We start from the raw sequence: 72089 nt of genomic DNA, 5'->3' as shown, positions 1-72089 counted from the left end.
ATCAAAAGATCTTGTGTTCTCAAGACACCCTAAGATGACAGAGTGGAGTGATGCTTCTCTCTTCTTTATTAAACCAAGAAGTCTTAATCATCACACACTTGACACGCACACATGCACACACACTCTTCCTAAGGCAATGAGGAATATAAGTAACAAAGTACAGAAATATTTAAGTGTTTACTCTCATAAAGGTCTTTTACGTTTGAGCCAATGGCTTTCAAATTCCCCTTGGTTGTGCATTGAATTTACAAACAAAATTTTATTATTATGGATTGACAGCATGAGTTTCATCATCAGTTATGTAGTTCTTTTTCTGTAAAGGATAAGTCCACTGAATAGAGGAGTTACTTAATGGACTGGCAACTTAATAGATTGATAATTTTTTTTAAGTAAAGACATTTATTGCTACAATAAGGATGTCTTTTCTCTGAGTAATAAATACCACAGAGCTCAAGTTCTTTCCAGGCAATCATGTCTTTTATGGTTTTAACCTAGGAATTAATATTGGTGCTCCCAGTGGTTTTATTTTCCTGGAAATGCTGAAAAGGGGAAAGATCCAACTCTGCTAGTCACTATACAGTCCATTGTTTAATACCCTGCATTTCTGTCACACAACACTTTCTTGCTTTCCACACCAAACATATTCACACATTCTTTGTCCACTTTCATTGGTCAGTGGGATTTCTGCCTTCCAGTATTAACAACAAGGAAAGCTCCTGTTTCTCCTCTTTCTATTCTCAATGGAATTATGCCTTTTAATTTGACCTCATTTTGAGGGGTCATTTCAGCATGATTTTTGGTGAAAGAAATAAATGTTTGCTAGTTCCCATCTTAAATTAGAATCCTAAACTCTAATTCTGACATGTGTACAACCTGATAGCTCATTCCCAATGACTAGAATACTCTTTATATTCTGCTGTATCCCTACATACCTGAGAAAATTCTTAGGTAAATTTGAATACCCTGTGAATCCTTCCTACAGTTTTGCACCTGAAACTGCTTCCCATATTTGAGGAACATAGCAAGGTATAGTTCTTATGAGGAAGCAGTATTCTGCTTTCCACTACCAAAGCCAAATGGTTCAGATGTTAGACAATTTTCCCCTTTCAGGAACTGATGTGTAGAGTACGGATCGGTATGTGTATGGTACATTCTGCATATATAGTTTGTTCAAGTATACCCCGAATGCCCCTGTTGATCACTATCTTGAAACTGTGGAGATCCTGGCTTCCCTCTATATTCCCATCAAGCAGAATGTGCAGCAGTAGGTGTTATTTAGTATTCAAGGTCAATGTCACCCGGGGAAGCCAACTCAGATCAGCTCCCTTGCAATGAAGAGTCTGCCAGGTGGCAGACCTTGATCCCCTTGGAAACACAGGCCTTGCGAAGAAGAGAAGGACCACTGACAGTTACCAGGTAAAGTTGCTAGGATGTAAAAATTTGCTGCACATAGATCCCAGCAGAGGATGCTTTGTCCAGTTGATTGCTCCTGGACTCCCTGTGTATAAGTTCCTCCCATAATCCTATGCCTCAATTGCTGTCTCTGGGTTTTGTTTTTTTTTGGCCTCACTAGACCATCACCCACCCTAGGCTTAAAGTCTGCTAGGATGCAGCTGCACAATATTCGACTTAATATTTGCCAATTTGGTATACCATCTGGGACTTTGAATTCAGATAACAATGCACATGGAACCACATTAGCTAGGTAATAAATTTCTAAGATGTTCATGCTCTCCGTAGTTACCTTTAGTTGATTTCTGATATATTCAACCAAGATCTCCTATATAAATATTACTAATAAGGTACACGTGTCTGGTAAGAGAGCCTCAGAAAATAGAGACTATTTGAGATTGGGCATTTTGCTTAATTCAGACTGAATGAAGTACATGTTTAGTTTCAGTATTAGAAACTGGCAGTCCAAGCCATGCACTAATGAAAGAACTAATTAAACTAATACAGATAATTTACTAGAAATAAGTGCTTATTAAAGCCTATGGGGTTTTGAGTAGCTACTACCTAAAATAGGGAGAAGAACATGAGAAATTTAATAACTGCAGGTTGGGGGATTGACTGCCACCAGTAACATCGAAAACACAGAGAAAGAAAATACCATGCTTCAATCCTTATATTATTCATCAGCACAGGAACTATCTGTAACCCTGCTAAAGAATATCTTATGTACTTCAGGGTAAAGAAAGCAAATGAAAAGTTTGATCCTATAATTTTCCCAATTACTACTCCATTTCATTAAATCAAAGACACTAGTAACTATTAAAATAATATAGTATTACTTTATATACCGCTATGAAAAAAGAAACATAAATTACTGACCTCAACTCCTTTGAGAACCTGGAAGCATGCTCCAAAGTCGTAGTCAGGGGGAAGAAAGATTCACTGGTCAGAATTCTCATGGGGAATAGAAGTTTCGTCGGACATGAGAGAAACCGCACCAGACCCTACAGGACCTTCTCAAACCCACCAGGTACACACCCCTATAAAGCACGTCTCCAATTGGCTATTTATGGGCCAACTGCCCACGTTTCCGAGATTCATTCCCACACCCATCAGGAAAGGCTTTCAGCTGCTCCTAGCCAACTGCTGCAGGAGCAGCTGAGCCAAAGGGAGGCTCTGCTGTTCAAAGGGGTTAAATACATACACATGGCAGAAAACAAAAAGGATATTCTGTCAAACAAGAAACTGAGAGAACATAATTCATACATGGAGGGCTGCACTGACTGGAACCAAGAATGCTGAAGCTGGCACTGGTTCTGATGGAGCAGGATATCATCAATATCTCATAGCTCTTCAAGCTCATGGGGAACTTCAAGGGAAAACTGAGGGCCAAAGCCTTCTTCCCAAACATGGTTAGCAACCAGTACTAGGGATGCACCTGGGCATTCCTAAGCCTGGTAGGCCCATTATCAGTAGATGATATTGCTTGGAGAAGGTGCAGTCCCAGATGGACACACATGGCCTCCACCACACCTTCATAAGCAACTTCTACACCTACCATGTTCAGCCCAGGGAGTGCACGTTGACAATGCATTGTGTCAAAAACCCTTTCCTTCAAGTGATGGAACATGAAAGACTGAGCCCATCCTCTATGGTATCTTCTAGTATCTTCTGCCTCAGGAACATCCTGGCCAAAGCCTCTGGCCCCCTTCAGGGAGGCACAGCAAGAGCTCTTGGGGACATTTTGGCTTCCTGGGGATGGTCACCTTACCTGAAGTGGCTTCCTCCCTTCCCCTGTGTCTTGGCCCTTGGGGCTCCTCCCTGAGGATCCTAAGATAGACCTGACATTGCAAGCTCAGTTCTGCTACGAGAAGCTACAAAAACAGTTTTATAATTAAGAAGAAAAACTAGGGGCGCCTGGGTGGCTCAGTCGGTTAAGCGTCCGGCTTCAGCTCAGGTCATGATCTCGCGGTCTGTGGGTTTGAGCCCCGCGTCGGGCTCTGTGCTGACAGCTCAGAGCCTGGAGCCTGTTTCAGATTCTGTGTCTCCCTCTTCCTCTGACCCTCCCCTGTTCATGCTCTCTCTCTCTCTCTCTGTCTCAAAAATAAATAAATGTTAAAAAAAATTTTTTTAAAGAAGAAAAACTAAGCTAAGACATAAGATTTTAATATAACTTATTGTCTTATAGTTATTAGACAACTATATGTTTATTTAGACAAAATTTTATCATGTATTCATCACTCTTATAATCTACAATGGAAAGAGTAGTGAAACAAACTAGTTAAGGCATTACTAAAGTGTCTTTAAATTTAATGTCTGAATTTCGAATTGCTTTCAACTTGGAATCATTGATACATTGGTTTTTCCATGCAATATATTCTCTGTGTCCCTAATACTGTTGATGGTGCAGCAGGATTTCTTTTTTTAAAGTGTTTTATTATGGCTCTAGGGTATTCTTCCAAGCTTCTGACACTCTTATTCAAGTTTTGATGCTAGTTTGTTCTACATGTATTAAACTCTTATTCATTTGTTCAGTTGAATCACATGGAAGTTAAACAGTTCTGTCCAAAATGCAAATTTTCTGACAAATTGAGTGTCAACAATTGAACAATAGACTGGCCTGTCACATGAATCTATCTTACTAACTTCTTGGTTCCTTAAAATTTAGTCCCTCTCCTACAAAGGAGTTGGCAATTTCTACGGTCTACTGCCTCCAGTTGTGTTATGTTTACTTTGATTGGCTACCCTGTTGTACTAATTTGGTGCCAAAAGTTAACAGCTTCTTTCACTTGTGTGATGTTTTATTTCTGTGGTACCTTAATACAGTGCATATCTGTCATGAGTGCGATGTTTAATTTTATGTGTCAACTTGAGTGGGCCATAGGGTGCCTAGGTATTTGGTTAGGCATTCTTCTGTGTGTGTCTGTGAGGGTATTTGGGGATGAGATTAACATCTGAATTGGCAGCCTGAGCAAAATCAGATTGATATCTTCAGTATTAAGTTTATTTATTTCAAGAGAAGGGAGGAGAGCACAAGCAGGAGGGCAGAGAGAGAATCCCAAGCAAGCTCAGCACTATCAGCACAGAGCTTGATGTGGGGCTCAAACTCAAGGACCTTAAGTTCATGACCTGAGCAGAAAAGAAGAGTCAGATGCTTAACCGACTGAGCCACCCAGGAGCCCCACTCTCCTCAATTCAGTCTGTTGAAGGACTGAATAAAGCAAAAGACTAAGTAAGGGAGACTTCATTCTTTCTCCCTGAATGTCTTAAAGCTGAGACATCTGCTTTCTCCTGCCTTTAGACTTGGACTCCAACTGGAACTATATCATGGGCTTGCCTGGGATTTCATCTTGTTAAATGTAGATCTTAGGACTTTTAGTCAATTGGCATGAGACAGTTTCTTAGAATGAAATATATAACATATGTTTATAAATATACTAATATACAAATATATAGATATAAATATGTATTATATCACATATAATAAATAAGAAATAATATATATGTATATTATTGCTTATATATATCTGATTTCTGACTTCCCCCAAGACAGTTCGAAGACTTTGCCAAGGTGGCACAGTGAGGTCAAATAAACTCAAATTTCCTGTTTAACAGGTTGCCTGGTAATAATTCATAGGTGTTTTTTTCTTTTAATCTTAGCTTAATCTTTTTGAAGACATTTTGAGTGGCAGTTAAACACAATGTGTTATTCCAACAATGTAGATAACTTGATCTGATGATGCTATCAAAAGCAATGATTATCTTTGCACAAGTGTAGGTGATAGCTACAAAATCAGGACTGCCACTGACCAACAGTGAATGCAACACTAGGTTTTTAAAGGTGCATCTGAAAATCTATGACGTTAAAAATGATATTAAAGGATGCATTGAGAATCTCTGAAATATAGTTTTCCAAAATCTGTTACTAGATGTCATGTGCTCTTAGGCACTTTTCCTAGTAAGGAATGGAAAACTGAGAATAGAAATAAAGTATTTATGAGATTCCCAAAGACTCAGAGCCGAACTGGCTACATAATTTGTAGGCCCCAGTGCAAGGTGAAAATATGGGGCCCTCTGTTCAAAAATTAAGATATTAATTGAATTAAACCAATTATGGCACCCTTCTAAGTGTGGAGTTCTGTGTAGTACATAGGTCAGTGCCCCGGAAAGTGGCTCTGGCTCACCACATCTGATACGTTGAAACTTCCAAACCCCATTGCTGTAGTGTAGCCTTGTGGTTAAAAGCACAAATCTCAGCTCTGCCATTGACATTTTCATGGCACTGAACAAGTTAATGATTCAGAACCTCATTTCCCCATCTGTAAATGAGGATAATAATAACTATGAAATAGGGTTGTCGAGTGAATTGAGTCAGTTTAAAATATACAAGGTGCTGAAAAGAGATAAACTGATGACCTGGGAGGCTCACCTCCACACAGACACCACACATCCGCCATTTGATCATTTAGAAAAAGGCTAGTTCAACAGGGACTTTAATGAACAGCACTGTCATTGATATGTAAACTCCCTGGCTGAGCTCCTCAGGTCACTGAAGATTATTTCCTGTGCCAGAGGTTTCTGTTATTACATAGTTGGCTGCCTGTTTTTACTCCCTTTGCCATGCTTAGAATCTGTCTCTTGAAGCTCTTCCCATGGGTTAGCCAGCTGTTCACAGGAAAACTACGACACTGTACAATTGGAGAAAGGATGGAGAGATGCTCATTCTGCTGGATATATATGGATATCCTGCCCATTGCTATTGGTGCACGTGTCCCTGCTCCACTGCCCGGCAAGTCCACAAGACAGCACCAAGGACAACATATACGCGATGTATGTGTCCTATTAGCCATTACCTGATTAAGACTATAGCTGCCCTGCCTTAAAGATTTGGGGATTTCCCTGAAAAATAAAATTATATGTCATTCCTCATTGTATCAGTTTCATGTGGTTTCCTTAACACATAACATGAATTTGGTGGCTTAAAACAACATAAATTTATCCACTCTTGGTTCTAGAGGCCAGAAATCTGAAATCAAGGTGTTGATAGGACCACACTCCCTCAAGGGTTCTGAGGAAGAATCCACTCTCTGCTTCTTTGTAGCTTCTGGTGGCAGTCAGCAAGAAATCCTTGCTTCCCTTGGCTTTTAGCTGCATGTCTCCCATCTCTGCCACCACCTTCACATCACCTTATTCTCTGAGGATGTCCTCTCCTTCATGTTTCTGTCCCTATGCTTCCTCTTCCACTCTTATAAGGATATATATGATTACAGTTAGGCGCCACCTGGATAATCCAAGAAATGCTACTTCTCTAAAGATTTTTAATCACTTTTTTTTTTCCATGGAAAGCAATATTCACTTTTTTCACCTTATAAAGCAATAGTGTCAGGTTCCGGGGATCAGAACCTGGCCACATTTTTTGAAGGGCCATCATTTAGCCTACTTTGTTCCTCAACTACCACTCATCTTTAGTCTCTGTCTAAAGCAGCATTTTACAACCAGTTTGTGCATTGAAATCACTGGGGAGCTTTAGAAAATCTTGACACCAGTGTCCCTTGCCAGGAATACCAACAAAGATTAGTTTGGGAAATGGTCTGGGGATCAGGATTCTTTGAATCCTCCCGCTGATTTTGAAACTTAGCCAAGGTCGAGAAACATCAAATTAGGTAACAGCTTAACATTTTCTAGAGATTGTCAGTTAAAGAAAGCTTTGAAAAGAGGCATTATACCAAAAGATTTCCAGTTTTATTTTAGCAATTTACATAATAGATATCCCCATGAGACTCTCCTTTAGTAATTTCTGATGTATGAACTTTAGTTATTCCTCTTAGCCTTTACTCCGTGTGACCAAGGGACATTCTACAAAGTAACTAAGTCTAGGGAAAGAGAAATACCAAGACTTTTTAAGGAATTTTAAACACAGACAGTCAGTACTGTAGATAGTGTGACATTATTATGTCAAGCAGTGATATCATTTTAGACATCAACAGACATATAAACTAGGTACTATTGCTCAACATACTTTTCAATTAATTATTATGATTATTATGAATATTATCAATGTGTATGAATGACATGGAAACTCATTTTAGAAAATGTGGTATTGATTCACATTTTCTTTTTGAAATATAGGATTTTTTTTAATTCTTTTAACGTTTATTTATTTTTGAGACAGAGAGAGAGAGCATGAACAGGGGAGGGTCAGAGAAAGAGGGAGACACAGAATCCGAAACAGGGTCCAGGCTCTGAGCTGTCAGCACAGAGCCCGACCCCGACCCCGACCTGAGCCGAAGTCGGACACTTAATCAACTGAGCCACCCAGGCGCCCCAGAGATACAGGATATTTTTACATTCATTAATATTTCTTGGAATTTCTTTTCACGTCTTGTCCTATTCTTGATTAAGTTTATCTCTCTTTTTTTAAGTTTATTTATTTATTTTGAGAGAGACAGAGAGACCATGAGTGGGGGAGGGGCAGAGAGAGAGGGAGAGAGGGAGAATCCCAAGCAGGCTCAGCACAGTCATTCACAGAGCCCAGGGTGGGGCTCCAACCCACAAAACTCTGAGATCATGACCTGAGCAGAAATCAAGAGTCAAACGCTTAACCAACTGAGCCACCCAGGTGCCCCTTGTTAAGTTTATCTTTTCAGATTTACATTTAGAAATTCTGGGTATATTCTAGAGCTTAATCTATTTTCAGTTATATTTGTTCTAATTTAGAGATTTTATTAATACAATTTTTTCTTTTAAAGCAGCGTTAGATTCACAACAAAATTGAACAGAAAAATACACAGCGCTCCCATATACCCTTTGCCCCACGCATAGCCTCTGTCACTGGCAATCCCACAGCATGGTGGTACATTTGTACCACCCAAAGCCCATAGTTTATATTAGGGTTCATTCTTGGTGCTGCACTTCCTCTGGATTTTGACAAAAGTATAATGTGCACATATCCACTATTATAGTATCATACAGAATAGTCGCAATGCTCTAAAAATCCTCTGTGACCTGCCTATTCATCCTTCCTTCCTTCTGCAACATCTCTCCTGGTGTAGGTTATTTTATTCATTTGTTTGTTGGTTGGTTTGTTGGTAGAAAGGAGGAGAGGCAAATAATTGAAAAATACATATAAAAGAATAAATTGTTATTCGATGTATCCCTTGGGATAAAATAGAGTGGGGTGAGTGGATTGAGAATGACATGGAGAAAAAGCTTATTTGCATTTCCAAATGGGGGGGTCTGGAGAGACTTGAAGAAGAAGAGGAAGTTAGCAATACATGTATGTGAGGAAGAGCCTTTTTGCCAAGACTAGTAAGTGAGGTACTCTACCTGCCTTTATGCAGGAACAGCAAGGAGGCCAGAGGGACGGAAGAAGGGTGGAGACTTAGCAAGAAGCCAGATTACTTAACCCCATGTACTCAGTCACTGAGCTTTGCCAAGAATTTTGGGTTTCGTCTGAATGAACTAGCAAGACATTGAAGAGGTTTGAGCAGAAGAGTGGCATGATTTGATTTAGGATTTAAAAGTTTCCCTCCAAATGTACTATTGGGGATAGACAGCAGTGTATCAAATGTAAAATTAAGAAGACCATTTAAGAGATTTGCTGTAATCCAAGCAAGAGATCACAGCATACTGAGATTGGGATACAGCAAAAATGGTGAAATGTAGCTGAATTCTGCATATATTCAGAAATAAAAGACAACAGGATTTCCTGAAGATTGGTTGTGGAATGAGAGAAAGAGACAGTTAAATCAAGGATAATCCTATCTCTCTGAATTTAACTTGGAAAGACCAATGCAAAAAAAAAAAAAAAAAAAAAAAAAATCCAAGGTTCTTTAATGTTCATTGCATCATGAGGAGTACCCAATGCCTGGTACAGCTGTACCAGCAGGACCAGCGATAGTGGGGGCAGCCTCCAGATCCAGTGGGATAATGCAGAACATGGTTCTCAGTCTTCAGCAGCATTGATGATGACATCCCAGCCTGACACGTTAGTATGAATTACTTGTAGATCAGGCTGCCTAGCCACTTTTTGTTCCTGCCCATTTTCCAATCGTGAAACATATGTTTTCTTTAAAATGTATGTTTTAAATAAAATTCATTGCTGCAGAGTTAACTGGAGTTGGTTTCCGTTGTTTTCAAATAAGGAACTTCAATTACACAAAGAATCTTCTGAGACTCTAAGCATAAGGATAAGGATCGTGTCTCATTCTTGCTGTTTGCAGGGCCCAGTTATAGTCATGTCTCAAATATGTATTTTGATAAATAAGGGGATAATTTATTAGTAAAGGAGCAAAATAATGAATAAATTACCTGGTTAAAAATATCTAAGTTTGAATTATTAAATGCCTAGGACATTCTACCATGGAACTTCTTGATTGTTGAAAACTATATATTAATACAGATGGGTTTATTTGGAAGACAAAAAGGCAATACACATTCAAAGTAAAGAAAAAATATATTTTACTTTTAATGTGTATCCTACATGTACTCTTGATTTTCATAATTCATGTATTAAAGGAGCAATCTTTAAATTGTAGTTTACTTTCTGAACGTTTTTACTTTTTATTTGCCTTTTTTTCTCAAATTTGTAAGCCACAAAATCTGAGAAAACTAATTTTATAAAATTATTTCCTGCTTTATTAAATAAACAGACAGGGGTGCCTGGGTGGCTCAGTCAGCTGAGCGTCTGACTTCGGCTCAGGTCCTAATCTCGTGTTCCTGAGTCCGAGCCCTGCATCTGGCTCTGTGCTGACAGCTCAGAACCTGGAACCTGCTTTGGATTCTGTGTCTCCCTCTCTTTCTGCCCCTCCCTTGCTCACGCTCTGTCTCTCCCTCTCCCTCAAAAATAAATAAACATAAAAAAATATTTTTAAGTAAACAAACATACATATCATTATTTAATGGTAGAGTGTATAGTTTGTCAGGGCAATGCCACATATCTTAGGCAGGTAAAATTGTGCGCATGAGTACCAGCATGTTAACGTAATGGAAGATCATACTTATTACAAAAACTTGAGATACACTTTGAAGAATGTGAAAGTATTTTTCATACCAAAAAATCTTACTTAATAGGCTAACTGAAGTATATGAACTTGGGTAAAATCTCTTATTAAACTCATATAAGCCACATTGCACTAATTAACTATTACAATGGCCAATAAGAATATTTAATTTTTAGGGGCTCCTGGGTGGCTCAGTAGGTTAAGCATCTGACTCTTGTTTTCGACTCAGGTCATGATCTCGTGGTTTGTGGGTTTGAGCCCCAATTCCAGCTCCACACTGACAGTGCAGACTGCTTGTGATTCTCTCTCTCTCCCTCTATCTCTGCCCGTTCCCTGCTCATGCTTGCTTCTCTCTCTCTTTCTCTCTCAAAATAAATTAACTTTAAAAAAGGACGTTTAAAAAAGAATAATTTTTTTGTGATTCATTTGAGTGATTCTTTTAATATTTATATATTTATAGGAAACTACGATAAGGGTCATATTACATTTGAGTTCTTTTATGTTAGAACTATTTGTATATAGCACATGTTATATAGTTTCAATAAAGAGAGAGAAAAAATAGTGGTATTATCTCAGTTGCAGAGTAATTATGGGCAATGATAATTCCATAAAAAATATTTTCTGCTACAAAGAGTAAAAAAAGCACATATATATATATATAATATATACATATAATACATATACACTATTATATTATATATATATTATATAATATATATACACATATACACTATAATATATATATTATATTTTATATATACATATATACTATATATATAATAAAATATACAGCAAGACATCTCATGACAATAGCTGGGATAAAAGAAGCTTTAATTCATTCTTTCTTTGTCTTAGATGATAGAAGATACATGGATGAATACATGAGAGAGAGAGGATCACTTGCTACTTACAGATCTACAAGTAGACTTTGAAGATATGAGCTCACTGTCCTCATGGCTTATACTTTTTTCTTATAGCTCTATTTGTAGTAGATAACTTGAACCAGTGGCCACTTCCTTCTGAAAACATTTTTATGTATTTCTTCCATGATACTAAGCTTTCGAAAAGGGAAATAGCTTTCTCCTTAAAAAGAAAATAGGAACAACTTTCCCCATATAATACAATGAAATAATATAGATCTATATTCTCCAAATCATCAGGCTTACAACATTTCTAAAATGTAGGAGAGTACTTAGAGATAAATTTTGAGTAGAAAAAAATAGCATTTGATAAAAAAGGAAGTACAGAAGATTATTACTAAAGTAGTATAATGGATTAGTTCCCTTATCAAAAATAGTGATAATATTTTTTAAAGGTCAGATTTTATTATTTTTAGTTTTTAATACAAAATACACTAGACAAAGAGAGTGCAGGAAGCAAATTACTGAAACAGGGAATTGATCCTGTATCAGACATGACTATGAGGGAAAATAAAAATAACTTCATTGAATTTGAGCTCCTTAAAAAGAGACGGTTGACCTTTACATTTTAAAAAAATAAATTTATTTTTTGGAACATTTTTAGACTTACAGAAAAATTGAGAAAATAGTACAACATTCTCATGTATATCCTCACTGAGATTCCTTTGTTATTAACATCTTAAAATATCATGGTACAGTTTTTACAATTAATGAACCTATATTGATATTACTAACTAATTATTAGTAGTAGTAGAATGAGTATTATTAGTATCCGTATTAACTAAAGCCATAGCTTATTCAGATTCCATAGTTTTTACTCGGTGTCTTTTTCTGTTCCAGGATCCCATCTAGGATACCTTACTACATTTAATTTTCATGTGCCCTAGTTTTCTGTTAAAGATGACAGTTTCTCGGGGTGCCTGGGTGGCTCAGTAGGTTGAGCATCAGACTTCAGCCCAGGTCATGATTTCGTGGTTCACAAGTTCGAGCCTGGTGTCAGGCTCTGTGCTGACAGCTCAGAGCCTGGAGCCTGCTTCAGATTCTGTGCTTCTGTCTCTCTCTGCCCCTCCCCTGCTCATGCTCTCTCTCTCTGCCAAAAATAAATTTTAAAAATATTTAATTTTTTTTGATGATGACAGTTTCTCAGACCTTCCTTTTTTTAATGAACTTAAAAAAGTATTTTAAGTAGTCTGCACCTTTTGATGAAATTTGTTTGATTGTTTTTCTCATGATTACACTGGGGTTATGGGTTTGGAAAGGAAGATCACAGAGGTAAAGTACCATTTTTTTTCATTCAATCAAGGACTCTAATAGCAACATGACTTATCACTGTTGATATTGACCTTAATCATCTGGCTAAGTGAGTTTTTATCGGGTTTCTTCATTGCAAACTTTTTTTTTTAATTTTTTTTAACGTTTATTTATTTTTGAGACAGAGAGATACAGAGCATGAATGGGGGAGGATCAGAGAGAGAGGGAGACACAGAATCCGAAACAGTCTCCAGGCTCTGAGCGGTCAGCACAGAGCCCGACGCGGGGCTCAAACTCAGGGACCGCGAGATCATGACCTGAGCCAAAGTCAGCTGCTTAACCGACTGAGCCACCCAGGCGCCCCTGAATTTATTTTTTTGTAGTTTCAAGTTTTTATTTAAATTCCAGTTTGCTAACATATAGTGTAATATTAGTTGCAGGAGTAGAATTTAGTAATTCATCACTTACATATAACAGCGGAAAACTTGTTTTCTTTGAGTGCAGGACTTTCCAAAGAGTGTACAAAATAGACATCACAAATGCAAGTGTTGTCTGCTGCCTGTGGCACCGAAAGCTGGACCAGATCATGGTATGAACTGGAAATGTATTGGCTACAGTCTATTATAATCCCAACAAGAGTCAAAGGGGAGAAAAATAATGTTTGGTTAAAACCCAGCAGAAGGCTGAACAAGCTAAGACTCTAACCCAGGACTACATCATCCCTTCATACCATGCTGATATTCCCTGAGCCCCACCAACAGAATGCAAGGAAACAGCTGGAGAAGGACAGACTTGATCCCCTGAACTCTGATAAACCCGATCCTCCTGCAGCAGGCCCAGGTCACAGTGTCTGGGTTGGAACCCATGGGAGCACTCTGTCACCATAACTTGTGAAGAACATTGCTTTGGACAAAACTGGTAACAGCCATACCAGAGAAGCCATTTTGCAGCATGCTATATCAGCCCAAGATGACCCATATTGGGTTTCTCCAGCATAGATTGGATTTGGCCCAAAAACCATGTTTTCCAAAGATGAATCTTATGATGAGGAAGCAAAGAATGAGCATAAAATTTGGAAAACAGAAAATGCATAAAATTTGAAGACTTTTACATTGGAACTGTTCGCATGAGAGGGGGGGTATTAGACAGTTTTTTTTTAATGAAATAAGAAATACATCTTTATGACTGCCAACTTAAACCATACATTCACTAAATTGTTTGGTTCCAGTGTACATGTTATGGCAGTATCAGAATCTCAATCTCTATCCCCTTAGGAAAAGTTTTTTCAGTGAAATACAGTGTTTATGTGCAATTTCTATTGCCTTGAGTCTTATACACTCCACTTATTTCCAAAGTTACTCAGATATTTATTTATCTCCCATCTCCTTCTTTTTATCTCCCATCTCCTTCACTGAAATTGATTTATCTCCCATCTCCTTCACTGAAATTGCTTCAGACATTTGTGATATAGTTATATTCTCTTGTCATAGCTGCCATTCCTCCCTAGAACCTCCAAACCTAAAGAAATTTTTAAATTTGCACATATTGAAGTTCATCCCTTGTACTCTAAATTTCTATAAGTTTTGAAAAACACATAGTGTCATGTATGCACCATTATAGTGTCATACAAAATAGTTTCACTGCTATAACAATTCCCCATGCTTCTCCTTTTCAATCATCCAGCCTGAACCCTGGTCAATACTAACATTTTGCTGTTCTTATTTTTGCCTTTTTCAGAAAGTTTTATTGAAATCATACAGTAAATATACTTTCCAGGCTGGCTTTTTTGACTTAAGAATGTGTCCCTAAGTTTCATTCATGTCTTTTCACCTACCATGTTTGTAACTATTTTCTATTCATCACACTTGTTCTTTTAATTCTCTTTCTTCCCTCTCTTTTTCCATCTTCTATGTTGTTAAACATTTTATATGATTCTATTTTTCTCTTCTTTTTTTAAAAATTTTTTATTTAAAAATTTTTTTAATGTTCATTAACTTTTGAGAGAGAGAGAGACAGAGTGTGAGCAGGGGAGGGGAAGAGAGAGAGGGAGACACAGGATCCGAAGCAAGCTCCAGGCTCTGAGCTGTCAGCACAGAGCCCAACGCAGGGTTCAAACTCATGAACCATGAGATTATGACCTGAGCCAAAGTTGGACACATAACCAACTGAGTCACCCAGGTGCCCCTCTATTTTTCTCTTCTCAACATATCAGTTATGCTTCTTTTTTTAAGTTTATTTATTTATTTTTGAGAGACAGAGAGAATGCAAGCAGAGGAAGGGCAGAGAAAGGGAGAGAGAGAATCCTTGCACTATGGGGCTCCTTCCCATGAATTGGGAGATCATGACCTGAGCTGAAACCAAGAGTTGGATGCTTAATCAAACTGAGTGACCCAGGCACCCCCATGCTTCTTTGTCTTTAATTGTTTCATTGGATGCTCTAAAGTTTGCAGTATACATATACAACTACTCTAAATCTACTTCCAAATAGTACTATACCATTTCATGGTTAGTGCAGGTATATTATAAGCAAGTATTCACAATTCTTTCCTCCTTTCCTTTATAAAATTGTTGACATTCATTTCACCATTATTCATATGCTAAATCACACAATTCCTTGTTAATACTCTTTATTTGAATGCTTATGTATTAGATCAATTGGATTAAGAGGTACAAAATTTCAGTTTAAAATTAAATTAAAAACTCATGAAGATGAAAAAGTACAGCACAGGGAATACAGTTAATAATATCATAATAATATTTTTTGGTGACTGATGGTGACTATAATTCTCATGGTGAGCACTGAATAATATATAGAATTGTGTACACATGAAACAGATATAATATTTCATGTTAATTATACTTCAATAAAAAAGAACAATCAAATACAATACAATAGTTTACCTTCATTTATTCCCATTTAAATTGCTTTTCCTTTGTAAAACACTGATTTGATTTTCTGACCTATAGAATTTCCTCCTTCCTGAAGAACTTCCTTTACCATTTTTCACAGGAAAAAATCTACTGAGGTTAAATTTTTCTGTGTTTGTTTGTCTAAGAAAGTCTTTGTCTTTCCTTTGTATTTTAAAGGTAATTTTGCTGGATATAGAATTGTAGGTTGATGGGTTTTTTTTCACACTTCAAATATTTCTCTGAACTCTTTCTTAAATGCATGGTTTCTAGAGACTTTCTGCTTAATTCTTATCCTTGCACTTCTATAGACAAGGTGTTTTGTTTTTTGTTTTCTTTGAAGATTTTATGTTTTTGGTTGCTTTTCTGGAATTTGAATATGATATGCCTCAATGTAGAGTTTTGGTACTTACACCTGTGTGGTGCTACTGCACTTCCTGTATCTATAGTTTGGTATAAGTCACTAAGTTTGGAAAATTCTTAACCATTGTTACTTCAAATATTTATCTTCTCTATTCTCTCTTCTCTTTTTTGGTAATTCCAGTACATACAAGTTAAATCTTTTGTATTTTTCCCATAGTATTTAGTTTTTTTAATTATTTTTCTCTGCATTAAATTTGGTTAAGTTTCTGTTGGAATATGCTCACTGATATTTTTTTCCACAGCTGTGTTAATTTACTGACAAGCTAATCAGGGCATTCTTCATTCTGTCACAGCATTTTTGATTTTTATCATTTCATTTCAATTCCCTCTTAGAGTGTCCATCTTTCTATTTATATTATACATGTGCTCTTCCAAATTGCCTACCTTTTATATTAAAGTCATAAATACATCAGTCATAGTTTGTTTGTTTGTTTGTTTGTTTAATTCTGATCATTCCAAAATTTGTGCTGTGTCTGAATCTGTTTCCGAGGCTTTCTTTGTGTCTTCAATGTGTGCTATTTCCTGACTTTTATCATTACTTTTGTTGAAAGCTGGATATGATATATCAGGCAATAGGAACTGGGGACAAATATGCTTTTAGTGTGAGGTTTATATTAAACCTCAGGAGTTGGGCTGTGTTTAATGTTTGCTGTTATGGTAGGTGTCAGGGGCTTTGAAATTCTCCAGTGTCTTTATTTTTATCTCCTTCATTGTCTTTGTTTTTCCCTAAAAACTTCTTCCTAAATATTGTCTGTGCCTTGCATTATTTCCAGTTATAATTCTGGAGTTATTATATTGGAATATAATAACTTTCCTTTGTTTTGTTTTGTTTTTTCCTCCCATTTAATGTAATATTGGAAGGCTAGTGAGTGCTTGTGTTAGGTAATTGCACTTCTGCCTATGTGAGATAAGGCTCTGATAAAGTTTTTCACTGGCAGTTAGGTTTTTTCATGGAGTACATGCTATGTATATTTCACAATGGTTGCTTTTCAAATACAGAAGAAGGTAACTTTTCTAAGTTCTTCAATATGAGAAACTTATAGGTTCCTGGAGCTAAACCACACCCTCCCCCGCAAAAAAATGTGTTAGCCCCAACTAAGACTGAATCACATCAGGAGTTTCTCACTCTCAAAATAGCCAAACTTGGCATCCAACCATTCATCAAAATTATCATTTAAGTGTTCCAACCAGTTTATGGTTCTGGTAGCTTCTGCACCAGGTTAGCTGTGTTTCTCTTACATTGCCCATCTTTCCAGATTTCAAGGTGGTAGTTTGCTTTGCAACCTCAATTTTCTGATGAATCTAAGAAAAATATTTGATTTTTCAGTTTGCTTAGCTCTTATAATGTGCTGGTAAGACTCCTAGGTTGTTTAAATGTCATAACTGAATGCTATATTTTGATCTCATGAAAATAAAGACAGTACTTGCCATATTAAAAAAATAGTAATGGTATGGGGAATACATAGATAGTTGCTTCACCTTTGGAAAATTTGGATGCAGGAGTAGAAAATATAGTTTGGCATCAACATCCAGCTTAATTTTAAGAAACCTCATTCATAGTGAGACAATAACCCCAGTGATCCCACAATTAATCATTAAAAATCATTCTTATTTCTTAGAATAAATTTATTAGATTAATGTCATATTATTTCCATCTAAGTTTTCTATTTTCTATTTTATTCATTTAAAATAAATTTAAATAATCTTGAATAATTTCCTCTTTGATGTTTTATTTTATTGCAATAAAATATTATGTAACTACAAGTGATGCTTGAAAACTCACAGATTAGTTTCCTATATTAATATGTCATTATACCTATCAAAATTGTGATATTAATTATATAAACTTATGACAAGTGTTTGTTTTTAAAGATGCAGAAATATGCATACTAGTAAGAATTATGTTAAAACGATATAGAAATATAACAATATGGATATAAGTTCTTCAAAGAAGAATGAAAATTATGTTACTTTGAATATAGTTTGCAAGTTATTTACTTTAAGCATGTTTTGCATGTAATACATATCAATAGTCTTGTCTTTCCACAATCATAAACTTATTCCATATTTTCCTAACAATAAAATTCATGTATTTTAAAATATGTTTAAAACATGAAGATACTAAAAGATTACAAATCAAAAACCAAGATGAATACTGTTTTCTCAATTATAGCAGAATTAATCATGAGTTTATAAATACGACACACCAGTCCATTCTTAACTCTTTTAGAACCGTAGAAAACACATGGCATGGGGAAGTTTATATCAAGTTTAATTACGGTAATTAACATTTTCTTTTTTGGTATTCACTTGATTTTCATTGGGGTGATAGAGAATTTTCACACTTATTTAAATGCCCAATGGACTTTTAAACTGTTTCCCAATGGAAAACAGTTGAGAATCACAGTTTAGAGGAGGAAAGTGATACACTAAAATTTAATAAACTAAGAATGACACTAACTAAAATCCATAAAAGGAAGATTAATATATAAAGATTATATGTATATAAAGCAGCAATAAACATATTTACACACAATAGGGAGAATATTTTCAAGTCATGAAATACAGTGTTAATATAACCAACATGCATTGAGCACTTACAGAACAAGAAAAAAGATGAACACCTCAAGGAGTAAGTGGATAAGAGCCATAAACGAACATTTTGTAAAAGAAATAATGATGGTAAACAAATGTAAAAATTGGCACTGGCTTGTATAGACAATGAGAGAAATAAAAATTGAAAAAAAAATAATAGAGTGTTTTTCTCCTCTTATATTGGAATGCTTAACAAAATTTTCAATACCAAGCCTGAATGAGCATGTGGAGGAATAAGTATTTTCATGCACAGATGGATATAAGTCATTATAAACTTCTGGAGGGCAGTGTTGCTATAAATTAGAACATTTCAGATATGTATATTGGTTGACCTACATGCCAAACTTCTAGCAACGATCCTACAGAGTTAATAAAATAATTGCACAAGGGCATGCCATTTTTACCTCTACAACATCTATTATAGTAGCAAAACAAAATAAAGCAAAACCCTAAATATTCTAGGCATCCATTCATAAGGACATTGTGAAATAAAATCAAATGACATATATCCATAGAATTCATGGCTAAAAATTCATGGAAACTGGAACTATGCATTAAAAAAAATGAATGCCTTATTTTTGAGAGAGAGAGAGAGAGAGAGAAAGAGAGAGAGAGAGAGAGAGAGAGAGAGAGAAAAGAGCACTAGTAGGGGATGGACGGAGAGAGAGGGAAACAGAATATGAAACAGGCTCCAGGCTCCAAGCTGTCAGCACAGAGCCCGATGCGGGGCTCAAAGTCAGGAGCCATGAGATCGTGACCTGAGCCGAAAGCAGACACTTAACCAACCAACCAACACCAACCACCCAGGCGCCCCTGGAACTATACATTTTTAAATCAATGCATTAATTAATGTGTTATTTGTTTTGAAATTTGGGAAATAACTTAAAATGTTTAAATATTGAAAACATATGTATAGTATGATCTTCTCTTGTGTGTATGTATATTTTAATTTGCTCCAATTGTTAAGGCTTTTTGAGCTGCAAACAATGGAGGATCCAACTAAAAGTAAATTATGCCACAAGGTAATGTATTGGATCATATACAATGTAGTCCAAAAGTTTCTGCCTTGGTTTGATCCAGTAGTTTAATAATATTTTAATAAGCCCAGATTTTTCCAGTGATTTTATTTTCCCATTTACTCTTTCAGTTTCATTCTAGAACTTTTTAAAATTTTCATTTTAGGATGGCTGCTACTTGTGATATCAGTGCTACATCCATTTTCTCATGTCTATCAGTGGTTTACAATCGCTCACTATCTTAAAACAAATGAGAAACATTCTTAGAATCGTATCCAGATTAAAGAATTATATATGTATTGTATATGTCCCTCTTGTACTAGTCCCAGGAAATAGAGATGGGGTCACTGTTATATCACCCAAAAAAGGAGCTGAGTGTGGTATCAGTCTCCTATGGAACATGACTGCAGGGGAAAAGGGTAGATTCATTCCCCTAAAAGGGCACTGTGCAACTAGAAACTGATGCTAGGTTAGTAATCAAGATTACATATTACATGTACAATGTGATGATTTTATGCTTATACATATTGCAAAATGATTGTCATAATACGATCAGTCGACACATTCATCATCATATATCATTACCGTGTGTGTGTGCGTGTGCGTATGATGAGCTCATTTAAGATCCACTCTCTTAACAACTTTCAAGTGTATACTACACTATTGCTAATTATAGTCACCGTGTCGTACATTAAATCTCCAGAACGTGTTAATCTGGAAGTTTGTACCTTTTAACCAACATCTCCCCATTTCTTTCATCTCACAGACCTTGGCAAACCATTAATCTACTGTTTCTATGAGATTAACTTCTTTAGATTTCATACGTAAGTGAGATCATGCAGTCTTTTTTTCTCTTATTTCATTTAGCATAATGTCCTCAAAGTTCATCCAAGTTGTCATGATGTTCCCTCATTTTTACACCTCAATAGTATTCCACTGTACATACACGCCACATTTTCTTTAACCATTTATTCATCAACAGTCACCTAAGTTGTTTCCTCATCCTGGCTATTGTGAATGATGCTGAAGTGAACATGAGGATGCATAGATCTCTTAATTTAATTTTAAAGTATTAATTTTATTGGAAAAATAGAAATGGAACCAAACTTGGTTATTTTTGGTAACCAATTCTGAACTCCTTCATATGTTTAGGAAATTAACCACTTCACAGAATGTAGTGTTCGAAAGAGTTTGCCTTCAACTATGGAAGCAATAAAGACCAGATACTTATTTTTTAGGCCTTTCTTGCTTAGCAAGTCACACCCAGATTTCCAGGCTTTGAATTGAAATACTTTAATAAAAAGCAACATGGAGGATGGTGAATCAACTCTGAGTCAGCAGCAGAAGCGACGTCTCATTTCTAGAACTAGCAGTTGTAGTAGAAGCTGCAGTTTCCATTGTCCAATGCTGGTTCTGCCTACGGTCGATCCCGACACAGGTGCTCAGTAGCAGTGGAAGTGATGTGCTCACCCAATGGTTTTGAAGCTTAATTTTTACTTCAGCTGTGATTTTAAGGCCTCTTTTGTTTCCCTCTGTTTTCCAAGCCTGGTTCTCCAGTTTTTCCTGCATCACTGTGAGTATATAAACTGCTTTTGCACTTAAATCTGTTTGAACCAGTGTCTGTTTGCAGTCAAGAACTGTGACAGAGAAAGAACACATTCAGTAAAGTAGAGAAGAGATTTTCTTCAGAGGAATATATTTAGGCTTTACAGATAAGAGATTTGGAAGCATGTGAGCTGGCTCCAGCATAGCGTTGCTTAGAATTGCAAAGATGTCCTTTATGATACCCATAAAATTTAGTAAAATACAGCTTCAGATACTAGCTCTAATTTCTGAAAGGTTCGCAGATATTTTGGTTACTTATGAAGAACATAGCTGTGGGATTAATGAGGAAATTGTCAATTTTCTGAGGAATGATACCATTGGAAAAGCCTGTTCATGGGACAATCATCTGATGCATAAGAAAGGACTGCAGAAACCCCCCAACCATTATAGCAGTGTGGCTTTATACCTAATGGATGTAACCTGATGATATTAGGTGTGATATAATTCAACAATTATGCCTTCAGTCACAACTACCTAGGAAGCTTGGTGATTCTCCACAGCGGGTGTTAAGGTGCCTACATCTCTCAGCATTGAGAGATTTGTGTCTGTTTTGAAACGCCAAAAGAAGGCTCCACTGAACAGCCAGCTTTAAAATTCTCTGTCTGTAACTACAGTATCTGAACAAATCATTATTCTGATGAAAAATATATAGACATGAAAGAAAACCACCCTTGGTAAATACAGAGTACATAGGTTTGAGAGAGAGAGAGAGAGAGAGAGAGAGAGAGAGAGAGACCAATAGCATAACAAAAGTGTAAGTCACATTTCTTTAAATTATCAAACAGAAAGTAAATTCTACCACTATAAGTCCGAAGATTTACTTGTTATAGGTTTTCTTTGAGCTAGTGCTCTCAGGTCGGGGAGGTGGGGTGGGGTGTGGGAAATGAAATTTAATGAGAAAAACTTTAAAAGAAGCAAGAATTAGACACTCCAGCAGAAATGTGACACAGTAAATTAGCACTTACTATACGCCAGACACTTCTAAGTGTTTTAAAGTGTGTCTTTTTTTGTATGCTTATTTGTTTTTGAGATAGAGAGAGAGAATGAGAGGGGAAGAGAGAGAGGGAGACACAGAATCGGAAGCAAGCTCCAGGCTCAGCACTGTCAGCACAGAGCTGGCATGGAGCTCAGATTTGTGAACCATGAGATCTTGACCTGAGCCAAAGTCGGACACCTAACTGACTGAGCCACCTAGGACTCCTCTTAAGTGTTTTAGACATACTAATTTATTGAATCCTCACAAAATCCTGTGATATATACAGTTATTATCTTTAATTTCTGGATATTGAATCTGAGGCATAAAGATATTGAGTAGCTTGTCCAAGGACATACAGCTAGTAAAGGAGAGCTGGTATGTAAGTTAGTGATCTAATTCTAGAGTTTACACTTGACCACTATGTGTAGGACCATAGAAAAACATGAAAAATTTGTAGAAAATTAGGATGCAGGATGAGCACAGATATAGAAGAGCCATTTTCAATGCAATTCAATAAGGCATGAGTCAAAGCACATAAATGTGGTGGCCAAAATTCCATGAGAAATTATATAGGTAGCCTTAAAAGTGAAGCATAAATACATCACAGAAGGTGTCATTTAGTATATAATGCAGCTAGCTGGTAAAAAACAGTCGGCTCTGGAGTTTCCTATTGAGCATAGCTTCACACAATATAGGAAAAACATCACTGTTACAACACCCAAACAATTGGCATAAGGCAGATTATAAAATACACACACACACACACACACACACACACACACACACACACAGTAATTCCAGAAGTGCTACTTGGTGGAATTAGATTCATAAGAATATGACATAAATGAAGTCATGCTACGGGAACTTTTGTTAATTTATTCACTAAGTATTGTTGGAGAAACCACTGTGTGTCAAACATTTGAGATTTCTCAGTGAACTAATAAAATAAAAAGCCCTGAATTTGTAGACTTATAGTTTAATAGTTCAATAAGGGGCAATAGAGAACCAACAGCATATGTAGTATGCCACAAGGTGATTTTTATGGGGGAAAAAATACAGCTAATGGTAAGGGAAACTGGGTATTCCGGGGTTGAGATAATCGTTGGATTTTTTTTATAGCACTGTTTGAGCAAATGTTAAAGATGATAGATTTAGCCATAAAAATGACAAAATTTTGTGGCACTTACAGCACCACAAGACCCTACAGCAGGGGAGACTTATGTGTTCAAGGAACAGCAAGACATTCAGTGCAGCAAAGTGATTTGGGGAAGAATACTGGAAATAAACTGCAAAATGATGGAGGACTGGGTCATGTAGGGCCTTGTAGGCTATTTATGGACTTAACCGTTTACTCTTAAATGTATGGGTGACATTGCAGGATTTTGATTAGAAGAGGCATATGATTGGATTAAGATTTTTTTTTAATTTTTTTTAATGTTTATTTTTTTTTGAGACAACGAGAGACAGAGCATGAACAGCGGAGGGGCAGAGAGAGAGGGAGACACAGAATTGGAAGCAGGCTCCAGGCTCTGAGCTGTCAGCCCAGAGCCCGATGCGGGGCTCGAACTCACAGACCGCAAGATCATGACCTGAGCTGAAGTCGGACACTTAACCGACTGAGCCACCCAGGCGCCCCTGGATTAAGATTTTTAAAGAATCATTCTGACAGTTGTGTTGACTAAAGAATGGGGGGTAGGGAGAAGCAAAGATAGAAACAGACATTGCAACTAGGGATTCATTGTACTAGTTTAGGAAAGAGACGATCATGGCTGTGACCAAGGTGATTGTAGTGGATATATACTCAGTAAAAGGGTGCTGGAAAGAGTGATAAATAATATAGGTAGAAAACAAAATAAGTGTGTTATCCTGGAAAACAAGTGAAGAAAGACGTTAAGGAAGAGGGAATGAACAACTGCACGAAATGTTGCTGGTAGCTCAAAGAAAATAAGGTCCAAAAACTGATCATTGGATTCAACAATGTGAGGAACATTGATTTTTGTAATAAAAGCAACTGGTTGGTGTACCAGGAGTGAGAGCTGGAGAATGGATTAAAGACACTATGGACAAAGAGGAATTGAAGATAGCATATGTGGACAACTCTTTTGAGGAGCAAAATCAAATGGTAGCTTATAAAGATATGTGTGATCAATGGGGAACATGGTGATTCAGTTAACTGAGCATCCAAATCATGATTTTGGCTCAGGTCATGATCCTAAGGTTGTGGAATTGAGCCCTGTGTCGGGCTCAATGCTGAGTGTGGAGCCTGCTTAAGATTCTCTCTTTTTTTCGCCTCTCCCTCAGCCCCTCTCCCTCCACTCTCCTCTCTCTCTTTCTATAAAACAAAAAAATTAAAAAACTAAAAAAAAAATTTTAAGATATGGGTGATCAAAAGATAGGTGTTTTTTTTTCTTTTTTTTTTTTAATGGAAGAAATTATTGATCCAGTAAAATGTAAATTTTGTTGTAGCAGAGAGAAGGAGGAAAAATTGCCAGAGGAAATATTCTTAGGTAAGTGAGGCAGGGTAGATTTAGTGCCATAGAGAAATTGCAATGATATAGGATCATGTAGAATTCATCCTTGGTAATAGAAAGAAAGAATATGCAGTTCTGACAATGAATGGCAGGGAGATATGGCATTGAGAGATGATGGAAGTTCTCATTTAATTGCTTCAAATTCATAATGAAATAAGAAGGAATGCCCTTAAACTAAAAATACATGCTTCAGCATGTGTGGGTGGTAGTGTTTGCACACATGTATATTTGGGGGCAGAAAAGGGGAAACATAATTTTGGTGGTACATTTTATTAATTTTTGTGAACACATAGTCTGATAGAATAAAAAATTCCTGAGCACTAAAATATGATAGCTTATTTTCCTAGCAATATTAGAACATATGGAAGCCTGGTCCATGAAATGTGAATCAGAGAATGAAAACTTTGGTAATTTGAAATCTTCATATGTTTTCGAAACCAGTCCAAGGGAGATTATTTCTACTGTGTTTATAATAACTCAGATTTAGCTAGATTTCAAACTAAATCCAAAATGTTTCCTTTGGCTCACTTACATATCAATAATTTTTATAGTTTTTATCACATGTTTTTATGCTATCTATAAAAGTGTGACATATTTCTGTTTGCATCTGGATTTTAGGTAGTATGCATGTGTGTAGATAAAGAACTGAGAAATCAATAGATTCTGAGCACTTTATGGTAGGGAGTATTATCACTTATGGCAAGTAACCATTATAAAGTTGAAAATGATGAACTGTCCCTATAGTTCAGATCTGCCAACATAAAATCAAATATTCTTGGAAATGATAGAGCTATTAGAAAGTATTGACAGAAACTGAAGAAGAAGGCATTCGACCTACCATGATGGGATTTGTGTATTTCAATATTGAAAACATTTAAATAGTAGACAGAGTCTTCTTCATTCAATAATATATCCCCATGTATTGTAACATGCATTTTTAGAAAAGTTATTGATTTCAATTTACCTATAATCTAAAACTAAATTTATTTAAGAAAAAAATATTTCAACACCTTATATACTTGAGATACCCAACCATATCAAATCTTCACATTTCTTGATTTTGTGTTAAATAATTTGAGTGTGTGCATGTGTGTGTATGTGCATGCATGTGTGTATGTGCATATATAAGTGTCTAAATTACTTTCAATTAGCAACCTGGCACACAGAAATGAGCCTTATTAATGTTAAATGCAGATGGACATTTGACAGGGGCAATTTGAGCTAAAGGCAATAAATAATAGATTTGAGAGAATTGTGCTGTTCACCCATTCATTCAATAAATGAAGAATTATTCATGGGGTACTTAGAGAATACCAGGTCCAGTGACGGGTAGTGGGGGTATTAAAAGGAATAACAACAATCAACCTCTCACCTCAAAGAAAATGCATTCTAACACCAGCAGCCCTAGGCTAAACCAATTTTCCAACTATTGTCTTTAGCTGCAGAATTTCAAATTACTGAATGTGAATGTTCTGCACAGGTCATGCACTCACCAATCTTTTCTTGGCGCCACACTGTCTATGCTTTTATACTTAGCCTGACCCAGACATTTATGTAGCTTGTCTAATCCATATATATACAGTTGTATGCTTGTACCTTACAAACAATGGTATTAAATATGAATACATGATTGTAGTCATAAATTGTATTTGAGTGCCATGTTACAGTTTGCAGGTCCTATTTGTAAGTGTTAGGGCTTCTGCACACACTAACAATACGTACTCTTTAAATTCAAAGTCAATTGAAAAATGGACACACGTGTACAAGAGTGAGACATCAAAGTGAAACTAGATTACAAAAGATGGCTTTATGTTCAATAAGTACAGTTTTTTTTTTCTTGAATTAAAATTTATCTTGAGGTCAAATGAAGCACATCTGGCACCTATGAGACCTCTTCTAAAGGTCTTCTTGTTAGATCCTGGGACAGAACACAGACCTAATTGTTCTCATTAAACGCATCATTGAATAAATCATTTCAGATCCTTTGGCCATGATGGGGAATAAGGAGTAGGGGCAGGGTCAAAGTTCTCCCCAGCACTGGATATAGAACCTGCTTAGACTTGGGCAAGTGAGCCCCGATTCAGGCCTTGGGCCTTCAGCAGCCTGCTGCTTTGCAGCGCCTTTCTGGAAATGTCTACATCCCCTCGGGTTAATAGGACCAACCAGACCACATTGGCTGTGGCCCTGCAAATGTAGGGACAGCCATACTACAGAACGGGTCCATGTCTCCCTACTACAGACCAAAGAAGGAATACAAGGAGAGTTAACTTGTGGACAACTGTGTTTTCCTTATATGCTTCTCACAGCAATCTGATGAGGTAGCTAATTTTAACCTAATGTTGCACATGGATTCACATAAATTCAACACTTGCATTGAACCATTAAGAGCTGTGCAAAGTCACATATCCTTGTGTCAGAGCCGCATTCGATATTTTGATGTGGTCTTTCTATCATAACTCAATTTTAAAAAATAAAAACTCTGTGTTTAGGTTTTGAGGCAAAACAGAGACCACATCTTTACTGAAAGAATATTTGCAGTAGATGCAGCATTCTGTGACACTTGCACATAGCTCGGGAGCGAGTTTTCTTGTTGCCTTAGTTCGTATAACTTCAAATGAATTGTTGTAATGGCAGTTATTCCATACAGTTAAGGAAAGTCAAAAACAGTTTGGAAATCTTATTGACTATTAAAATATTTAAATATATTTAGTTTAATTTAGTGCTGTTTTGTTTTAGTGTAAATAAGATTGAAAATAAGGAGTTGCTTAGTATTCAGTTAACAGATTGATCAATTTGCCCTTTTGGTGTTTTTCAAATCCTGCCTCCTAAGCACCAGCAGCTAAATCTTTAAAGTAGAATAAATGTTTTCAGATTTCTCCAAATGGATCCAGAGATCTCTGTTATAATATCTAACATAGATTTCCCCCAATCGCATCAAGAGATCTTTCTCTCCCTTTATCTCTGTCTATATATATCTCACTACTGTTGCCCATGAGACATAGGTTTACGATGCTAATATCACTAACAGCAAACAAATTTAGACATCTTTTATAAAGAGCAGTGTTTTTTCTATGGTCTATAGTAGACTATGATGTGGTGTCTCACCTTTTTTAAATCCATGTGCCTTTTTGATAAGCCTTAAAATTGAATTGCATACCACGCATGAATACTGTGGCATTTCACAACATATTATGCACTATGACTAAAAGCCAACCAAAGCAGTATAGGTAATAAAAATACCTTTTATGACCACACATCACAGCAAAATGTTTTTTATGTTCTTGGTGCAGGGAAATCCCCCACCTATCACCCCACACCAAAATTGATTGTCTCAATAGGTACAAACTTTCAACCTCTACAGTTGAGAATAATTGATATATAGCCACAAGAAGCTTATCATTTATTTTGCTATAGAAAACAAAAATCTCAAACCTTACAAGACCATTGTGCAGTCATAATCAAGCTGTATTCCATCTCCTGACTTCCTTTACAGACAGTGGTTTGTGTCCATCTCCCCTACACTTACTGTACTACAGCCACCCTCACATACTTTCTCTTGTGTAAACTGACCAAGCTGATTCATGCCCTGATCTCAATGCTATTTCTTCTATCTAGAAATATTATGCCTCCGATTTTTGTAGAATAGACTCCTTTCTGTCATTCCCATTTTAGGTGACATATAAACTCCTCAGAGAGGGTTTCTCTGATTATGTGATGGTTTCCCTTAGTATTTTATTTTCTTCTTAGCACTTCTCACAGCCTTGGATTTTTCTCTTTGTTTATTGTCTCTTTCAAGCTTCATCCCACTTTAGGGTATAAATACTTTTAGAATACAAGTCTCAAAGGTGTTATCAATGTTGCAAGCCTTCTCTCTCTCTTTTTTTCAATATATGAAATTTATTGTCAAATTGGTTTCCATACAACACCCAGTGCTCATCCCAAAAGGTGCTCTCCTCAATACCCATCACCCACCCTCCCCCCTCCCACCCCCCATCAACCCTCAGTTTGTTCTCAGTTTTTAAGAGTCTCTTATGCTTTGCAAGTCTTCTCTTTAGAACAGTCTGCCACTCAACGAGTACTCCAAGCATATCTGGTGAGAAATGGTGAGGGAAAGAATAAAGAAAAATCGTACAATACAGCCTATGATCATAAAACATTGGTTTCTACATAAATAAATCCATGTGAATATGCTGATGCCTACTATTTTCTTAATGTTTTCTATTATATCACATTTGTTTTCCACAAATCTTATGCAATTGAGATATGCAAATGTATAACCAACAGTGAATAATTTGAAGAATGGGAATGTTTAAGGGATTGTCTTTAAAAATAAACATTCTGGGGCACCTTGGTGTCTCAGGTGGTTAAGCATCTGACTCCCGATTTCAGCTCAGGTCATGATCTCACAGTCCTGAGATTGAGCCCCGCGTCAGGCTCTGAGATGACAGCACACGGCTTGCTTGGAATTCACTCTCCCTTTCTCTTTCTACCCCTCTCCAGTGTTTGTGCTCTCTCTCTCCTAAAATAAATATATAAACAGTTAAAAATTTTTTTAAAGTAAATATAAAAATATAAACAAACCTTCCATTGGCACCTCCATAATCTTTTGATCTGCACTGTACCTTCAATTTTCTTTTTGGATATGTTAGTCATTTTGGAATTGCTATTTCCCCAAAAAATTATTAGTGCTAAAATATTTTTGAAAGAACAATATTCTAGAATACTTTCTACTGGCAAGTTTCTATCTTTACACCATCTACTAATATATCTTAAAAATAACTCGATATTAATTTAAAGATATCTTCTGTATTCTATTTTATAATTGTATAGTACTCTATTGTGTTGAGGTCCCCTACTTTATTTGGCTAATCTCTCAAGTATGAATATTTACCTTTTTTCCATTTTTTAAATAAATGTTTTATTTTACAGCAGTAGATCTAGATTTATAAAAAGATCGCAAAGATAGTATAGAGAGTTCCTATATAACACACAACCAAGTTTTGCTTCTTATCAACATCTCATATTAGTATGTTACATTTGGATTTTAGACATACTTACGAGTGTTGGTGGTGTCTCATTTATATTTAAATTTATCTTCTCACATGCAATTTTCTATCTGTATATTCTATTTGGTGGACTGTCTGTTTTTTTGCCCATTTTTAATTAGGTTATCTGTTTTCTTACTGTTCAGTTAAAAAAATTTTTTATATAGTTTGGAACCAAGTCCTTTATCAGATATGTGCTTTACAAATATTTTGTCCCAGTCTGTGGCCTACATTTTCATCCTATTTCCAGTGTCTTTTGCAGATAAGACTCTTTTATTTTATATTTATTAAATTAATAACTTCAATTATTTTTATGTATCATGCTTTTGTTCTTACATATAGTAACTCATGACCAAACCCAAGGTCTCATACATTTTCCCCTCTTTTATTATAGAAGATTTATAGTTTTGCATTTTATATTTACGTCTATTTTTTATTTTTATGTGTGTGTGAAGGTTGTAAGTTCTGTATACAGTTTCATTTATTTTCATATGCATGTCCAATTTTCCTAGGACTATTTGTTGAAAAGAATATAATTTCCCCACTGATGTGCCTTTTCTCTTTTTTCAAATACTAGTTTATTGTATTTGTGAGAATATGTTTCTATCTTTTCTATTCTGTTGAATTGATCTATGTGTTTATTTCTTCATCAATAAATACCACAGTCTTGATTACTGTAGTCATATGTTATGTCTTGAAATCAGGTAGCATAAGTCTTCAACTTTGTTCTTCTTCACTGTTATTTTGTCTATTCTACGTCTTTCCCTCTCCATATAAACCTTAGAATCAATTTGTTGATATCTGCAAAATACCTTGTTGAAATTTTTATGGAAAATTTATTGAATGTACTGATTAAGATGGGAAGAAATTCACATCTTAAAAATTATTGAGTCTTCCAATTCATAAACATAGAATGTCTTTCCATTTACTTCAAACTTCTTTGGTTTATTTCATAAGCACTGTGTAGTTTTTCATATATAGATTCTCTATGTATTTGGTTAGATTTGTGCTTACTTTTTGAGGCCACAACAAATGGTATTTTCTTTTAATTTTCAATTACAATAATTCATTGATGGTATATAGGAAAATAATTTGTATATTAACTTTGTATCTTAAAACCCTGCTATACCTGCTTATTAGTTCCAGGAATATTCTTCTGACTTTTGGGAAGAAGAGTGATTGTTTCAGAATATCCAATGGGAGGCACCTGGGTGGTTCAGTTGGTTAAGTGTCTGAGTTTGGCTCAGGTCATGGTCTCACGGCTTGTGTGTTTGAGCCCCGTGTTGGGCTCTGTGCTGACAGATCAGACCCTAGAGCCTGCTTCAGATTCTATGTCTCCCCCTCTCTCTGTCCTCCTCCACTCATGCTCTTTCTTTCTCAAAAATAAATAATAAAACATTAAAAATTTAAAAAAAAGAATATCCAATGGATATTTTTTAAGGAAGTTTTATTTCTTCTTTTCTAGTCACACACACAAACATATGTATACATACATATACATGCATTTCTTTTCCTTGTCTTATTGCAATAGCTGGAATTTTACATACAAGGTTAAATAGTACTGTATTGTAAACAATACATTTATAGAAGAGGATTAATTGGTTAAAGGATAAATGTATATATAGAATTACTAAATACTGCCAGTTTGTGAACAGATGATTTACAAAGAAACTTTTCTCTGATTACTTTATATCTAGTTATTTTAACTTCCACTAAACCACTAAGAGTAAAAAGTCATGGAATAAAGAAATACTCATAATATGAGAACTGTGAACTTTCTCTGGAAATTTGTTTTATATAGTGATAGCTTTTGAGTTTATGGGATATCCCTGACCTAATCTTCAGATTCGCTTAGATTTAGGTCTATTGTAATTAAAATGTTGCTGTTTGTGAATGATTTCTTTATCTGTCCTGAAACAGACAAAACCTTGATGGAGCTGCAGTAGAAATTTTTGTCTAGTGATATCTCAGAATCCCCAAGGTGAATGAACTGACTCTGGGCAGTGTAAATTTATTTGATGGATGTAATTAGTAATATATAGCCTCTGAAAGTTAGGAAAGATTTCTTTCAATTCAGGAATAATTTGACTTCTATCATACTAAAATATAGGATGAGGTGATGGTAAAAATATAAGTTGTGTAACTAAGATTAAACACTTTTGTCACTTCCTAGCTGCATACTCTTAGAAAATATGTTAATCATCCTGAATTTCAGTTTCTTCACTGTAAAAGAGAGAATCACAATTCATTCCTTTAACTCATCAAAAGGTATTCATTTACTGAACAAGCGAGGATAAAAATACCAGGATATTTTGGAAAATTAAATAGTGTGAAAACGCACAGCACATTTTCTGGAATATACTAGGCACTCAATAAATGTTCATCTCCATATTTGTTTCTTTTTAAAACATTATTTAAATTCCAGTTAGTTAACTTACAGCGTAATATTAATTTCAGGTTTACAATATAGTGATTCAACATGTCCATGCAACACCCAGTGCTCATCACAAGTACACTCCTTAATCTTTCCATCACCTATTTCACCCATCCCACCCAACCACCTCCCTGCTGGTAACTAACCATTAGTTTGTTCTCTGTCATTAAGAGTCTGTTTCTTGGTTTGCCTCTGTGTGTGTGTGTGTGTGTGTGTGTGTGTCTTTCTCTCACTCTCTTTTTGTTTTGTCCCTTTCCTCATTTGCTTTGTTTCTTATTTTCCACATATGAGTGAAATCACATGGTGTTTGTCTTTCTCTGACTGAATTATGTCACTTAGCAAAATACTCTCTAGTTCCATCCATGTCATTGCAAATGGCAAGATTTCCTTCTATTTTACAATTGAGTGATATTCAATTTACAATTGAGTAATATTACAAATGAGTAATACAATTGACTAATATATATGTATATATATGTGTGTGTACATATATATGTATATGTGTGTGTGTGTATATATATATATCTATATATATAGATATATAGATATATAATCAGTCAATGGACATGTGGGCTATTTCCATAATTTACTCATATATAATTTAAAATTTATTCAGGTCATTTATTTTTGCTTCTCTGCCACCTCGTGGCTTTAATAATATTTTTACATAAAACTTACTCATGCCAAAGTTAAATGACATCTGGTACTCCTAAAATATTGGTAATTGTCTGTTTAAGAGTAACTGATAAATAAAATTATAAATTTATGCACATTCAGACTCATTACCCTTTAGTATGGATGTTTTAAGTGAAGTACAATATTGTATTTCAAATTTTAACTTTCTCAATATTTAAATGAAGATTTTTCCAGTCCAATTTTTTTTACACTGAATATCAAGCAACTTCTCATTTCAATTTTATGATTTTTCCAGTGAGTGTGATTATATTATATATTTTTTGTGCAAATGAACCCAGAGGAAATTTTTTTTTTTAATTACGGGTAAGGGGCGCTTGGGTGGCTCAGTCAGGTAAGTGTCCGACTTCGGCTCAGGTCATGATCTCACGGTTGGTGGGTTTGTGCCCCATGTTCAGGCTCGGTGCTGATGGCTCAGAGCCCAGAGCCTACTTCAGATTCTGTGTCTCCCTCTCTCTCTGCCCTTCCCCTGCTCATGCTCTGTCTCTGTCTCAAAAATAAACATTAAAAATTTAAATAAATAAAAAATAATGGGTAAATAAAAGAATCATAGCAATACATAGAAAGACCCATTTAAATATATGCAGTGAATTACTCTTTGTACCATTTAATTAACTTGGAATTTCATAAATACTAAAATTGTAACTGCATTCATATGAATGTATTAACCTTCAGGAGTATGTACAGGTGCTTAATTTGTACTTAGCAAGATATAAATATCAAACTAGGTGTCGATTAATTGATTAAAATATCTTATTTTTTGAGTAGCTATTTTAAATTTGACATTCAATAAACACCTATCAGAAGCAGATGACGTTTGATCCTCATTTCTCCACCTATTTTCAGTCTTAAATTTTATTTACCATTTATTAAACTCCTAATATGTGTCAGGTGCCATCTACTGCTCTCATTCTTCCCTAAGAAACATTTCTCTACTTTTAACTCCTGCCAGTTAGGATCAATTCTGCTTCTATAGGTTTATTTCTTCCTTCAGCTAGCTTGAATGAGATAGTCCCAGGAATGTTTCATGTAAATAAAGTTGGCAATTTTTTCTAATATCTTCGACCTTTATTTCTTAGATCCTAATTTATATCTACTTGATTCTAATTTACCTGACTCTATTTCATCATCTTTCTATCACTCAGTGTTAAATTAAATCATCCATTGTGATATATTTCATGATTATATTGGTTTTAATCATTAATAATTAATCACTCGTAACTTTTTTCATGGAAATGATTTGTCAGTGATCCATTCTTGCTTCCTGTAATGATAATTTATCCACTGATATTCCATGGTTAGATATATAAAACATAAAAAGGTCAGGAAGCTTCTCAGTTTGGTTCAAAATTTATAATTCTTTTCTTAATGAATATTATGTGTTTTAAATAAGACCTACTGTTTAAATTAAAGGTAATATTATTCAAAGTTAAATGAGGCACTAACATTTATAAAGTGTTCTAGATCTCAAAATGAGACTAAGCATACATTATTCTTCAGATTGATACAAAAACAATTTGGATTAGTTATTTAAAAAACAATACACTTTTATTATATGAATGGAAATAGAATAGTAATAACTCATCACCTAGCCTTTTTCTTCTCAGGAATCCCACATTCTTGTGTTGCTTATACACCACCTTAATTGCTTATTTATCCAGGTCTCTTGCTCAGTATCAAAAATGCAGTCCTCAGCAGACAAAGGTTAAGATGTATAAAGTGATTTATTTTTAAATTGGATACCATGGAAATATCTCACATATTATTCAAGAAAACCCATTTCAGTGATGCATTCTTGTATTTTGGATGATCTTGATGCACATATTTGAATAAAATACACAGGAAGCACCCATTTAAAACTCTGGTTTATACTGTGGTTATAGCTAACATGACATTGTATCAATTAATCTTCCAACTTCCAAAGTTCCCAACTGCAAATCCACAATCAAAAAAAATGCATGTCTGCAACATAATTGGATTCTTCTACAAACACAAGTATATGCTCATTCCTCTGAGACCAGTTAACTGGGATCAGTTAAAGATGATTTTGGTCATTTTCTACTCTCCTACTTGGACTAAAGATCACTTTAAATTCTTCTTTCTAAATATTGATGGAGCTATTTTTATTATGATCTAATTTAATATTGAAGTATACAATAGGAGTATCTATTGGGGCTAGAATGAAGATATATTTTTGTTACAAAGAATTTACAGAATACAACAGCACACATTCAATCATATTTAGGGAAGTGAGAAAAGGATTACTTAAAGAAATCTTCATAATTACATTTGGCAGTTTTTCCTCAGTTCTATAGTCAAATCTGAAAAATGTTAATTTGCCTAACTTTACTTAGTTTGCTATTAAGCCAATCCTGTTATCTACTCTGTCTAGACAGAAGAATTTAAAGACTTCCCATTCTTAATTTGACACAAGAAATAGAATTTATTAAAAAGTTTGGGGCGCCTGGGTGGCGCAGTCAGTTAAGCGTCCGACTTCAGCCAGGTCACGATCTCGCGGTCTGTGAGTTCGAGCCCCGCGTCAGGCTCTGGGCTGATGGCTCAGAGCCTGGAGCCTGTTTCCGATTCTGTGTCTTCCTCTCTCTCTGCCCCTCCCCCGTTCATGCTCTGTCTCTCTCTGTCCCAAAAATAAATAAACGTTGAAAAAAAAAAATTAAAAAAAAAAAAGTGAGAGTAAATCCATAGAAAGATGATTATATATCTAAGGCATATACAAATAAATATCTTAGCTTTTTCCTTTTTCCAATATTACTAAATGTTGCAAAATTACATAGATTTATAAATATTGGACATTTACAATCTCATACATTCCTTTAATAAACAATATTAAAGAATGAAGATATAGGAAAATAATTGCAACAGTTATGCTAGAGAAGGATTATTATCCTTAATAAACGAGTCCTTGAATTTTTATAACCAGTCATTTTCTTCCCATTAAAAAGTTGAATAAGGGGCGCCTGGGTGGCTCAGTTGGTTAAGCGGCCGACTTCGGCTCAGGTCATGATCTCGGTGGTCCGTGAGTTCCAGCCCCGCGTCGGGCTCTGTGCTGACAGCTCAGAGCCTGGAGCCTGTTTCAGATTCTGTGTCTCCCTCTTTCTCTGACCCTCCCTGTTCATGATCTCTCTCTCTCTCTCTGTCTCAAAAATAAATAAATGTTAAAAAAAAGTTGAATAAATCTAAAAAAATATATTGGTGGGAGAATAAAAATTGTCAGCAAACAGCAAAATATGCGTATACCTACTAGGAAACAATCAAGAATAGAGATTTCACGTTATTTTTATCAATCAAATTGACAAAATTTTGTCTTCTATTAGTAGTTGATAGGTTTGTGCAGAGAGAGAAATATTTACATAATGGTAGTAAGTCTTCTGGCAGTAAGAAGAATACATTATATGTGTGTGTGTGTGTGTGTGTGTGTGTGTGTGTTTTGGGTTTTTGTTTTTGTTTTTGTTTTTGTTTTTGTTTTTGTTTTTGTTTTTGTTTTTGAGAGAGAGAGACACAGAATATAAAGCAGGCGCCAGGCTCTGAGCTATCAGCACAGACAGAGCCCAACGTAGGGCTCGAACTCACAAACTGTGAATCATGACCTGAGCTGAAGTCAGATGCTTAACTGACTCAGCCACCTGGGCGTCCCTATATATTTGTGTGTTTTTTTTTTTTTTTAATTTTTTTTCAACGTTTTTATTTATTTTTGGGACAGAGAGAGACAGAGCATGAACGGGGGAGGGGCAGAGAGAGAGGGAGACACAGAATCGGAAACAGGCTCCAGGCTCCGAGCTCTCAGCCCAGAGCCTGACGCGGGGCTCGAACTCACGGACCGCGAGATCGTGACCTGGCTGAAGTCGGACGCTTAACCGACTGCGCCACCCAGGCGCCCCTATATTTGTGTTTTTTTAATATAGATAGAATTTTTCATAATAGTGAAAAAGTTAGGAGCATTACACATACCTAACACTAGGAGTTTTGCTTGATTAGCTATGGTGCAATTATATGATGCATATCACGTAGCCATTTAAAAGTAAATATTTAAAGACTTTAATGGTATAAAAATTATTACATTATAATAGTCACAAGGCAGATCATAGAACTACAAATGATATGTTATCCTAATTTTTCTATTAGTTACATGGAACTCGAATAAAATATCAGGAAGGGAATTCACCAAAATTCTAATACTGGTTTTCTTTTTGGTGGATCTGCATGTTTTTAATTTACATATGTATTTGTCAGTATTTTCAACAATGAAATAATATTATATAAAATTTAAAAATGTGAATATTCTTAAAAGTGAAAGAAAAACTATTTTAGTTATTTATTGACAATATCATTTTTCTATATTTTAAATAGCAATTTATTCAACATATAATTATGCCAATATTAAAATTTTTCTTATTAATAAAATAATTTACCTTTTTTAAAATTTTAATTCCACTGTAATCAATATAAAATTTTAGATTAGTTTCAGGTGTACAATATAGTGATTCAACAATTCCATACATTACTCAGTGCTCAAGATAACTATACTCTTAATTCCCTTCACCTATTTCACCCATCCCCTCACCCACCTCCCCTCTGGTACTATATGTTTATTCTCTATAGTTAAGTGTCTGTTTTTTGGTTTGGCTTTTTTTCCCTTTATTCACTTGTTTTATTTTTTAAATTCCACATATTAGTGAAACCATGTGGCATCTTTTTCTGACTGACCTATTTCAGTTAGCATGATACTTTCTAGATCCACCCATGTTGTTGCAAATGACAAGATTTCATCCTTTTTATAATTGAATAATATTCCAGATCTTGATCCATTCATCTTTATCCATTCATCTGTCAAAGATTTGGAGAAAAAGAACCCCTTGTTCACTGTTGGTGTGAACGAAAAAAAATAGTTTATTTTTCAAATGTATAAAATATCCTGTGTATGTATATACACGTATGTATGTATATGTGTATGTATATATATATATATATATATATGTATGTGTGTATATGTGTGTGTGTGTGTGTGTGTGTGTGTGTATCCAGAACATGAATGGAATCAGTTTGCTTTGTACTTCTCCAGAATTCAGGAGATATACATAACTCAGGTTCATGTTTATTTCAGGACACCAATGACTGATGGCATTGCTTTATTTGTCACCACAGATCTCAGCTGTCCAAATTTACCAGTTGGGATATCTGCTTGGACCATATTGGCATTTGAACTTAAAATCTGTACTGGCCAAAATAATATCATGCAGTAGTGACATATCGTTAACAAGACTGATCTTTACATTATCAAGTTTATGATGTTCTAAGATTTCTAATTCTTAAAATACTGTAACTATCTGTGTGTGTTGCTTAAGGCAGAAGTTATTTATTTATTCCTATTTGTGGTCAAGCTACTCAGAAAGATAGTAAAATAAGAAAATGAATTGAAAGTGTATATTAGCGAGAAATTCTGTTTTCTTATATGAAATGACATTTGAGGTTACAATTAAACACTGAAATATTTCTTCACAGAACACTTACATATGCATCACAGCATATTTTGCTTTCTCTATCTTATTTACTTGCCACAGTTTATTATACTCCTATTCAAAGTAAGTGAATTGGCTTATGGACTCAAATCTATACCTGACATATATTTTTACATGTAAAATTGTTTGAGTGTTTTATAACTTACAATACTTTTACAATTTGATATAAACAAAGAGCACTTTTCCAAAAAGCCGTATAGATAAACTAGGTCACAAAAAAAATAAAGGAATTGTAAAAACATTAAAACATTTCAGCTTGAAGCACACTGATCTCCTTTGCCCTAGTCTACTCTTCTCTTTCCGTGTCTCACTGCATGAATTCCTCTCTGATGGACAGCATGCATATGCAACCTAGGGTGTAGAAGCTTAAGACAAGCTAAAGTCATTCATCATCTCTGAATGCCTGGATGACTATATGCAGAGACATTTTGTGTTCAACAGAGAATTACACTGGAAACTTTGGTTGAGCACATATTTGTTTCATTGTCAGATCTGTATACTGAGTCCTTCAAATAGGATACATTTCCTTGTGTTCTGCTGCTATGTTACATAAAATCAACAAAGAGTAACTAGGTTGCATTTTCTTGCTCCACCCTGCCACTCCTGAAGAATTCCTTATCAGTCCAAATGGAAGAAAATGCTGTAAGATTTGCCCAGGAAGCAAAGCCCCATTGCAGCTATGCCAAAACAATGTTAGCACAGAATTTAAAGAACAACTGTTCTTCCTCCAAGAACATATTTAATCTTATGATCACTGTAAAATGTGTAAATGATCACAATACCCTCTTTTATGGGCATTTCTAACAAGCTTCAAGCCAAATTCATGGTCCATTGAAGCGTGAAGGTAAATGTCATGGATATCTTCAATTAATTATTGGCTAATCTCTGTCCTTACCCTACCTTTTCTTTCTGCTTTTTTCCTATCTTATGAGATGTAAGTATAGATATAGATTCATGAATCCTTACAAGTTATTGAACTTTCTTTGTAAAGCAATCTTATCATAAACAAATACACATGGAGCATAAAACTAACCAATATCACATGAAGTTGTATGTGTGTATGGTATGAGTTTAAATTAGTAAACTTATTTTCATAGAGTAGTTTAGGTTCACAACAAAATTGAGCAGAAATTACAGAGAGTTCGCATATACTCCTGTATCCCTCCCTTCCCCCACTTTGCCAACGACTTCCTCTACTGTTGACATTGAGCACCACAATGGTATAGTTATTACATTCAATTAACACATCATCACTCAAAGCCTATAGTTTACATCGGAATTCACTCTGGTGTGGTACATTCTATACATTTTGACAAAAGTATAACGATATATATCCACTATTGTACTACTATACAGAATAGCTTCACTGCCATAAAATCGTTGTTCTCTGCCTGTTCGTTCTTCTCTCCCCTTTCCTAACTCCTAGTAATCCTTGAACTTTTCATTGTCTGCATAACTTTGTCTTTTTCAGAATGTCATAATTGGAATCATACAGCATGTACCCTTTTCAGAGTGTCTTCTTTCAGTTAATAATATGCAAGTAGGTTTCTTTAGCGTCTTTTTAGTGCTAAAAATATCCCATTTTCTGTATGCACCACTGTTTATTCATTTATCTACTGAAGGGCATCTTAGTTGTTTTCAAGTATTAGCAATCATGAATAAAACTACTATAAATATCTGTGGGCATTTTAATGTAGACCATAAATCTTCTCTATTGAGTGAATTCCAAAGAGCATGATTGCTGGATCAATAGTAAGAGTATGTTTAGTTTTGTAAGAAACCACCAAACTGCCTTTCCAAAGTGGCTGTACCATTATGCATTCTCACCAAAAGTGAATGAAAATTCCTAATGTTCCATATTCTCAGTGTTTATTGTTGTCAGTGTTCTGGATTTTGCCATTCTAATAGATATGTAGAGATTTCTCACTATTGTGTTTGTTTTTTTTTAATTTTTTTTTTCAACATTTATTTACTTTTGGGACAGAGAGAGACAGAGCATGAACGGGGGAGGGGCAGAGAGAGAGGGAGACACAGAATCGGAAACAGGCTCCAGGCTCCGAGCTCTCAGCCCAGAGCCTGACGCGGGGCTCGAACTCACGGACCGCGAGATCGTGACCTGGCTGAAGTCGGACGCTTAACCGACTGCGCCACCCAGGCGCCCCTATATTTGTGTTTTTTTAATATAGATAGAATTTTTCATAATAGTGAAAAAGTTAGGAGCATTACACATACCTAACACTAGGAGTTTTGCTTGATTAGCTATGGTGCAATTATATGATGCATATCACGTAGCCATTTAAAAGTAAATATTTAAAGACTTTAATGGTATAAAAATTATTACATTATAATAGTCACAAGGCAGATCATAGAACTACAAATGATATGTTATCCTAATTTTTCTATTAGTTACATGGAACTCGAATAAAATATCAGGAAGGGAATTCACCAAAATTCTAATACTGGTTTTCTTTTTGGTGGATCTGCATGTTTTTAATTTACATATGTATTTGTCAGTATTTTCAACAATGAAATAATATTATATAAAATTTAAAAATGTGAATATTCTTAAAAGTGAAAGAAAAACTATTTTAGTTATTTATTGACAATATCATTTTTCTATATTTTAAATAGCAATTTATTCAACATATAATTATGCCAATATTAAAATTTTTCTTATTAATAAAATAATTTACCTTTTTTAAAATTTTAATTCCACTGTAATCAATATAAAATTTTAGATTAGTTTCAGGTGTACAATATAGTGATTCAACAATTCCATACATTACTCAGTGCTCAAGATAACTATACTCTTAATTCCCTTCACCTATTTCACCCATCCCCTCACCCACCTCCCCTCTGGTACTATATGTTTATTCTCTATAGTTAAGTGTCTGTTTTTTGGTTTGGCTTTTTTTCCCTTTATTCACTTGTTTTATTTTTTAAATTCCACATATTAGTGAAACCATGTGGCATCTTTTTCTGACTGACCTATTTCAGTTAGCATGATACTTTCTAGATCCACCCATGTTGTTGCAAATGACAAGATTTCATCCTTTTTATAATTGAATAATATTCCAGATCTTGATCCATTCATCTTTATCCATTCATCTGTCAAAGATTTGGAGAAAAAGAACCCCTTGTTCACTGTTGGTGTGAACGAAAAAAAATAGTTTATTTTTCAAATGTATAAAATATCCTGTGTATGTATATACACGTATGTATGTATATGTGTATGTATATATATATATATATATATATGTATGTGTGTATATGTGTGTGTGTGTGTGTGTGTGTGTGTATCCAGAACATGAATGGAATCAGTTTGCTTTGTACTTCTCCAGAATTCAGGAGATATACATAACTCAGGTTCATGTTTATTTCAGGACACCAATGACTGATGGCATTGCTTTATTTGTCACCACAGATCTCAGCTGTCCAAATTTACCAGTTGGGATATCTGCTTGGACCATATTGGCATTTGAACTTAAAATCTGTACTGGCCAAAATAATATCATGCAGTAGTGACATATCGTTAACAAGACTGATCTTTACATTATCAAGTTTATGATGTTCTAAGATTTCTAATTCTTAAAATACTGTAACTATCTGTGTGTGTTGCTTAAGGCAGAAGTTATTTATTTATTCCTATTTGTGGTCAAGCTACTCAGAAAGATAGTAAAATAAGAAAATGAATTGAAAGTGTATATTAGCGAGAAATTCTGTTTTCTTATATGAAATGACATTTGAGGTTACAATTAAACACTGAAATATTTCTTCACAGAACACTTACATATGCATCACAGCATATTTTGCTTTCTCTATCTTATTTACTTGCCACAGTTTATTATACTCCTATTCAAAGTAAGTGAATTGGCTTATGGACTCAAATCTATACCTGACATATATTTTTACATGTAAAATTGTTTGAGTGTTTTATAACTTACAATACTTTTACAATTTGATATAAACAAAGAGCACTTTTCCAAAAAGCCGTATAGATAAACTAGGTCACAAAAAAAATAAAGGAATTGTAAAAACATTAAAACATTTCAGCTTGAAGCACACTGATCTCCTTTGCCCTAGTCTACTCTTCTCTTTCCGTGTCTCACTGCATGAATTCCTCTCTGATGGACAGCATGCATATGCAACCTAGGGTGTAGAAGCTTAAGACAAGCTAAAGTCATTCATCATCTCTGAATGCCTGGATGACTATATGCAGAGACATTTTGTGTTCAACAGAGAATTACACTGGAAACTTTGGTTGAGCACATATTTGTTTCATTGTCAGATCTGTATACTGAGTCCTTCAAATAGGATACATTTCCTTGTGTTCTGCTGCTATGTTACATAAAATCAACAAAGAGTAACTAGGTTGCATTTTCTTGCTCCACCCTGCCACTCCTGAAGAATTCCTTATCAGTCCAAATGGAAGAAAATGCTGTAAGATTTGCCCAGGAAGCAAAGCCCCATTGCAGCTATGCCAAAACAATGTTAGCACAGAATTTAAAGAACAACTGTTCTTCCTCCAAGAACATATTTAATCTTATGATCACTGTAAAATGTGTAAATGATCACAATACCCTCTTTTATGGGCATTTCTAACAAGCTTCAAGCCAAATTCATGGTCCATTGAAGCGTGAAGGTAAATGTCATGGATATCTTCAATTAATTATTGGCTAATCTCTGTCCTTACCCTACCTTTTCTTTCTGCTTTTTTCCTATCTTATGAGATGTAAGTATAGATATAGATTCATGAATCCTTACAAGTTATTGAACTTTCTTTGTAAAGCAATCTTATCATAAACAAATACACATGGAGCATAAAACTAACCAATATCACATGAAGTTGTATGTGTGTATGGTATGAGTTTAAATTAGTAAACTTATTTTCATAGAGTAGTTTAGGTTCACAACAAAATTGAGCAGAAATTACAGAGAGTTCGCATATACTCCTGTATCCCTCCCTTCCCCCACTTTGCCAACGACTTCCTCTACTGTTGACATTGAGCACCACAATGGTATAGTTATTACATTCAATTAACACATCATCACTCAAAGCCTATAGTTTACATCGGAATTCACTCTGGTGTGGTACATTCTATACATTTTGACAAAAGTATAACGATATATATCCACTATTGTACTACTATACAGAATAGCTTCACTGCCATAAAATCGTTGTTCTCTGCCTGTTCGTTCTTCTCTCCCCTTTCCTAACTCCTAGTAATCCTTGAACTTTTCATTGTCTGCATAACTTTGTCTTTTTCAGAATGTCATAATTGGAATCATACAGCATGTACCCTTTTCAGAGTGTCTTCTTTCAGTTAATAATATGCAAGTAGGTTTCTTTAGCGTCTTTTTAGTGCTAAAAATATCCCATTTTCTGTATGCACCACTGTTTATTCATTTATCTACTGAAGGGCATCTTAGTTGTTTTCAAGTATTAGCAATCATGAATAAAACTACTATAAATATCTGTGGGCATTTTAATGTAGACCATAAATCTTCTCTATTGAGTGAATTCCAAAGAGCATGATTGCTGGATCAATAGTAAGAGTATGTTTAGTTTTGTAAGAAACCACCAAACTGCCTTTCCAAAGTGGCTGTACCATTATGCATTCTCACCAAAAGTGAATGAAAATTCCTAATGTTCCATATTCTCAGTGTTTATTGTTGTCAGTGTTCTGGATTTTGCCATTCTAATAGATATGTAGAGATTTCTCACTATTGTGTTTGTTTTTTTTTAATTTTTTTTTTCAACATTTATTTACTTTTGGGACAGAGAGAGACAGAGCATGAACGGGGGAGGGGCAGAGAGAGAGGGAGACACAGAATCGGAAACAGGCTCCAGGCTCCGAGCTCTCAGCCCAGAGCCTGACGCGGGGCTCGAACTCACGGACCGCGAGATCGTGACCTGGCTGAAGTCGGACGCTTAACCGACTGCGCCACCCAGGCGCCCCTCTCACTATTGTTTTAATTTACACTTCCCTATAGCAAACAGTTTGGAGCATCTTTTCATATGCTCTCTTGCTATCTGTATATCTTTTTTGATGAGGTATCTGTTCAGGTCTTTGGGCCATATTTAAACACTTCTCTGTTGTTTTTCATTGAGTGTTAAAAGTTTTCTATATATTTTGGATCATAGTCCTTTTAAGATATATATCCTTTGCAAATATTTTATCCTACTCTGTGGCCTGTCTTTGCATTTTTATTTTTTCAATTTGTTGTTTATTTAAATTTCAGTTAGCTAACATATAGTGTAGTATTAGTTTCTGGTGTAGAATTTAGTGATTCAACACTTACATACAATACCCGGTGCTCAACACAAATGTTCTCCTTAATACCCATCACCTATTTAACCCATCCTTCCTCCCAATTTCCCTCTAGTAACTATCAGTTTTTCTCTATAGCTAAGAATCTGTTTCTTGGTTTTCCTCTCTATTTGTTTGTTTTTTTTTTTTTTGCCCCATATTCTTTTGTTTTGTTTCTTAAATTCCACATATGAGTGAAATCATATGGCATTTGTCTTTCTCTCGTGGACTTATTTCATTTAGCATACGACTCTCTAGCTCCATCCATGTCATTGCAAATGACAAGATTTCATTCATTTTGATGGCCGACTAATATGCATTCATCAGTCGATGGACATTTGGGTTCTTTCTGTAATTTGGCTATTGTAGATAGTGCTGCAATAAAAGTTAGGGTGCATGTATCCCTTTGAATTAGTATTTTTGTATTCTTTGGGTAAATACCTATCACTGCAATTGCTACATCATAGTGTAATTCTATTTTTAACTTTTTTAAGAACCTCCAAACTGTTTTCCAGAGTGGCTGCAGCAGTTTGCATTCCCATCAACAACATAAGGACATTCCCTTTTCTCCACCTCATCAACACCTATTGTTTCTTGTATTACTTATTTTAGCCATTTTGACAGGAGCGAGGTGACATCTCATTCTAGTTTTGATTTATATTTCCCTGATGATGGGTGATGATGAATATCCTTTCATGTCTCTGTTAGCTGTCTGTGTTTTCTTTAGAAAAATGGCAGATGGAAAGCTTTTGGGGAGTTTGAGTGTGTCTACAAGCTATGGTTATAAAACACTGAAACAGACTTTTGAACACCATACATCTATTTTCTTCATAAATTTTAAATCTTCTTCATTCACAACCATCTCCCCATTCCCTCCTTAAACCTATGAAATATTTACCTTTACTACTTGTTACCAATATACTACACTTGCATATCAGTTACACTACATTTTAAAATAACTTGTATTTTTCACTTGATTATTTATCTCTCTCAAAACTAACTACTATTTGAAATAAACATGTCCCTCAAGAGTCTAGTGAATTATAAACAATAATATATTTTTAAAGAAAGAATTTCTCTGAAAACTCATATTTTATTTAAAATTTATATAAATTTTGCATCCTGTTCTATATAAAGATGGTTTATTATATCATATAAAGGTAAAAATCACTTACTAAAGCAAGATAAAGCAAGCAACCAAAACTATCCGTAGTTTCTCTGCCTATATTTTTTATCAGTAGTTGATGTGGTTTCATTAATCTATCATTTATTTCTTCTAGTTATTTCCTCTACTCTGCTTCATTGCCAAAATATTACAACATACCTTTATGAAATACGAGAATACAAATGGGAGCTATTTAAATTTTGCTGCAAATAATAGTCCATGTGTTATTTCTTGGTCATTCTCATATAAAAACAGCAAGACTTACAGTCAAGGTAGTCCACAATGATAAAAATAACTTTAAAATAAACATCTAAGTACATTCAGTGCTTTTATAATAAATAATACATATTACTGATTTATTTATTATAATTGTGACAGCAATGTTATCTTTATTGAAAAGCCTACTGTTGTGGATTTGTGGCATAATATTGTGTTTTGCATATATAACGATTTCAAGTTTAATGTTAATGATTAGAATAAATAATTCACTGATATCAATCTTTGATATTATAAACTTCTTATTTTTAATCACTAATCCATGTTTCCAACTAAAGCATAACTAAAACATGATTATGTTTTGAATGATGATAGTTCGATAAGTTTACCAAACATATCATTCACACAAACAAAAAATATGTTTCTTCATGATTATTTTTTTTCCCAGAGGTAGGGGGTGGAATTTGACATTGACTGAGACTTAAAATTATTTGTAAGAAAAATATGTTTATATAATATATATATATATATATATATATTTATTTATTTATTTAAAGATAGCTTTGTAAAGTTTCCTAGTGGCTGATCAAGAAATTTTAAATCATTACATTTGTTAGACCAATACAAGCTGGTCAGATAAATAACATCAAATCAGTTATTTGTTCTCCCTAGAGAAACTCACTGAACATGGGAGTGGTTGTAGCATTGATAACACTGATAATAACAATTTAAAAAGAAAAAATATATTAATTACCCAGTAAGAGCCTATTATTTTCTTTTTTCCCAACTTCTTGGGGATTCTTATATCTTGAGTGAGAAGTTTAATATCTGGAAATACAATTTATTTCTCTGTATTACTTTCATCATGGCATTCTTCTGTATAGGATTAATTTTCCTTGGTTCATTTTTCCTGTAAGCTATTTTAAAGTGGGGGGGGGAATATATTATTGTTCAGAAAATTTATCACTTGATGGCAATAAATCAATCAGCATGTGTATCCTTGCTTGAAACAAGAATTAAGATGAAGCACAATTTATTTCAACCAAATGAAGTTTGAACTCAGAATTCTGAAAGGTGCATACAATCTTCACATTTTAACTTGATGTAACCACTTGAACTAGCTCCATTCCAGGAGGTGGCACTTGTATGAACTAGATCTAGGTTAAAATCATGTAGTTATTGCAGCCTTTGCTTTCCCCAGTGAGAATACTTTCTGTTACATTGAAAAGCTATTCTAGGTCAGCTTTTGAAGCAATGGTGCTCTTGACTCTTTCCTTTTTTGAATTGCTCTCAAACTGAAAGGAATATTTGTGAAGTACATCCCTTCTTAGATCCCACCTATGAAAGAAGAATATTTTATCCACTCACTTGATTTCATCTTCCTTTTAGCTTTGTGCCATTTCTTGTGACTTACAACCAGCTTGGGCTTCCTCGCATCATCAAGATAATTATACTAAGCTTAGTGCTGACAGTTCAAAGACAGCTTTTTAATAAAACAAGAAAAAATATTTTCAAAAAAGAACTTATTTTTCCTTTGATCATCCACAAAACAGTTAATTATATAAAACATTTCAAAACGTTAAGTTGGATCATAGAATCTCAATACTACCATTGCACTGTGCATAGGGTAATACTTAATTGGTTCAAAGTAAATATGTGTTGAATAAATATATTAATGCATTTCCTAATTCAGCATGAAGTATTTAATATCTCAAGGTCATTGGGCAGGTTTATGATGCTTCACATCCTTTGTGATGATCTTAAAGTGTTTCGTATTTTTGCTTGATTCTGTTCATGAGAAACCAGATAGAAAGGTAGATTTAAAAATTATCTGGAATTGAAATTTATTTATTCCCAAAGGCTATCAAGAAATAGCTCTACAACATGTTTTGAAGGATTTCCAAATATCCCTATAGATATTTATTTTAACTACTCTGTACAGCCCATGGTGTATATATATATATATATATATATATGAGATCACCATTTAAGAGTTTTTCTTAGTCTATTAAATTTAAAGAAAACATTTGCTTATTATTATTAAAATATAATTATTCTATATATTCAAATTGTTAAACCTCATTGATTTATTGGATTTTTTCAGAATAAGCAATTGGTGTAAAGAGCAGCAATTTAAAAAGAATTACTTAAAATAAAAAATGGCAGGACATTTGGGTATTTCAGTTGGTTAAGCATCTAACTCTTGATTTCAGCTCATTATCTCAGGATTGGTGAGACTGAGCCCAGCGTTGGGTCTGCACTGATGGAATGGAGCCTGCTTGGGGTTGTCTCTTTCCTTTTCTCTCTGCCTCTCTCCTGCTCTTGCTGTCTCTGGCTCTCTCTCTCAAAATAAATAAATAAATAAATAAACAAACAAACAAATAAACAAATAAATAAACAAACATTTAAATTTAATGTTTAAATAAAAATAATAAAATAAAAATCACTATTCTTTGACTCCAGATTTGTTTTTATTTAGACAGGTAGACACTACTCACAAAACATCAGTTTTCCCCTTCTCTCTTAGAAAGCTTACCACTTGAACTTTATTTATTGTTCTGGCCAAATAGGTATAAGTGAGAATTACTGATACTGATTTTCAAAAAACGCTTTTAAACAATAATTGAAACCTGCAGTTGTTCTTTGCCCTTTCTTTGTTCTATCCTTCTTTTGGAACACTCTCCTGATACTGGATATAGAACTCCTGTTCATAACTATCAGGTGACAAACCATATGATAAAGATGACTGGGCATGAGGAAAGGTGTGGGCATTTTATAACAAAAAGAGCTGCTATATTTGTCCTGGGGTATTTGCTTCTGGAATTCTTTTATGTAAGGAAAATGCAAACTTTGTTTAAGCCGTTTTTCAGTTATATTCTCTTTTACTTGCAGTAAAAATGCAATCTCTAACTAATTAAGATGCTTAAATTTAACAACAGGAGCTAATAATGGTGTCAAACCTACACATAACCTTACAAATACATTTTTTTTAATTATTAGGTTCAAAAAAAACATTATTTTACCATAAAGGTTTACTGTGAAAACAAAGTTTTAAAAAACAACAATATACACTTAATGGTTGACACTGCCTTTGAAATCCTCACATAATTTCAGATATTCAGTGTCCTAAACTGAAATAGACTCAGTTGTCCTAGTCTTCCTCTTGCAATTTAGACACATATAACTTTTTTATTCCACCAAAAATAAAAATCTAGTTATATTATTTGAATTACTTAATTTTCTATTATTTTTTTATTTTAACTCTCTGGTAGTTTTATAATAGTTGTAATATTATACATAATTTACCTTTTTCTTTCATGTTGCAAATGAGGCAAGATAAGAGAGTGATTTAAGAAGTTATAAGTATTTTCTATTGAGATAACTAAAGATAGAAATTACTAATCTTTATTAAGACTTTGTACTGATAAACTACATGTTACTTTATTTAATCCTCACAACAATCATAATGTAATACACTTATATTCTCTATTTTACAGATGAAGAAAATAAGGCACGCTGAGGTCAATTATCATGCTCAAGCCCACACAGTAAAGGCTGAAGGCAGGGTGTGAACACAAATTGTTTGGCTCCATAGCCAGCACACTTGTCCTGACTGCTTTACTATACTGCCCAAATTCAGTAACAGAACCATTTTAGAAATATTTCATATGTACATTTCATATGTACCTGGGGGTCAAACTGACTATATACCAAACTTCATATATTGACTTTTCTTGAATAATTGTGGTTTAGCCTTTTCAACAAAGCAATAGACCCATTAAAAAAAGTCTTATGGAGTAAGGTAGATGTAGGTATCATGACGTAGATGTAGATATCATGAGGAAACAAGAGTTGGCGTTATAATACTTATCTCCAAGTAAGACCTTAAATATTTTTCTCTAAATGGACTTTTGTCCTTTATCTTTTTTCTTAATTTCCATTTCCACCCCCGGCATACACACACACACAAAGTTGTTGCTGCATTTTCCTTTGTGTCACATTCAGAAATATAAAAGTTTCCCTCCATATCCATTAATTCCACCTCATCCCACAGTATCTGGACAGGTTAAAAAGTATGCTCCATATGTATAAGATGAGAGGGGAAAATTAAAAATGGTTAAAATTTTTCCCCTTCATTTCACCCTTTGATGCCAAACCTTATTTCTACTCACTTGAGCTACCCAATAGCCAAATCTTTGCCTCTGTTTACCACATACCACATATCATTTATTCAAACACACTTTGAATTCCTTTGTAGTCATTCTTGATCATGCTTTCCATACTGTGTGTACAAACCCAGAAACAGAACACCACTAGAACAATTATTTTCATTGACTTTTTACCTTCTGTTCTCTCCACATTGTGATAATGAGAATAACACCTGACATGATTTCTGATCCCAGTCAAGTTACCTTAAGCAAGTCTTCCCTATACTCGGATGATTGGCAAGTTCAAATTCAGAAGTCCCGTGAGGCATGAAGCCCTTACCACTGTATGACGTAAAGCTCACCTGTGTTTTTTTGCCTATTATCTGTCTCCCATGATGAAATGTAAACCATGTAAATGTAGTTTTGTCCACCACCATGCCCCAGCAATTAAAATAATGTCTGGCACATAGTAAAAGGTTAAGAAATATTTGCTGAATGACTGTTGAATTAATTTATTGCCCCACCCATATTGTCTATTGTCTATCATATCACCCTAGGCATCCAAAGATCATTTCACCTCTCGTACTGAATGCAGTATTCTGTTTATTAGAATGGCTTCCCTGCTAGACTGTGAGCTTCTTGAGAATAAGCAGTGTGCCTTATTCTATTTTTTGAGATACCTAGTGCACAAGAGTTCTGACTATACATTTTTTGAATGGTAATAGGGAAAAATATTTTTCATGATTATGGTATGCAACCTTAAAATATTGTTATAATGGGAGTTAATGTAAAAGTATAAAACATATTCCATGTTTAGAAACTCAAAAAATCACTTTTGATAATTTTGTCTTAATACCTACTTAACAAATGATGTATAAAATATCATAATAGATATCTACAACAACCAAAACCTCCTGTAACTTCTTATATGTATTTTAAGATTTAAAAAGAAACAAGAAAAAATATGATGTTTTTATTTATGGACAATAGGTATGTATTTTTATGGATTTTTTGTTTTTTACAAACACATATTTCTTGTCTCCAGGAAAATACCTTAAGCCAGTGGATTTAAAATTGAATTCAAGATGTAGTTGTCTTATAAATCTGTAAGAAGAGAGCCCTTACACTTTTACACTAAATTGCATGTGAAATCAAAATAAGAAAACTTTCAATCATGATTGAAATGAATTTATATATAAATTTCTCTCCCAATTTCAATAGGGGCAAGTTCTTTAGTTAATTTTCTGTATCACAAACTTATGTATTCTTAGCTTGCCTTATGATCAAAGTGAATGGATTTTAACATAGTGCCTGAATATTTTTAGCCCAAAGTGATTTGCTTTACAGCTTCTTTGTAATAGAAGCATATTCATTTCAAAATAATATTCACATTTAAAAAAATATTTTCCTTAATGAAGAAAGGGGCTATATTATTTTTATTTTACATTGTCTAAAGGAAAGCAAAGACTTCTACTCAGAAATTCAATTAAAATATATATAGTTGTGTGTGTGTGGTAAGAACTTTTAAAATTAATTTACTTCCTTTAGAAACTTTCAACTATACAATACAGTACTGTTAACTATAGTCATCATGTTGTACACTACATTGCCAGACTTTTTTTTTGATATTATAACTGAAAGTTTATATCTTTTGACCAATAACATATATATATATGTAATATATTACCAATTACCAACTATTACATATATATAATGTATACAATGTATAATATACATATGCATGTATATGTACATATATAATATATATTAAACATATATAAGTACATATATAATATAATATAATATATATGCATATGCATATAATATATATATAATATACACATATATGTATAGTATAGTAATGTAATATATACATATATATTACATACCTATTATGTATAATATATATGTACATATATAATATTCTATATATATTACTATTATGGATGTGTTAACTAATCTTTTTGTGGTAGTCATTTTGCATATATATGCATATATAAAATCACTATGTTGTACACCTCAAACTTACACAATGTTCTATGTTAATTATATTTCAATAAAGCAGTAAAAAAAGAAATACATATGTATATATATATATACTTTTGAAAATTTTTTATTTTTAAATTTTTTTATGTTCATTTTTTTTTTTGAGAGGCACAGGGTGAGGGGGGAAGGAGCATAAAGAGAGGGAGACTCAAAATCCTAAGCAGGCTCCAGGCTCAGAGCTGTCAGCACAGAGCCCATCATGGGGCTCGAACTCACAAATTGTGAGATCATGACCTGAGATGAGTCGGACACTCAACGGACTGAGCCACCCAGGTGCCCCTACTTTAGAAATTTTAAATAAAAAGCTCAATGCTTGACATTTGTCTCCTTGCTCTTCCCCACACATTACCAACACATTTCTTCCTCAAGTCCTTTACTCCTTGTCTTCCCTTTGCCTGAAATATTCAAAACCATTTTCTTATCATTATTCAACAAATGTTAGATTTTTAACTTTTTTTTTTTGCTTCTTATAAGGATCAGTCAGATAGGATAGAGGCTCACCTTAAAAAAAAAAAAACTTGATTTTTAACTTTATTACCTCTTTAAAGATTTTATCTCCAAATACATTTACATTCTGAGGTATGGGGAGTTAGGACTTCAACATATAAATAATGGTGGGCAACACAATGCAGCCCAGAACATGAACTTGAAATGCAGATAGATATTATATAAAAAAAGGACCGACAATTCAATTCTGTCTCTCACCTCTTCCACAGTAATATAATTTCCAAATTTAGCTAGATATATGATCTTCAGCATAAATTAGAAATGTGTGAAATCACAGATATCTTTTTTAGTTGAAACACAAAAATAATCAATTGAAGAGGTGCATTGTCCAAATGCTTTAGTTAAAATGAGTGTGATGGTTGATTGACCACAAGCAACTGAACACTTTAGAAACATGAAGACTACATATTATATCTGAAAACCTTTATTGTTGGCCATAAAGAAGCAAAGTTATATGACTTTCATCACTGAGATTTAAATTTTTCTGCAAACCTTGGAAGTGTCTTTAATTTCTTCTGTTACCTTCCTTTCTGTTGCCTGTATCACTGATGAAACAGCTCATATTAGCATCTATTTTGGATGATGGGATGATTTGGAGAATAGAATTCATGCACATTGGAGATAAATAAGAAGTACTGTGGATTCAACTGAAATTACCTTTTGTGGTCTTTTTTTTCAATTATTTAAATTTTTCCCTTGTTGGTATATATAATTGACATATATAATTGTGTATATGTATACGGTGTATATGTACATAACATGATGATTTGGTACATGTATGTATTGTGAAATGATTACCATTCTTAAGTTAGTTAATACATCCATCATCTATATAGTTACTTTGTGTGTGTGTGTGTGTGTTAAGAACTTTTAAGATCTATTTTCTTAGCAATTTTAAATATACAATAGAGTATTGTTAACTATAGTGACCATACAGTACATTAAAATCTCAGAATTTATTTATTTTATAACTAAAGTTTATATCCTTTGACCACATTCACCCATTTATTCCCACTTTATCCTGTACCACTGGCAATTGCCTAGTTTACTCTCTGTGTAAGTTCGGCTTTTTTATGTTGCATAGGTAAATGAAATCATACAGTACTTGTATTTCTCTGTCATGGCAGTATTTTCTTCTTGTTTTGACTGAATATTCCATTATTCCCAGACATGTGAGCATTTCAGGTTAGCATTTTATTAGTTAAAACAGAAAGGAGAGTGCCTAGCCATTCGTTGTTTTGGTTCTTTTTTTTTAAATTTTTTTTCAACGTTTATTTATTTTTGGGACAGAGAGAGACAGAGCGTGAACGGGGGAGGGGCAGAGAGAGAGGGAGACACAGAATCGGAAGCAGGCTCCAGGCTCTGAGCCGTCAGCCCAGAGCCTGACGCGGGGCTTGAACTCACAGACAACGAGATTGTGACCTGGCTGAAGTTGGACGCTTAACCGACTGCGCCACCCAGGCGCCTCCGTTTTTTTGGTTCTTAAGGGTGACTCTCTCATCCCCAAGAAAGAGACAGGAATCTGTAATATAATACTGAAATAATAGGTAGAGGTTAGGGTAGAAAGCCCAAGGCCTCCTTCTTCTAAGTCTTGACACAAAAAGAAATCTTCTCAGATACAAATTCTAGGAAGGGGAATCATACCTGGCAATTCCTCTAAGTGGAAGGCTTTCCCTCCTTCAGAAAAAAAAAAAAATAAATACATAAGAAGATAGGTATTTCCTTCCACTGGTCTAGGTAAGGCAAAGGGGAATAAATTTCATGACATGGGCCTAATAATAATTTTTTAAGATAATAAGAGTTGGCAAAGTTGTGGAGAAATTGGAACCCTATACACTGTTGGTAGAAATATAAAATGATACAACAGCTGTGGAAAACAGTATGGAGTCTGCACAAAAAATTAGAAAGAGAGCCATCATGTGATCCAGCAATCCCACTTCTGGGAACCTCTGGCTAGGGTCTCTGCTTTGACATAGCCACAAGCAGGAGCTAGGTCCTCCAAGGTCTAGGCACTGGTTGCTGTAAGTCCCACAACCTTCTCCATCTCTACCTCAATCCAGCGGGCTAGTCCCAGAATTCCTCATTGAGGCAAGACCCAAATAGGCCTCCCGGGAAGTGTCCCATTTGCTGGGCACCTTAGATATACACCTTGGACTCTCTTCTCCCACTGGAGAAACCATAGGCTGGGGGTGGGGGGCAGGGAGTGGTTGGTTCTCAGTGCAGTGCTGTGCCAGCTTAGAGAAAGGGTGATATGGTCCAGTGTAGCTGTTCTACTCCTCTTAACCTTCTAATGCAGCCCTTCTCTGCATTATGGTCTAGGGGGATGCTTCAGCCTTATACCTGGGTTCCGGGGCTTTCAAAATGGTATCTTGTGTATTAATAGTTGTTAGTTGGTCTGTTTGTGAGTGAGTCTGATGTTGGAAACAATCTATGTTGCCATCTTGGTTATAGTACCTACTCTATCTTCAGTCTTTTTGAGAATAAGGAAAAACAAAGTCCTATTTAGTTGAATACACTATTATATGGCTTTTACTATTCTCTCTAAACATATTCCTAATACTTTATTTAATTCATTAAGTAAGAGTAAAAGGTTTATGAATCTAAAAAGTGTTACGTATGTATAAAAGAAAACATGGGTAACCATGGAAAACAAAATAACTACATGAAGGAGATCAAAATAATCAAAACTGTTTATAGAAAATGACTCTATATAAAGTAAATCTCTGGGAAAATATATATGTTATTATATATAATAATATATAATATTATACATAATATTATATATTATATTATATATATTATTATATATTATATATAATAATATATATTATATAATATTATATATAATAATATGTATAATACATATTATTATATATAATGTGGGGGAGGGACAGAGAGAGAGAGGGAGAATCTCAAGCAGACACCTTGCTGACAGATGAGATCATGACCTGAGCCAAAATGAAGAGTTGGACACTTAACCAACTGAGCCATCCAGGTGCCCCCTCAAAAAGATTAATTTTAAGCAATTAGGCTCTGAACATTTCTGGTGTGAGAAAATGGAAGGAAAATGGGTTATAAAGAGGGTTATGGAATGTTAGCCACTAACATAAATGTCATTATGTTCAAGTGGTGATCTGGGTAATGCAGAGGGATACAAAACTTTGTATACTTATAATTTTTCTGGCCAAGGAATATTTAATCAAAACAACCTGGAATCTGAATGTAAGAACTTTCATGTAAAAATGCAGTCAGACCATAGGATATATGGAATTTTACACCCCTTCTCCATTCTTATAGATACTTCTCAAATGAATATTTTGCTCATATTGAAAGTTTCCCGGGGCACCTGGGTGGCTCAGTTGGTTGAGCGTCCGACTTCGGTTCGGGTGGTGATCTCACAGTCTGTGAGTTTGAGCCCCGCGTCGGGCTCTGTGTTGACAACGCAGAGCCTGGAGCCTGTTTCAGATTCTGTGTCTCCATCTCTCTCTCTGACCCTCCCCCCATTCATGCTCTGCCTCTCTCTGTCTCAAAAATAGATAAACGTTAAAAAAAATTTTTTTTAGAAAGTTTCCCAAGGGCCCATTTAATTCTCAGTTATCCTGGGTGATATTGTGCCATTTTTAATATTAAGTATGAGAATTAGAGCCATAGTTTGAATACACTTAACAAGCAGTACTCTGGCTCTTCCTGTTCCCCATCATTGCACCAGATCAAGGCAAAAAAGAGAACTCCATGTGGGAACTTCCCATCTACAAGCTCTGCTTCAGTATCTGTAGGGTGGGAGGAGAATGGACAGACTGACTCAGGCAGCTAAGGTACTGGGGCAGTTGACAGGCCAGACCTTTTGTGTTCTCCAAAGCTAGACACACCATCAGATCCTTTGGCATCAAGAGAAATGAAAAGATTGCTGTCCACTGCACATTCCATGGGGTCAAGGCAGAGGAATTCCTGGAGAAAGGACTAAAAGTGCTGGAGTATGAGTTAACTTCTCCAGTACTGGAATCCTTCGTTTGGGGATTCAGGAACACATCAATCTGGGGATCAAACATGATCCAAGCATTGGTATCTACAGCCTAGATTTCCATGTGTTTCTAAGTCAAGTTTCAGCATTGCAGAAAAGAAGCACAGGGCAGGCTACATTGAGGCCAAATACAAAAACAGGATCAGCAAAGAAGAGGCCATGCACTGGTTACAGGTGAAGCATGAAGCATGATGGGATACTCCTTCCTGAAAAATAAATTTCCATTTCCATCCAGAAGACCAAAACCAACAAAAACTTTTCAGTGAAATGCTAAAATAAATAAATAAGTAAAAATTTTAAAGAAGGCAGCAATCTGACACACCTATGAGGGTCTAGAAATTATTCATTGTCTATGTTGTTGGTGTACCTTATTTCTCAGGCCTCTTAACTGAATATGGCTGGCTTCCTCTGCTGCAGACCTGACAAATTTTCAATTTCTGGCAGACAAAAATTTTAGGTAAGAGGTCACTTCCAGTCCAGACTCTTAGGGACAAACAAGAGGAGATTGGGGAGATTTATCGCAAGGGGAAATTTGCTTGTAAAGAACAATGCTCTGTTGAAATCTAAATTCATCAATTTTTACATCCAGCTTGAGAGATAGCCATATTGGTCCTAGGTACATCCTCTTCTGTGTGACATTCGTCTTAATGACTCACTCTGAAATATGGCAAGCATAGACAGTCCTATTATTACTGATAAGGCTGGTTTCTGCCCAGAACAAGAGTTTTTTATATCTTATCAGGTAATCAAGGATTCCTAAAAGTGCTGCCTTTCCTAGGAAAATATTTGCAAGTTTGACAAAAGGAACTGGAGTCAGACACAATGCAACACTTAATTCACTATCAGCATTTGGAAGCACCTCTGAAAGGAAGCTAAAGGGCTCTTGGAGGAGTATAGTTTCCAAGTTGGGAATTTTGAAGTATAGGAGTAAGAGTGTCTTGATTGGATCTCAGTGTGAATTCCAGGATTGTTAACTGTTTGGTTCCTTCAGAAAACCACACAACATAAGTGATCACTAAAGCAAATTAAGTTTATTCTATTTATTTTTTTAAGAGAGGACACCATTTTGACAGTCTTAGTAATTCTTAGAAGAAATTGGTTGGTCATGGAAGATATTAACACATCTCTGAGTTTGTTCTCAAGTGGTTTAAGAGGTTTCAAGGTGAGAAATTGAGTATAATCAGGCCAAGTCAGTGACAAAATCATGTAAAATTGATGGGCACTATGAAGTGAGGATTGTGAAGCAAATCTTGATAAGCAAATTATTTCATAAGTGAATTGTTTGCTTAGCTTAGCTTTCTATTCTTCTACAGGAGAGAGTTTTCCAGTTACACAAATTGGTTTTCTGACAATAAAGTCATTTATTCCTTTATAGCCTTAGCTTTCTGGGCAAGAATCTTCTGAAACAAATAGTTGTCATGTTGACATAGATGATCTTGGTTCTTAATCCTGATAATCAAGTTGTGTGGAGGCTAGTGATTTTAATTCCTAACATTAAATACAATCCAGAAAAATAAATACTGGCATTTGTTTACATTAAATTATCTTTTATAAAATGAAAAAATTACCAAAAATAACTTGAAAGATAATCCTAGCCATGAAAAGTTATTTGGAACAAATAAAAAAAACAAATAATTACTATCAAGTATTTATTTATATATAAATAACTTCTACAAATCATCAAAAGAAATATATATATAGTATATATATTTATATACTATATATATAGTATATATATATAGTATAGATATATAGTATAGATATACAAATCATCAAAAGAAATATATATATAGTATATATATTTATATATCTACAAATCATCAAAAGAAATATATATATAGTATATATATTTATATACTATATATATAGTATATATATATAGTATATATATATAGTATAAGAAATCTTATTGGTTACTAATATATCAGAATTTATTCAACTTCTTTAGTAATCTGGGAAAGACCAACTAAAACTATTAAGCACCAGTTAAAAACTGTAACATTTTCTTAAATTAAAATTTTATAAAACTCTCATGAAGGGTTAAAAACTGTTGATAAAAATATGGAGAAATACTATTTATCACATTCAGTAGAGGGATTATAAATTGGCTCTATCACTTTGGAGAGCTTAAGAGTACTAAATAATAAAACTGAATGTTACTTTCAAGTAAATATACTGAAATCATTCTTGAGAATATACATAAAACACATATCTAAGATAAATAAGTGAAGAATTCTTTCTAATAATAAAAATTTCAATAAACTTAATGACTATTAGTAGGGAAATGGAGAAATACAATGGGGAATATTCTGAAATTTGAATATCACACAACACTTATGAACTTGATCCCTGCATGTATGCATGGATGGCTGCTGTGTGAAAAAAATAAAAGAACAAAATTTTTATGATATTTAGAGTATTTTGTAATTTATGTAAATGTTAAAAATTCCAAATCATAACAGTTTGGGATATATACTACATATTATAGTGAAATATAAAACACTGGCAAAGCATGTAAACCTAGACTTCAGGGTCAGGGTTTCCTTGGTGGCGGGGAAGGGAATGCATTTCAAGGGAAAGTCTCACACATTTTAATAGTTGTAGAAATATGACTTAATGCCAACAGTTTCAAATCTAGATGTTAAGTACATGGCTGCTGTTACATTTTTCTCTTCACTTTTTGTTTACTTTGAATATTTTATGATTTAAAAAAAAAGGTCATTGATTGGAGATTCAAAAAATAAAGAAAATTAGCTTACATTTGAATATGTATAAGATGTAGGTCCAATGATGTTATCACTATTTTGTAAGAAAGCTATTTGGAATAACTCAAACACTCATCACAGAAGAAAGCAAGCAAAAAAATACATTGTGTCACATATATCTCATATATTTAAATAATCTGCAGATTAAGAAACAATGTGGTGGCTCTATGAGTAAATTAAGAAAAATTGAAGAAATTATCCAGATTATGAATCTGTTATCCTGTTTAGGTAAATTTAATATGCATTTTTAAATCAAATACTTCTTGAAACATCTTTTTGTAAGGCTTTAATAGGATAATGTGTGTATATGTTTTTAAGCATTTGGAAAGACTACAAAAAGCTGTTAATAGTGCTTATTTCTGGCAAGTGGGTGGGGGGTAGAGAGAAACAGTTATGTATTATTCTTGTGATAATAATGAAGAAAAAATTGAAAAAAAAAAACCACTCCTAAAATGTATATGGAACCACAAAGTCCCTGAAAGGCAAAAAAAATCCAAAGAAGAAGAACAAAACCAGTGGCATCCCACTTTCTTATTTCAAGCTATACTATAAAGCTATAGTCAATAAACCAGTATGGTATAAAAACAGAGAGACCATTGATCTTAAAAAAAACAAAAGAGACAGTTATTTTTACTAGCAAAATGAGTTACTGGGGAATAGCAAAGATGTTATAATTCAGGACAAGAAAACTACAGTGAACCATAGGCACAACTGAAGAATAGAAAAGAAGACTTTCTTTTATAAGAGAAATGAGGAAACTGGGAAGCTCGGGGTTTTGCTGAGTTCTCAATGGCTGAGCTGTTGCTTCTTTCCCCTTACTAAGGTATGTGGAGTAAACTTCTTCCTGTTGGAGAATGTGAGGTAGTGGCAGTGTGTGAGAGCTCTGCATTAGTGTTCTCAGAGGGTCTAATTATTTTTTTTTTAACGTTTATTTATTTTTGAGACAGAGAGAGACAGAGCATGAACAGGGGAGGGTCAGAGAGAGAGGGAGACACAGAATCCAAAACAGGCTCCAGGCTCTGAGCTGTCAGCACAGAGCCCGACGCAGGGCTCGAACTCACGGACCATGAGATCATGACCTGAGCCGAAGTCGGAAGCTTAACCGACTGAGCCACCCAGGCGCCCCTCAGTGGGTCTAATTAAAGGGGCAGGTCCTAATGGGTTCAGAGGAGGAAGGAGCAGGGAGAAGTCTGGAGAAAAAGGGAAGTTCAGAAGAAGTGAGAGAATTGAATGAGGAAGCAGAGGGTATAAGAGGTGTGGATAGAGACAAAGAGCAGAGGGGGAGGGGACAGAAGCAAGAGGCCTCAGAAGCTTTTTTGCCTTCTTTCAATTGTTTGCCTCAGTTAATTTAGAAATGGTATTTTGAAAAGAGGCAATTTTAGAGTCCCGAATACAATCAGAAGTCTAAAGATACCAATGGAAGTAGGTATCCTATTCAGTTTATTTTATTTTAGAGCCATGGTCTTCTAATTTGCTTGTAAAAAAAACAAAGCACATTTGGGGAGATAAAAATTTCCCTATAATGGCCATGGGAGTTCTAGATTCTTTTTTCTTAAGTTGGTCCAATTACATTAAAATGCACTTGAGGAGGGACCATAGTTTTTAAACATAAAACCCAATAGGGTCCCAAAAAGAAGATCCTCTTGAGAGAATTTAGCAGACTGGGATCCCGTTATTCAAAACCAGAGGTTTAGAAACCTGAAGAAGGGCCTTCTTAAAATCAAACAAACAAAACAGATCCTGAATAAAGTTGGAGAGCTCAACCAAAAGGAGGGAACTTGGATCTGAAAGGAGACTGAAAGAAAAGGGAAAGGAAAAAGACAACTCACAGAAGCAGAGAGCACTGGGGCCACAAATGGGTAACTCACATGGTTCTGGTGGTTGTTAGTTCCTCAAGGGTTCATCTCCTTTGGGTACCTTTATGGTCTCCATGTAATGATGAATGAAGACCTTAAACAAAAGGGCCAGTTATTTTACCAATAAATGAGTTGATTTGGAAATAGTAGAGGAATTGCAATTTGAGATGTGCAAACTATGGTGAAATACATGCATGTTTGAAGAATGGAGAAGGCTTTATTTTATAGGGAAAAGGAGAAAGCTGGGTGAGGCTGTTTCACTGAGTTCTCATTAGCTGGCTATTGCTGGGCAAGGAGAAATTCTTTTGTCTTGCTGAGGCATGTAAAGTAAGCTTCCAGTTGGGGAATTTCTGGAGGTGTGGTTTTTATAGCAAGTTGCAGGGTGTAAGAGCTCCCCCTTCAGGGCTTCCCAACTCCATTTTAAATTAGGTTTCCTTCATTTATTTTCACAAGACCAGTGGAATAGATTCAAGAGTCAAGAAATAAATCCAAGCATCTATAGTCAATTAATATTTGACAAGGGAGTCAAGAATACTCAATGGAGAAATGGCAGTTTCTTCAATAAATGGTGTTGGTAAAATTGGATATTCACATGTAAAAGAATGAAGCTAGACCCATAGATTACATCACTCACAAAAATTATTGAGAATTATAGAGTTAAATACAAGATCTGAAGCCACAAAACTCCTAGATGTAAACATGGGGATAAAGCTCTTTTGACGTGGGTCTTGGTAACAATTTTTTGGATATGACACCTAAACTAAAGCACAAGCAACAAAATCAAAATAAACAAGTGGAACTACATCAAACTAATAAGCTTCTGAACAGCAAAAGAAACCATCAACAAAGTGAAAAGGCAACTTACAGAATGGGAAAAAAATATTGCAAACCATGTATCTGATAAGGGGTTAATATCTAAAATACATAAAAACTCATACAACTCAATAGTAAAAATTAATAACAATAAACAAATATCCCAATTAAAAACGGGCAAAGGGCCTGAATAGACATTTTTGTTAAAGATGATACACAAAAGGCCAACAGGTACACGAGATGCTCAACATCAGTAGTCATTGGAGAAAAGTAAATTAAAACCACATTGAAATATTGACTCAAGCCTGTTAGAATGCACATCACCAAAAGACAAGAGATGACAAATGCTGGCCTTGATGTGGAGAAAAGGGAACTCTTTTTGCACTATTGGTGGGATTGTAAATTGGTACAGCCACTATGGAAAACACTATGAAGGATCCTCATAGTTAGAAATAGAACTGCCATATGATCCAGCAATTCTACTTCTGGGAATATATCCAAAAAAAGAATAAAAACACTAACTTGAAAAGGTTTCTGCACCTCCAAGTTCATAGCAGCATTATTTACAACAGCTAAGACATGGTAACAACCTAAGTGTCCACTGAGGGATGAATGGGTAAAGGAGCTCTCATATATATGCAGTGAAATATCATTCAGCAATAGAAAGCAAGGAAAAACTACCATTTGTGGCAACATTGATGGACCCTGAAGGCATTTTACTAAACTAAGTCAGACAGAGCAAAAAAAAAAAAAAACAAAACAAAAAAAAACACCAAACCTATATGATCTCACATGTGGGATCCAAAAACAAAACGAAAACCAACCAACCAACCAAACAAACACAAATAGCAAAGGAGATCAGATTGGTTATCAGAGTCAGTGGGTAAGGGAAGGGAGAATTGAAGGAAGTTAGTCAAAAAGTAAAAACTTTCAATTATAAGACAAATAAGTATTAGGGATGCCATTAACAACATGATGACTATACCTAATACTGCTGTATGATATATAGGAAAGCAGTTAGTACAGCAAATCCTGGAGTTTTCATCATAAGGAGATTTTTTTCCAAGTTTTCTCTTTTCTTTTTATTTTTTTATCTATATGAGAAGATGAATGTTAGCCAAACCTACTGCAGTAAGTATTTCCCAATATAAATAAATCAAACCATCATACTGTATGCCTTAAACTTATACAATGATGTATGTCAATTGCTTCTCAATAAAACTGGAACACATAAGTAAATGTGGTCATTTAAGAATAAAATTAAAATATTTTTCTTTTAAACACACATTAAGAAGAGAATCTATTCTGAACTTGTATAAACAAAACGACATAGAAGCATAAGTGAGGATTTTGACAGGACATGTGAAAATGCTGTGTGAATTGGCTGACAATGCATTGAGTCCAAAGGAACCAAATAATTGCTGAAGACACAATGTGGTCATTTTTACACAAAACTACTTATATCAAATTATCACAGCTTAAAGAAACCATTTGGTTGTTACTATTTTTAACTTGTACTTGCAGCTATAAAATTTTTATCACAGAATTTATTTTATTTTTTAAACCAGGACCTTCAGAGAAGAGTATTCAGTAATTAGCTCATGGTAGTTTCAGAGGTTGGATTGATTCCCAGGTCTTAGTCTTCTCTCATGTGGGAAATTTTGATCATAAAATTCAAAGGCTGACCTTGGTTCTGATTTTATAAGGAATATTATATTCAGCTCGACCTTCACAATCTAGATTGAAAGAAGATGAAAGGATTAGTTTAAATTGAACACTATGCTTACAGTCCAAAAAGAAAGAAAAAAAAAGTTAAACTTTCAGAGTCATAAATTATACATGAAACGATATATGCTAATAGTATAATCTTAAGTCACCAGAATTCCTGCATTATCTGAAAGTGTAGGTGTTTGGTTAGTTGAATGATAATAATGGCTTTAAAAAGACAGTGACTCTCCTGGATAGAAAAAATACTGTCCTAATTTTATAATTTCACATTATACAAAATACTTGCAAATGAATTAATTGTCTATATAAATGATAGTTATAATTTTCAGCATTTTAAATTCCATTTAAATTTTTGTTCATATATGCAGGTACTATAAATACCATATTGTCTTTATAACAAATTTTACGATTGTTGCAAAAGTATTTGCATGCATCTGTGTATTAAAAAATATCATTCTAAGAAAAATTTACCAAATCTATTTTTAAAATATCCTTAGAATCACTTGACTGTCTTTTGACTCACGAAATAAAGTTACTTTGGGGGCACCTAGGTGGCTCAGTCTGTTAGGTGTCCAACTCTTGATTTGGGCTCAGGTCGTGATCTCACAATTAGGAGTTCAAGCCCTGCATCAGGCTCCATGCTGGCAGTGCAGAGCCTGCTTGAGATATTCTCTCCCTCTGCCCACTCCTGCTTGTGCTCTCTCCCTGCCCCCTCTGTCTCAAAATAAATAATTTTTTAATTTACTTTATTTAGATTAAAAGATTGCCAAACGGTCTCTCACTCATAGTTATGGAGCACTTAAAGTGTAGATTTCTTAAAATATGTGATAATTGGAATTTTATAAGTATGAGTCAGAAAAACAAAAGTATGGTATAGTATACCATGCAGTATGTGCACACACATCTTTCCAGTTTACCGAGAAAAAGATAATTTCTTACATTCTGAAGGAGCAGACTTTTTGTCATCTTTGGGCTTCAAGCCCAAGGCTGCTGTTGTCTTTTCTGTTCCTTTCACCACTCACCAATGGTTTCATACCTTACTGTATTCATTGTCAAAACTGAATATCTAGGTGATATCTGGGTACCAAATCTCACCTCTGTTGTAGTTGTAGCTCTGTCCAGAATTATGGCTATGTGATGCCAGCATTTGATGCCGAAACATCAAAATCTGGTTTACTTCATTACTTGTTTACAAATACACTATTTTTCCATTTAAAACACATATTCACTTTCAAACCGTTCAGGGGTTTGTGAATAGACACAGCTTGATCATGGAAACAGAGTAGTGTGGCCAGAGGATGACAGTGAGGCAAGAGTTACATATCCATTCTCCAACATTTGGATGTAGATGAAGCCAGAATCATGAATGCCAAATGTCTGGAGTCCAAATAATGTCAAAGTCAATTTTGCCATGAATAACACATGGGCTTTGATTTATTTGATGACATGCTCTTCAGCTTTTGAAAATATTCATTGTTGTGACAGGACAATTTAGTAAAATAAGCTGTGTTCTGTTTACTGGCACTAGGTATTTTTCCTTACACATCCCAAGAAGATAAAGATGCACATGTGTTGTCTTGCCCCAGGTCCTGTGGTAGCTCACACCAGAAAGAAGAAATTGAAGACAATTGCCTCCAATCTTCAACCCCCATCCAGATTTCTCTTATCGAAAGCATATAACTATTCGTGAAATACAGATATTCAATAAAAGGTTACTAAGTTCTCAACTTGATTTGGGATGTTCAACCTGGTTTAAAGGAGTGAATAGAACACCAGGCAAATAAATTACCAGGTAAATCAAAGAATAAAAATCTAGGTTTAAGAGAAAAATTAGGAGAGAGTTTTCACATGTAATATAAATCTTTTTTATTTCATATTAAAATCCAAGGGACAAAATTATTTTAGATGTGGTTAGTATGTATTGTTTTTTACTGTGTATCATTCCCTGGACTATATAATTTATGCCCATCACCTATACAATGTTCATAAGCATGTTATAATCATTTTAATTTTACAGCTGAAATCAAAGTGAAATTCTGAGAAGTTATTTGAAAATAAATATGAGAATCAAATTTCAATTCAAGATCTGCCTGATCTCAGAAATAGTTAAAATTCATCATAGAACTATGATATATGCACAGAATATAATCAAATAAAGCAAAGGGGAAAAAAATCAATGTTGGTACAAAAATACAGAACTTCCTTGAATTTTAATGAGCTTTTAGCATGTGTGAGGAAAACATAGGATACTTTCAGAAGAATGAGGTAAGGGAGATGAGAACTTTAAGTCAGAGGTCCAGAAGTGGCTTTAGTTGAGGTCAGTTTTTAGAGATTTTCCCAAGATCTATCATTCACTTTCTTGCAGTGCCCCAAGGATGTAGAGAGAATCCGGTTGTGTATAATTAAGGCGTCTAGAGCATCGATATTTGACAAAGTTTCTTTTTGATCTAAATATTTAAGTTTGACCCCAAAGAAGAGGAGCCACCTGACATTAAGGAGACCTGAACATTTAGAAAATGGGTACACCAGAGGCATCTGGTATAGACCAGTGACACAAGGGCTTCCAAGATATGCACTTGACAGCATGGGACTGCCGATACTTGGGGAGAAGGTACCCTTAAGGATGGACATTGAATGTTTCATCAGCTTAGTGGAGTTGTTTAAAATTTTTTAAGGAAAATACCCAAAAAGTAGTGTTTCCTTATTCTGTCAAAGTGGAACTTGTGTAAGAGGAAGGGATGACACTCTAATGGTATGTCTTTAGAAGACTACCTTCAAATTTTGGGGTGTCTGTGTGGCTCAGTCGGTTAAGCATCCGACTCTTGATTTCCGCTCAGGTCATGATCTCACAGTCCTGGGATGGAGCTCCACATCAAGCTCTATGCTGACAGTGTGGAGCCTACTTAGGATTCTCTCTCCCTCTCTCTCTCTCTCTCTCTCTCTCTCTGTCTCTCTCTCCCTCTCTCTCTCTTTCTCTCTCTCTCTCTACTTCTTGCATGTTCTCTCTATCAAAAATAAATTAACATTTAAAAAGAAAAATATTGGGCACCCGGGTGGCTCAGTTGGTTAAGTGTTCTAGTTTGGCTCAGGTCATGACCTCGCAGTCCTTGAATTCGAGCCCCAGGTCAGGATCTGTGCTGACAGTTTGGAGCCTGGAGATTGCTTCAGATTCTGTATCTCCCTCTCTCTCTATCCCTCCTCCACTCACATTCTGTCTCTCAAAAATGAATAAACATTAGAAAAATTAAAAAAAAAAAAGAAAATGGTTGCCTTCAAATTTGTAATCTGGCTACAAGTATTCAAAACATAGAAGAATTAAGCAAAAGTGACTGAATAATAACTTTAAAACAAAACTTTTAAAGCACAGCAAATCTAAATTTCCTAAGATTTTATCAGAGCTGAAGAAAATGTGATTATGTTTAATATATAAAGACTACAAAGGACACTGGACTTGGGAGTTTTAGATGCAAGAATATTAATTCTACACAGAACATGTGTGTCTTAGGGTAATATTGAGCACAGAAATCCTCTTCAAGGTCCATCTTATTAGAAGACTATCTTCTGCTTTTTTCCAGTTGTTGAAGATGGCGAAGGGGGGAAATAAAAATTTAAAAAAAAAAAGCAACTTTTTCTGAGTAAGGAAAGTCATGGCAACTTCAGAGTCACCAGAAAACAGTTCATAGAAGACTAGTCACAGAGGCTAGAGACTGAAAGCATTTATAACCCCTCAGAAGCCAACTGCTTACTTGAATAGATCTTGGTACCTTAACAAATGGCTAAGATTCAAAGGTTTGATGCAATGAAACTGATTTTGATGAGGAGCTCTGACCCATAGTAATGTGAACATCCTAGAGTCAGCAGTTTGAAGTTTAGGGAAGTTTATATACCCCTTTTTCTCCTTACTTTAGGGAAAAATAGACACTTTGTGGTAACCCACATCTATCAAGAGAGCCTACTTTTAATAAAGGGGTAAATGTAGTTGGCAGTAATGTCAAAGGAGACACATTATGTTTAAGAAATGGAGAAGGCTTATTCTTAAGGGGTTAAGCTCGGTCAGACATGTTTCTATTTATGCCGCAACAGCAAGAACTCAGGAATCTGGGAGAAAAATTCTATAATACTTTCTGCTAATAGAGGGGTCAGGCCAAACCCTGTAAATAGTAACCATCATGCTTTTTGCATCTTAGTTCTAAACTAGGCATGATCCATGTACTTTATGTAAAATTCTGGATGGGAAAAAGAACCCCCAAAGCGACTGCCAATGAATTTCTACCAGTGGTTAGGATGAGATCTCAGAACAGACTCTATTTTACTTAGAAAAGTAAAATTAATGTGATGTTATTCCTACCTACCTATGGTGGGTGTCAAAATTCACATTAGCTACACCACTCAAATTGATTTGTATACTTATTATGTGTTTGGATTATTCCATAACTATCCAGTATATACATGGCAATGAAAGATTTGTGTTGATAACAGCAATGTTAACTTACAAATATTTATAAATGTCTTATCAAAATAGTATCTAAAATAAAGACGATAACAATAGGACTAAGAAAATGTTAACAATGCAAATAATTTTTAACATCTGACTTAAGTTACTATTTTTACAATAAGAATTTATGCCAAATGAATTTTTGATAAATTGAATACTTTCATACATAACTACTGACAGCTTATTTAGCTATTGGCCAATATTTAAAGAGCCTTCAGTATTTGATTCTGGTAGATTAATTTTGGGTAATCATGGAGAAAATAGATAGAAATTCAGATGAAAATAATTTCTAATGGGAAATTTAGGAAAAATAGCTAAATGTCTGTAAGAGAATTATTAAGTGAATTATTACTACCTATTTGTTACAATATTACAGAACCAGTAATGATATTTATGAAACTTTTTCATGGCATAAGAAACTTTTCATTATACATATATTCATTATATATATATATATTTTTTATATGTATATATTTCATTATATGTACAAATGACATATATTTTATTTTTTTAACAGCATAAAAACCATTAAATTAAAAAAAAAATGTGGGGTGCCTGGATGGCTCAGTTGGTTGAACATCTGACTCTTGGTTTCAGCTCAGGTCACAATCCCAAGTTCATGGGCTCCACATTGAGCACAGAGCCTGCTTGAGATTTTCTCTCTCTGACCCTCTGCTTCTCTCCCCTGCTTTCTCTAAAATAAAATTAAAATAAAATAAAATATTCAAACTCTTAACTGTTGTTTGCTTTGGATAATTTTAATATGAATGATTTTCATCACCTCCTTCATGTTTTCTTCTTCTTCTTCAATATTTCTATCTGTAAATATTTATTTCTTTTATATTTGAAAGTAGTTTTAAAAATATGACCATTAGGAGTGCCTGGGTGGCTCAGTCGGTTGAGCATCTGACTTCGCTCAGGTCACGATCTCACGGTCTGTGAGTTCGAGCCCCGCATCGGGCTCTGTGCTGACAGCTCACAGCCTGGAGCCTGCTTCAGATTCTGTGTCTCCCTCTCTCTCTGGCCCTCCCCCCGTTCATGCTCTGTCTCTCTCTGTCTCAAAAATAAATAAATGTTAAAAAAAAATATGACCATTAGTCAGTTCAGAGCACATTTAAAACAATTTGTTTGGAGTAGGATTTAAAAATTTTTTTTTTCAACGTTTATTTATTTTTGGGACAGAAAGAGACAGAGCATGAATGGGGGAAGGGCAGAGAGAGAGGGAGACACAGAATCGGAAACAGGCTCCAGGCTCTGAGCCATCAGCCCAGAGCCCGACGCGGGGCTCGAACTCACAGACCGCGAGATTGTGACCTGGCTGAAGTCGGCCGCTTAACCGACTGCGCCACCCAGGCACCCCTGGAGTAGGATTTTGAAAGTAATTCAAGAATGGAAAGGGGCTTAAAGACCTTCTGTTTTAATACTAACACAAAATTGGTAATTTTTGTCATTACAGAGACACACTATATATTAGGATTTAGGGTGATTTCTTGATATTGTAAAATATTATTTTAGCCAATAAAACTAGAAATATTGAATTCCTTATGTGGCTATACCTCTGCTGAGTTTCTCTAAGAGCTAAACATGAAAAAGACAATGGCAAATGCGAAATCAAATATTCATTTATTGGTACCTAGTTGAGGGTAATCTCCAAAGCAGAAGTTCAGTATTGGTCAGAGCCTAAATTTTGGTCCCAAACCCTCCCAGTGGTCCCTGCAGACCAGGAATCACTATCTAGCCACATAACTACATAAACGTGCTGCTATGCACTCAAGAGGAAGCCTTAAAAGGAGAAGTGCTTATTACTGCACATGAATGCACAGTATTGGAGTGGGGGTGGGGGGAGAGGGAGCTACATTTAAGTGACTACACACACTTTTAAAATAGCCTTAGTTAATGCCATCTTTTGAAATTAACATTCTGAGGGGACAGAATAGTTGGGAATTGGTTTTTCTTTCCTGTGCAGAAAAATAAACAAAAAACAAAAACAGTAACACAACCAGGAGTGGGATATTTTTAGGTAGTTAACGTGTATTTGGAATTTTTCTAGACATTCTCAGTAATGTATTTTTAAGAATATCTGATGTCTTAACACTCCGTGAATGTGAACTTTAGACCATGACTGACAATAAGACCTAGAAAATGTTCTCTATTGAACCAAATAGCATTACAGCAAGAGACTATAAGGGTATTGATGTAAATCAATCATTATTTCAATACAATATCTTATTGTATATCTTAAGTCATGTCTTAATGAAATGTAGGAAATTTTTTTCAAACATTGTATATTTCATAAATAAATAAATAAATAAGCATCATATATTTGATATTAGAGGGTCTGTTTTTTTTTTTTTTAATTTTAATGTTTGTTTATTTTTGAGAGAGAGACAAAGTGTGAGTCGGGGAGGGGCACAGAGAGAGAGACACACAGAATCGGAAGCAGGCTCCAGGCTCCGAGCGAGCGGCAAAGAGCCTGATGTGGGGCTCAAACTCACAAACCGGTGAGATCATAACCTGAGCTGAAGTCGGGTGCTAAACCAACTGAGCCACCAAGGCTCCCCAGAAGGTCTCTTATTAGCTCTTTATCTCATTGATCAGAAAGAGAAAAGAAGCGTAAATGAAGTATAGCTGAGTGACTTTCAGGTCCCAGAATTGTGAATGGACAAGGTGATGTTTTTTGAACTCTTAATTCATAAACAGCTAATTCCAGTTATATTTTCATAGTACATCTGTGCTTAAGGGTATGTTCTTTCACTACTTCGAATTCTGGGTCTCCCTCTCTCTCTGCCCCTCCCCTGCTCATGCTCTGTGTGTGTGTCTCTCTCTCTCAAAAATAAATAAATGTTAAAAATTTTTTTTAAAAAAGAGTATGTTCTTTCACTTATCATTCATCCATTATTGATGGAGTGAGTACTGTTTACCAACACTGTTTTAAGATTGTAGATACAGTGTTCAACAGGAAACAGTCTCTGCCCATATACATATTATGTTTCAGGAGACATTTACCCATTCTACCAATAAATATGTGCCATGAGATAGTACCATAGAGTAATGAGATAGAGAGGGTCGGGGTAAAATTCTGATATGATCCTCAAATGTGTCCTCTCTGAGAAGGTGACGCATACATTTTGGACAAGCAACAATGACAGAGAATTCTGTTGAATTATCTTCACAGATTTTCCTATTTATCATGAGAACAGGTTAGGCTTTATTATTCCTATTTTCAGAGAAATAAATTCAGTTTACTGTCTCAGAAAACATAGTCCACTGTAACATAGGAAAAATACATACATACAGGAGAGGAGATTGGAGCAGAAAGTTGAACTGGTGTTAAAATAAGTAGACAAATTACGATATTTTGTTGAGAGAAATAGGATTTCATAAAAGAATTTTCTGACTTTAGCAATTGGGTGGTTGATAATACTATATTTTACAATGAGAAAAACAAAGAAACTAAAAGATTTGGGAGCAATGTAAGCTTTGGTTGACATGATATTTTAAAACACTTTCAAAACAATCCAGTGGAAATGTCTAAAAGCAGCTGGATAAAGAATGCTACAACTCAAAGGAGAGTAACAAAGTAGAACTATAATCTTGTGAAGCATCAGCATAAGTGATATTACTTAAGGAGGAT

At 34.7% G+C, this 72089-nt stretch overlaps 1 pseudogene; it reads left to right on the top strand.

Moving 5' to 3' along the window:
• The first annotated feature begins 20874 nt into the window (after window positions 1-20874).
• Window positions 20875-57015, top strand: LOC122491014 (annotated as a pseudogene).
• Window positions 57016-72089: the final 15074 nt, after the last annotated feature.

Source organism: Prionailurus bengalensis, chromosome C2 (genome assembly GCF_016509475.1).
Source record: "Prionailurus bengalensis isolate Pbe53 chromosome C2, Fcat_Pben_1.1_paternal_pri, whole genome shotgun sequence".
In the NCBI taxonomy this organism is placed as follows: Eukaryota; Metazoa; Chordata; class Mammalia; order Carnivora; family Felidae; genus Prionailurus; species Prionailurus bengalensis.
This window is presented reverse-complemented; position numbering and strand designations above follow the sequence as displayed.